This window comes from Oncorhynchus mykiss, chromosome 9 (assembly GCF_013265735.2).
Source record: "Oncorhynchus mykiss isolate Arlee chromosome 9, USDA_OmykA_1.1, whole genome shotgun sequence".
NCBI lineage: Eukaryota > Metazoa > Chordata > Actinopteri > Salmoniformes > Salmonidae > Oncorhynchus > Oncorhynchus mykiss.
Window position 1 is genome coordinate 14,925,966 of NC_048573.1, and position 72,089 is coordinate 14,998,054.

At 41.1% G+C, this 72,089-nt stretch overlaps 1 protein-coding gene and 1 long non-coding RNA gene across 2 annotated transcripts; both read left to right on the forward strand.

The window, feature by feature from the left end:
• Positions 1-21,289: 21,289 nt before the first annotated feature.
• Positions 21,290-23,106, forward strand: LOC118965998. The gene is made up of 3 exons (XR_005053184.1): positions 21,290-21,870; positions 22,073-22,138; positions 22,237-23,106. It is a non-coding gene; the product is annotated as an uncharacterized LOC118965998 (long non-coding RNA).
• Positions 23,107-23,471: 365 nt separating this feature from the next.
• LOC110531575 (basement membrane-specific heparan sulfate proteoglycan core protein) lies at positions 23,472-46,086 on the forward strand. Its single transcript, XM_036989259.1, has 28 exons — positions 23,472-23,592; positions 25,572-25,841; positions 25,962-26,243; positions 26,450-26,707; positions 26,791-27,075; positions 28,245-28,517; positions 28,743-29,024; positions 31,149-31,409; positions 31,612-31,896; positions 33,004-33,267; positions 33,882-34,160; positions 34,872-35,144; positions 35,323-35,595; positions 35,695-36,015; positions 36,109-36,384; positions 36,934-37,176; positions 39,126-39,251; positions 39,372-39,396; positions 39,480-39,553; positions 39,802-39,852; positions 39,957-40,040; positions 40,463-40,525; positions 40,650-40,724; positions 44,265-44,339; positions 44,755-44,817; positions 45,117-45,191; positions 45,363-45,419; positions 45,711-46,086. The coding sequence occupies exons 1-28, from the start codon at positions 23,472-23,474 to the stop codon at positions 45,716-45,718; spliced, it is 5,022 nt and encodes a 1,673-aa protein (XP_036845154.1). The 3' UTR covers positions 45,719-46,086.
• Positions 46,087-72,089: the final 26,003 nt, after the last annotated feature.

Sequence of the window (72,089 nt, forward strand, 5' to 3'; positions counted from 1 at the left end):
TATTAGAAATGTACCATTCTAGTTCCTCTCTCACAATCCACTATCTCAACATTCTATTAGAATTGTACCATTCTAGTACCTCAATGACAATCCAATATCTCAACATTCTATTAGAAATGTACCATTCTAGTTCCTCTCTCACAATCCACTATCTCAACATTCTATTAGAATTGTACCATTCTAGTACCTCTATGACAATCCAATATCTCAACATTCTATTAGAAATGTACCATTCTAGTTCCTCTTTAACAATCCAATATCTCCGCATTATTTCCTTTGAGCTCTACTTGGTTACAGTCCCTTGACTTGAAGGTCCAACATGCAAATCACTATTAACTGTTAGGGTCACTAACCGAAATATACAATATCTAATATATCTACAATATCTAATATTGCTAGGGGAATTCATTCATTCATGTACAATATTTGTTTACACTGATATTGTTATTAACAAACATTGTCATAAAATAACAGTATATTCTGTGTTATATTTTGAATGTATATAGCGCTTTTTAACCAACTGAGGTACTCAAAGCGCTTTACATAGTAGGGGGAAACTCACCTCTTACACCAATAATGTGTTGCACCCACCTGGGTGATGCAAGACAAACAGTTGTGTGTCAGAACTCTCACCACACATCAGCTATTAGGTGGAGAGGTGACGAGAGAGTGCCTTCAGAAAGTATTCATACCCCTTGACTAATTTCACATTTTGTTGTGTTACAGCCTGAATTCAAAATGTATTAAATGGTTTACTTTTCTCACCCATCTACACACAATACCCATAATGACAAAGTGAAACATGTTTTAAGAAATGTTTGCAAATCTATTGAAAATGAAATACAGAAATATCTTAACTACATAATTATTCACACCCCTGAGTCATTACTTTATAGAATCAACTTTGATAGCAATTACAGCTGTAAGTTTTTCTGGGTAAGTCTAAGAGATTTCCACACATGGACTGTGCAATATTTGGCGATTACTCTTTTTAAAATGATTCAAGCTCTGTCAAATTGGTTGTTGATCATTGCTAGACAACCATTTTCAGGTCTTGCCATAGATTTTCAAGTAAAGTGAAAACTGTATCTCAGCCACTCAAGAACATTGACTATCCTCGTGGTAAGCAACTCCAATGTAGATTTGGCCTTGTGTTTTAGGTTACTGTCCTGCTGAAAGGTGAATTCATGTCCTGGGTCTGGTGGAAAGCAGACAACCAGTTTTTCTCTAGGATTTTGCCTGTGCTTAACTCTATTTTTTATCCTGAAAAATTCCCCAGTCCTCAATTGCAAGCATACCCATAACATGATGCAGTCCCCACTTGAAAATATGAAGAGGGGTACTCATTATTAATGTATTGTTACGCCCTGGCCTTAGTTATCTGTGTTTTCTTTGTTATTTTGGTTAGGCCAGGGTGTGACATGGGTGATTTATTGTGTTTAGTCTTGTCTAGGGGTTTATTAGATTTATGGGGTTGTGTTCAGTGTAGTTGTCTAGGTAAGTCTATGGTTGCCTAGAGTGGTTCTCAATCAGAGGCAGGTGTTTATCGTTGTCTCTGATTGGGAACCATATTTAGACAGCCATATTCTTTGGGTATTTTGTGGGTGGTTGTCTACTGTGTTAGTGCCACACGGGACTGTTTTCGGGTTTTCACGTTTCTTGTTTTGTATTCTGTTCATTTAAAGTTTCTCTGATTAAAGAACCATGAACTTTAACCACGCTGCATATTGGTCCTCCGATCCTTCTCGCCTCTCCTCTTCGGAAGAAGAGGAGGAAATCCCTTACATGTATTGTATTTGTTCCAACCATAACACTCTGAATTCAGCACAAAAAAACAGTATTGCTTTGCCACATTTTTTTGCAGAATTACTTTAGTGTGCTGTTGCAAACAGGATGCATGTTGTGGAATATTTGTATTCTGTACAGGCTTCCTTCTTTTCACTCTGTCAATTAGGTTAGTATTGTGGAGTAACTACAATGTTGTTGATCGATCCTCAGTTTTCTCCTATCACAGCCATTTAACTCTAACTGTTTTAAAAAGTCACTATTGGCCTCATGGTGAAATCCCTGAGTAGTTTCCTTCCTCTCTGGCAAGTTAGTGAGGAAGGACACCTGTTGCTTTCTAGTGACTGGGTGTATTGATACACCATCCAAAGTGTAATTACCAACTTCACCATGTTCAAATGGATATTCAAGTATGCCATTTAAAAAATTGTCCCATCTACCAATAGGAGCCCATCTTTAAGAGATATTGGAAAACCTGGTCTTGTGGTTGAATCTGTGTTCGAAATTCACTTCTCAACTGAGGGGCCTTAGAACTAATAGTCTGTGTGGGGTACAGAGATGAGGAAGAAATTTAAAAATCATGTTAAACACTATCATTGCACACAGTGAGTCCATGCAACTTATTATGTGACTTGTTAAGCACAATTCACCAATGAACTTATTTAGGCTTGCCATAACAAAGGGGTTGAATACTTATTGAATACTGAAATGTCTGCTTTTAATTTGTAAATAACTATGGGGTATTGTGTGTAAGCCAGTGGCAAAGCATCTCAATCTAATACATTTGAAATTCAGGCTGTAACACAACAACATGTGGAAAAAGTCAAGGGGTGTGAATACTTTCTGAAGACACTATATTATGCCAACTAGTAATGAGGGGGATGATTAGGTGGTTATGATGGAAGGGGGCCAGGTTGGGAATGTTGCCATGACACCAGGGTTAACATCCCTAGTCTTACAATAAGTGCCATGGGATTTTTAATAACCACAGAGAGTCAGGACAACCATTTAACTTCCTATCAAAAAGACAGAACACTAAGTAGGGTAATGTCACCTAGACTGCCCTGGGATCTCCTTAGACCAGAGGGAAGAGTGGCCCCTACTGACCCTTCAAAACCAGTGGCCCCTACTGACCCTTCCAGCAGTCTCCTATCCAGAGACAGACAAGGCCCGACCCTGCTCAGCTTCAGAAGCAAGCCAGCAGTGGGATGAAGGGTGGTATGCTGCTGGTACTGTAGGTGGCAACAAGTAAAGTGACAACATGTAAAGTGACATGTGATAACAAACTACACATGTCATTAAACTACAAATATTTTAGCACATGATCTTGTGAAATAAAAGAGACATGGGGTTACAGAATTTCAATGTGATACCATGAAACTAAACGTGATAACATTTTCACAACTAAAACAGCAAATTCAAGTTTTCAAATTTACAATTTTTTTCACGTGAAAATACAATTCTACCGAGTTAGGTTTTCCCATGTGAAAGTTTTTCACACGTGAAATTGTTGCAATTCACATATGGTTTCAAGATTTACCTCATGTCTCTTGTTTTCACATGTGAAAATGTCAGCTCAACATGTGAAAACATCTATTTCACATTAGAAACTGCAATTTGAATGTGAAAGTGCAAAGGATGTAATTAAATGGTGTAGGAGTTAAGGTGAGTGACATGCTGTACATTTGACATGATCGCTTCAATATGACCCCACCTGGGATTTGAATCTTAGAACCACTAAATTTGGGGTACGCTGATCTTTCTGCTGCGCTAAAGAGTCTGTACTTCTGCATTCTCAGAAGTCCCCCACAGATGAATTGTTCGTATACATCTACGCACTTTGCAAAATAATGACATCTGCACTGCTATTTTAGTTCTCAGTTAATCTGACTATTCTGTCATCATGAATTTAATTTCCTGGATTCAGAAATTTCAAGGTTTTCTGCATAGTTGTCTAATGTTGGTGGGGCATATTATTCTGTTTTAATGTTACTCCTGAATCACTATGATAAATATAATAGGTTTTATTGAGTGTATTTTAAACAAAGCTGAGATTTACAGTAAAGTTCAACGTTTAGGAATACAGGTGAAATCAGTTATTGACACACAAACGGTGCCGTGGAAGATTGGAATGCCATGAACCAAGAGATTGTGAGTTTCAATCAAATCACATTTTATTGGTCACATACACATATTTAGTAGATGTTTTTGCGGGTTCGGCGAAATGCTTGTGAGGACATGTTGCAGTTAGATTAGTTGTTTATTTAGTCACATGCATAAGGTCACAGATGTAATTGCAGTGTACAGTGAAATACTTAAACTATGAGATCCAACAGTTCAGGTGAAAATGAAACAATAATAAAAACATAAAAAATAATATATACATATTTACAACTTTGACAATGAAAAGTATAAATGTCCATTAGGTTGTGGGCAGGGTAATTGTCGGTATCAGGCTGTGATGCAGTTGACATACTAGGCTGTAATGCAGCCCGACAGTATGCTCTTGATGGTGCTCCTGTAGAATACTGTGATGCAGTTGACATACTAGGCTGTAATGCAGCCCGACAGTATGCTCTTGATGGTGCTCCTGTAGAATACTGTGATGCAGTTGACATACTAGGCTGTAGAGAGAGATTAAAGTAGACGGCACGCGTCAAAATGATTGATTGATGACCTTACGTCATGATAACCTGTGCGTGTCCGAATATGTGCCCCCTCCCCGTCCCCCCTGTTCCTGTGATCACGTGTTAGGTTGTGTTATTTCAGATCTATATGTCATCCTTTGAAGTAGTCCAGTTGATGGATGTCTAGGGGCCTGGTTGAACTGGGGTTGTTGTGTTTGAACTTTTGGACCGGGTATGACCCCCCAGATTTATCGCCCATATGTTTATCTGATGAAGCCGGAATGTCCTGGGCTGTGGCATATGCATTCTAAATGTCCAGAACAAGGTTTGTGAACCCAGAACCGTAAACGCTATTTTTTAAACATGGATTTTGTGATCAGTGGCAAAGCTGTGATGACTGTAGCAACTGAAGCAGGACCGCGTCTGAAACATAGAGAAAGGGCAAAGTATACAGCCGCAATATACGATGCTCAAAAAAAGCGGTTTCTAAATGTGTATAGAACCCAGATACCGCCCGCAACTGCGTTGAAAGATGAAGTGCCGATGTCTAACGGCCAGCAATGGGGGTATCTGTTTGATTACTTGGCCTGTAGCGTGAAGCTCTATACGGTAGCCGAAGGAGAAGAATATACCGACCAGACATCAGGAGTGGCCTATGGGGTTGAAGACTGGACGGTTTTTCGCCAGGTTTTGTGTCCCGAACTGAGCCGTATCACCAAGGGTTACAGCGTGTTCACAGGCTACGAGACCCGTTGGGATGGTACCCCGGACACCTCTGGAAGAGTATTTCACCGGGTGAAAATACAGAGAAAGAATGGACTTCCTTGTGGCTGCGTGGCGTTCTATATCAGCACCGAGGAAATCCGCAAACAAAACATCAGGGATGGTGGTTTGGGCGGTGATTTTAGGCTTCGAATGCTTATTCCCTTTAAAAGTTGGCCTTTATTGGAATTGAAAATGTTGGAGGTGTTGGACGCTCTGTTTGTACAGAGCCAACAGCGCCAGAGCATTGTTCGGCTAAAGAAGTGCATAATCTATACGAATCCGGAGGATTACGACTCAAAGCAGCCCCAAGAAGGTACATCGTTAGAATGGGCAGTCCCTGAATAAAACTAGGTAAGCTACGTAGTTAACCACGCCCAGATACCCCCGAGGGCTGGTTCAACAATAAAAGGAGGTTCCTTTAAAGCCTACAGTTCTTAACCTACACATTAACCATGGATATTCCTAACGCATACCAGAACTCCGAAACGTCATGGGAGCCCGACACTAAGGACTGTATACCGCGCAGCCCTACATTCTACTCCCCCCTGGCAAGACCCTCGACACCCCCTACATGTACACAGCCTGAGGACGTGTTTGATGGGGTGGTCAGTACTATTTTTGTGGACACCATCAAGGCCTCTGTAGCCACGCTTTTAGACGTGGTGATTGGAGAATATATACGAGAAAAATGCATCGGTTGTGAGATTAATCACCCCAGCCAGCGCCGGCATCCCTGCCTATACGACCCCCCAAGATACTACTTCTTCAACAATTTTGAGGCGCTGGTGAAAAGACTTTGGTCCTGCCGGTTTATACCATCGCTGGTCAGAGCCCTGGAGGCTATGGGCCTTTTGCCGTCTATCCCCAGAGTTTACGGGGTAACCGAGGCATTCCTACACGAACTGAAGGAGGCGATTCACATCCACGAGAAACTCAAAGACTTATCTCAAAAACTTATTAAGGTTAAAAAAGGGTTCTATAGAACCGTCGACAGGATCGTCTCCGAGTTGAATGAACGCCTATCGCAGAACAGGATGGAAATATTCCTGATGTACAACCCTATACATAAACGTGTACAAATCTCAGGAGATGCTTCCGGGGGGATAAAGACCGGCGGTAATTTAGCATACATTTTGGGGATGGGTCCCGATAAATGGACGTATGTGACAGATAAATTATTCCCATTCCCCGCGGAAATACATGCAGGATTTTACAACATATTTGTGTATACCGACATCATATCCTATCAAAGGGTCGGAGACAGCTGTGTGCCACTCCTGAGAACGGTTCATATAGACGGAAAGGATGGGGACATAGTCACTGTCACCTACGACAAGCCACAAGTACCTGTAAGCAAGAAATATATTGAAAACATTCTTGTTGAGCTTAAAACGGATCAGAACGAAAACATTGAATTTACTTATGGTAAAACGATTGTAAAAATCCACTTTAGACCCACCAAAACTTCTCTACATATATAATATAAGTATTATATATTTTATATACATAAGACATTTAAATTAAAATTATGGAATACCGACATCTCGACCCTAACCGGTATGTCTATGTTGATCAGGTGGGTAATGGGTTACCCGGCTATTATGGTTCCCCCACCATGTATGGTTCGGGGATAGGAGGTATATTTCGTAACCTCTTTAGGATGGTTTTACCGTTTATGAAGAGAGGCCTCAGCATAGCCAAACCGCATTTAAAATCAGCAGCAAAAAATATAGTAAGTGAGGTTGTAGCCAATGCTATGACCCGAAGGGCGTCACCAGATGTCGAGAGTCAAGAAGGCTCAGGGTTGATGATGTTGTCTCGAAGACCAAAAAAGAGACCTCCGGGTATAAGGCGCAGGCCTGCGCCTAAAAAACGGAGGTTAACGGTTAAAAGAAACTCAGTTAGTCAAAGACGGGGTAAAGTGAGGAGGTCTGGACCAAAAACCTAAAAAGAATACTCGGAAGTATTTTCTAAAAGAACAAGCACCATGGCTCTTTTACACTGCATGTCCTCTGAAGCTATAAAGACAGAGCTCGATCTTTTCACGGCCCCCTTAACCCAACATTCAGTAGAGAGGTCCAGTTATGTGGAGATAGCCCCACTCTCTGCCATTACAGACAACGGGACCATAGAGTTTTTTATACCAGGCCACGGTGACAACTATCTGGACCTCAACAACACCTTGGTGCATTTGCGTCTAAAAGTGACCAAAAGAGACGGTACTGATATTGCAAACGATGCCAAAGTGAGTCTTATTAATTACCCCGTGGCCACCATCCTCTCCAAAGTGGATGTGACTTTGGGGGAACGTCTAATCAGTCAAAGCAGTGCCACATACCCATACCGGGCCATCATGGAATGCTTACTCAACTACTCTGAAGACACTCTCAAGACCCAATTCAGCGCAGGGCTGTTTAGCAAGGATACTGCAGGAGCCTCTATGGAATCGACAGACCCATCCACCGGTGCAAATAAAGGACTGGAGGCACGGGCTCGCTACTGTGCAGAATCTCGAGAGTTTCATCTGCTAGGCCCTATACACTCTGACATTTTCTTTCAAGAACGTTTACTCTTAAATGCGGTTGATTTAAGACTAAAATTAACCAGGGCCAAGGATGAGTTTTGACTAATGTCTGCAACGGACGGGGACTTTAGCTTAAAAGTGTTGGGGGCCACGCTTTTTATTAAAAAAGTGTCTGTATCTCCGGCCGTTCGTCTGGGTCACTCACAGGCTTTGATGAAAGGAAAAGCCCTTTACCCTCTCCAAAGAATTACCATGAAAACCTTTAGCATACCTGTGGGCAGCAGAATCTGCAGTCAAGAAAACCTATTTCTAGGGCCTTTACCGCGATATGTGGTTATAGGTTTGGTTGATCACGCCTCCAATACGGGCAGCTTAAATAAAAACCCATTTAATTTTCAACACTTCAATGCAGAGTATGTAGCTCTGTGTCAGGACGGACGTCAGGTCCCTGCAAAGGCTTTCCAACCGCAATTTAATAACAACATATCTGTGCGAGAATTTTACAATCTATTCCTGGCTACCGGGAGGCATCTAAAAGATCTCTCTTTACCTATTGACAGAAATTATTTTGCAGAGGGTTACACAATGTATGCTTTCAATTTATCCCCTGATGATGACACCTCGGGATATCTTTCGGTGGTGTCCCAAGGTAACCTCAGGCTGGAGATGCGTTTCCGTACACCTTTAGCCTGTACCGTTAGCATGATTGTTTATGCCTGCTCTGATTCAATCTTGGAGGTGAATAGCCGAAGACAGGTTTTAGTAGATTATTATTAAGGATCGTTGAGCAAAGACATGAATACCCAAGAGTTGGAAGGGCTCATGAGCCGACTGATTGGAAAACAATTTTGCGGAGTGTTGGCTTGTGATGAATTACCTATGGAGAAATGGATGGTGCGGCCTGCCATGTTTATTGTCAATACCCATCCTAAACACATGCCGGGTGAACATTGGCTAGCTGTGACATTAGAAGCGGAAGGAGGAAGAAAAATCTCAACTTTTTTTGATTCCTATGGCTTTCCCCCCCGGTTTTTCACATTTCCCTAAATCTATTAAAGAATTTTTGACCAAAAACTGCTCAAAGATATACTACAACACCAAACAGTTGCAAGATAACCTTTCCACAACATGCGGTCAACACTGTGTATTCTACCTATGCCGAAGAGCCCGGGGAGTTTCTTTTGAAGATGTTATGTCTCTTTATAAGGATGATTTAAGAAGTAATGATAAAGTTGTAGCTTGTTTTGTTAGAAAATATCAAAAGTGTTCAAATGTGTATCATTTAAGAACGTGTAATCAAGGCGTATGCTCACGCCAAATGTTTCAAGAATGCCACAAATGTTAAATTGCTTATTTTTTCAAATAAAATTTATTGAATTTAATCATAGTCATTCAAAAGTCATTCAAAAGTCTAACCACCCAGAGAGATCGGGATTAGGGAAAGGTCCGGAGGCGTTCAGGGGGGTAAATGGGTTATCGTCATTCATTTCAGTTCATTCGAGTTAGGTTTTCCCATGTGAAAGTTTTTCACACGTGAAATTGTTGCAATTCACATATGGTTTCAAGATTTACCTCATGTCTCTTGTTTTCACATGTGAAAATGTCAGCTCAACATGTGAAAACATCTATTTCACATTAGAAACTGCAATTTGAATGTGAAAGCGCAAAGGATGTAATTAAATGGTGTAGGAGTTAAGGTGAGTGACATGCTGTACATTTGACATGATCGCTTCAATATGACCCCACCTGGGATTTGAATCTTAGAACCACTAAATTTGGGGTACGCTGATCTTTCTGCTGCGCTAAAGAGTCTGTACTTCTGCATTCTCAGAAGTCCCCCACAGATGAATTGTTCGTATACATCTACGCACTTTGCAAAATAATGACATCTGCACTGCTATTTTAGTTCTCAGTTAATCTGACTATTCTGTCATCATGAATTTAATTTCCTGGATTCAGAAATTTCAAGGTTTTCTGCATAGTTGTCTAATGTTGGTGGGGCATATTATTCTGTTTTAATGTTACTCCTGAATCACTATGATAAATATAATAGGTTTTATTGAGTGTATTTTAAACAAAGCTGAGATTTACAGTAAAGTTCAACGTTTAGGAATACAGGTGAAATCAGTTATTGACACACAAACGGTGCCGTGGAAGATTGGAATGCCATGAACCAAGAGATTGTGAGTTTCAATCAAATCACATTTTATTGGTCACATACACATATTTAGTAGATGTTTTTGCGGGTTCGGCGAAATGCTTGTGAGGACATGTTGCAGTTAGATTAGTTGTTTATTTAGTCACATGCATAAGGTCACAGATGTAATTGCAGTGTACAGTGAAATACTTAAACTATGAGATCCAACAGTTCAGGTGTAAATGAAACAATAATAAAAACATAAAAAATAATATATACATATTTACAACTTTGACAATGAAAAGTATAAATGTCCATTAGGTTGTGGGCAGGGTAATTGTCGGTATCAGGCTGTGATGCAGTTGACATACTAGGCTGTAATGCAGCCCGACAGTATGCTCTTGATGGTGCTCCTGTAGAATACTGTGATGCAGTTGACATACTAGGCTGTAATGCAGCCCGACAGTATGCTCTTGATGGTGCTCCTGTAGAATACTGTGATGCAGTTGACATACTAGGCTGTAATGCAGCCCGACAGTATGCTCTTGATGGTGCTCCTGTAGAATACTGTGATGCAGTTGACATACTAGGCTGTAGAGAGAGATTAAAGTAGACGGCACGCGTCAAAATGATTGATTGATGACCTTACGTCATGATAACCTGTGCGTGTCCGAATATGTGCCCCCTCCCCGTCCCCCCTGTTCCTGTGATCACGTGTTAGGTTGTGTTATTTCAGATCTATATGTCATCCTTTGAAGTAGTCCAGTTGATGGATGTCTAGGGGCCTGGTTGAACTGGGGTTGTTGTGTTTGAACTTTTGGACCGGGTATGACCCCCCAGATTTATCGCCCATATGTTTATCTGATGAAGCCGGAATGTCCTGGGCTGTGGCATATGCATTCTAAATGTCCAGAACAAGGTTTGTGAACCCAGAACCGTAAACGCTATTTTTTAAACATGGATTTTGTGATCAGTGGCAAAGCTGTGATGACTGTAGCAACTGAAGCAGGACCGCGTCTGAAACATAGAGAAAGGGCAAAGTATACAGCCGCAATATACGATGCTCAAAAAAAGCGGTTTCTAAATGTGTATAGAACCCAGATACCGCCCGCAACTGCGTTGAAAGATGAAGTGCCGATGTCTAACGGCCAGCAATGGGGGTATCTGTTTGATTACTTGGCCTGTAGCGTGAAGCTCTATACGGTAGCCGAAGGAGAAGAATATACCGACCAGACATCAGGAGTGGCCTATGGGGTTGAAGACTGGACGGTTTTTCGCCAGGTTTTGTGTCCCGAACTGAGCCGTATCACCAAGGGTTACAGCGTGTTCACAGGCTACGAGACCCGTTGGGATGGTACCCCGGACACCTCTGGAAGAGTATTTCACCGGGTGAAAATACAGAGAAAGAATGGACTTCCTTGTGGCTGCGTGGCGTTCTATATCAGCACCGAGGAAATCCGCAAACAAAACATCAGGGATGGTGGTTTGGGCGGTGATTTTAGGCTTCGAATGCTTATTCCCTTTAAAAGTTGGCCTTTATTGGAATTGAAAATGTTGGAGGTGTTGGACGCTCTGTTTGTACAGAGCCAACAGCGCCAGAGCATTGTTCGGCTAAAGAAGTGCATAATCTATACGAATCCGGAGGATTACGACTCAAAGCAGCCCCAAGAAGGTACATCGTTAGAATGGGCAGTCCCTGAATAAAACTAGGTAAGCTACGTAGTTAACCACGCCCAGATACCCCCGAGGGCTGGTTCAACAATAAAAGGAGGTTCCTTTAAAGCCTACAGTTCTTAACCTACACATTAACCATGGATATTCCTAACGCATACCAGAACTCCGAAACGTCATGGGAGCCCGACACTAAGGACTGTATACCGCGCAGCCCTACATTCTACTCCCCCCTGGCAAGACCCTCGACACCCCCTACATGTACACAGCCTGAGGACGTGTTTGATGGGGTGGTCAGTACTATTTTTGTGGACACCATCAAGGCCTCTGTAGCCACGCTTTTAGACGTGGTGATTGGAGAATATATACGAGAAAAATGCATCGGTTGTGAGATTAATCACCCCAGCCAGCGCCGGCATCCCTGCCTATACGACCCCCCAAGATACTACTTCTTCAACAATTTTGAGGCGCTGGTGAAAAGACTTTGGTCCTGCCGGTTTATACCATCGCTGGTCAGAGCCCTGGAGGCTATGGGCCTTTTGCCGTCTATCCCCAGAGTTTACGGGGTAACCGAGGCATTCCTACACGAACTGAAGGAGGCGATTCACATCCACGAGAAACTCAAAGAAATCCGACACACCCTGGTGGACGATAACAAATACCGGGAGGCTGTGGTGGCTGACGTGATGACTTTCTGGCTCAATAAACCCCAAGAGACCGAGTGACATTTTTGTTATTTAGATGTAGAACAATGGGTAACTATGTGTATACGAGGTTAGAGAGATTAAACACATTTTTTCTTTTGAGAGAACTTACAATTGTTATGCATCAAATTATTGAAAATAAAGTGAACAATGTATCGTTCTACACAACCCACAATTCCGGGACTAATGTAGAGCGGGTGTTGAAAATGGAACAAATCATGAATCATGTACGACATGCGGGCGAGTATCTACAATGGACACAAATGGTAACCCGGCTTGGTGGTGATTCTGAAGAACTAGAAACAACCTTGTCTAAGATTTTACTTTATTTGTTTGAAACACCATTTAATTGTAACATGTATCATATTTGTTGTTTATATACTTTTATAGCTGATGTGTGTGTTGTAAAAATTCAGCGAAACAAACCTGTTAATCTCAACCAAATATACCGGGTTTTGCATGATGCGGTCATTGAGAAAGCGGGGACATGTATCCTGCAACGAATTCTGAATTGTCTGTATGCGTAAGACATAATGTTTTCTTGAAAATAAAAACACCCAAAATGAAATTGAACTGTTGTCGTTATTTGAAAGTGGCTCATTAACGTTATTGTACCTCAGAGAGGCAAGAAGGATGGCAGAGCAGATGTTGAAAAACATTTATTATAATCCCTCTAACCCGGGGTCTTATGGGGGTAAGGAACGTTTACAGAGAGCTATAGCCGAAGAAACAGGTAGCCGGTTAAGCGATGCTAAAGGAAATGAGTGGCTATCAGAGCAGGATGCGCACACTCTGCATAAGCCGGTAAGAAAACATTTTCCCAGAAATATAGTTTTTTCTACCCAACCAATATCCCAATTTCAGGCGGATCTATGTGACATGCAGGCCCTTGCAGATAAAAATGAGGGAAATCGCTACATGCTAACGGTTATAGATATTTTCTCTAAAATAGCTTTTGTCAGTTTCTTAAAAAATAAGGGTGGTGCAGAAGTGACCAGGGCCTTTGAATCTATCTTGAAGGAAGGAGGCGCAGAAAGTGCAGACTGATGGCGGAAAATAATTTTTTAATAAGACTTTTCAGAAACTCATGAAGAAGCACAATATAGTACATTTTGCTACTGGCTCAGATTTGAAAGCTTCAGTTGTTGAACGCTTTAACAGAACTCTGAAGGAGCGCATGTGGCGCTATTTTACAGCGCACAACACGCATAGATATATCGATATAGTTCAAGATTTAGTAATAGGGTATAACAATAGTTATCATAAGAGTATAAGGATGAAACCCTCAGAGGTCTCTTCGGAAAACTCATTTCAAGTCTTTAAAAACCTGTATGGTTTGCTCCCCCTTCGCCGTAAGAGAAAAATTAATTTTAAATTCGCTGTGGGGGACTTGGTTCATATATCCAAGTTGAGGGGTGTTTTCGATAAAAGATACATGCAAGGATACAGTGCCGAGCTTTTCACAATTACAGAATGTCTGCCGCGCATACCCCTGGTCTACACATTCAAAAATTATGACGGGGAAATTATAGAGGGATCTTTTTATGAGAAGGAATTACAGAAGGTACAGGTGGGTAAAGACAAAGTGTTCCACGTGGAGGAGATTCTAGATCAAAAGAGAGAAAAGGGTCAAAAATGGGTGTTGGTCCGCTGGAAAAACTGGCCCCAAAAATTCAACAGCTGGGTATTAGAGCAGGATGTGGTGGAGGCATCGGGGTTAATTTAAACCCCCAGGCATGATAAAATACAGCCTCATTCGTGTGTACACCGGAGTACATAATGGAACACAGCGGCTTCTACCTGACTCTCCCCAGTAATGCGTCCGCACATATATATCGTAATAATCAGAGTTTGAATTATACAACCAATTTTCCAAAGCCTATAGAGTTATCCGAGGCCTGGGAAGTAGGTCTCAGCGAGATTACATACCCCCATAGCTGGTATAATATCAAAGATAAGGACCGTGATTTTTATTTCAAAAAGTTATCGGAACCTGCAAAACTTATTAAGGTTAAAAAAGGGTTCTATAGAACCGTCGACAGGATCGTCTCCGAGTTGAATGAACGCCTATCGCAGAACAGGATGGAAATATTCCTGATGTACAACCCTATACATAAACGTGTACAAATCTCAGGAGATGCTTCCGGGGGGATAAAGACCGGCGGTAATTTAGCATACATTTTGGGGATGGGTCCCGATAAATGGACGTATGTGACAGATAAATTATTCCCATTCCCCGCGGAAATACATGCAGGATTTTACAACATATTTGTGTATACCGACATCATATCCTATCAAAGGGTCGGAGACAGCTGTGTGCCACTCCTGAGAACGGTTCATATAGACGGAAAGGATGGGGACATAGTCACTGTCACCTACGACAAGCCACAAGTACCTGTAAGCAAGAAATATATTGAAAACATTCTTGTTGAGCTTAAAACGGATCAGAACGAAAACATTGAATTTACTTATGGTAAAACGATTGTAAAAATCCACTTTAGACCCACCAAAACTTCTCTACATATATAATATAAGTATTATATATTTTATATACATAAGACATTTAAATTAAAATTATGGAATACCGACATCTCGACCCTAACCGGTATGTCTATGTTGATCAGGTGGGTAATGGGTTACCCGGCTATTATGGTTCCCCCACCATGTATGGTTCGGGGATAGGAGGTATATTTCGTAACCTCTTTAGGATGGTTTTACCGTTTATGAAGAGAGGCCTCAGCATAGCCAAACCGCATTTAAAATCAGCAGCAAAAAATATAGTAAGTGAGGTTGTAGCCAATGCTATGACCCGAAGGGCGTCACCAGATGTCGAGAGTCAAGAAGGCTCAGGGTTGATGATGTTGTCTCGAAGACCAAAAAAGAGACCTCCGGGTATAAGGCGCAGGCCTGCGCCTAAAAAACGGAGGTTAACGGTTAAAAGAAACTCAGTTAGTCAAAGACGGGGTAAAGTGAGGAGGTCTGGACCAAAAACCTAAAAAGAATACTCGGAAGTATTTTCTAAAAGAACAAGCACCATGGCTCTTTTACACTGCATGTCCTCTGAAGCTATAAAGACAGAGCTCGATCTTTTCACGGCCCCCTTAACCCAACATTCAGTAGAGAGGTCCAGTTATGTGGAGATAGCCCCACTCTCTGCCATTACAGACAACGGGACCATAGAGTTTTTTATACCAGGCCACGGTGACAACTATCTGGACCTCAACAACACCTTGGTGCATTTGCGTCTAAAAGTGACCAAAAGAGACGGTACTGATATTGCAAACGATGCCAAAGTGAGTCTTATTAATTACCCCGTGGCCACCATCCTCTCCAAAGTGGATGTGACTTTGGGGGAACGTCTAATCAGTCAAAGCAGTTCCACATACCCATACCGGGCCATCATGGAATGCTTACTCAACTACTCTGAAGACACTCTCAAGACCCAATTCAGCGCAGGGCTGTTTAGCAAGGATACTGCAGGAGCCTCTATGGAATCGACAGACCCATCCACCGGTGCAAATAAAGGACTGGAGGCACGGGCTCGCTACTGTGCAGAATCTCGAGAGTTTCATCTGCTAGGCCCTATACACTCTGACATTTTCTTTCAAGAACGTTTACTCTTAAATGCGGTTGATTTAAGACTAAAATTAACCAGGGCCAAGGATGAGTTTTGACTAATGTCTGCAACGGACGGGGACTTTAGCTTAAAAGTGTTGGGGGCCACGCTTTTTATTAAAAAAGTGTCTGTATCTCCGGCCGTTCGTCTGGGTCACTCACAGGCTTTGATGAAAGGAAAAGCCCTTTACCCTCTCCAAAGAATTACCATGAAAACCTTTAGCATACCTGTGGGCAGCAGAATCTGCAGTCAAGAAAACCTATTTCTAGGGCCTTTACCGCGATATGTGGTTATAGGTTTGGTTGATCACGCCTCCAATACGGGCAGCTTAAATAAAAACCCATTTAATTTTCAACACTTCAATGCAGAGTATGTAGCTCTGTGTCAGGACGGACGTCAGGTCCCTGCAAAGGCTTTCCAACCGCAATTTAATAACAACATATCTGTGCGAGAATTTTACAATCTATTCCTGGCTACCGGGAGGCATCTAAAAGATCTCTCTTTACCTATTGACAGAAATTATTTTGCAGAGGGTTACACAATGTATGCTTTCAATTTATCCCCTGATGATGACACCTCGGGATATCTTTCGGTGGTGTCCCAAGGTAACCTCAGGCTGGAGATGCGTTTCCGTACACCTTTAGCCTGTACCGTTAGCATGATTGTTTATGCCTGCTCTGATTCAATCTTGGAGGTGAATAGCCGAAGACAGGTTTTAGTAGATTATTATTAAGGATCGTTGAGCAAAGACATGAATACCCAAGAGTTGGAAGGGCTCATGAGCCGACTGATTGGAAAACAATTTTGCGGAGTGTTGGCTTGTGATGAATTACCTATGGAGAAATGGATGGTGCGGCCTGCCATGTTTATTGTCAATACCCATCCTAAACACATGCCGGGTGAACATTGGCTAGCTGTGACATTAGAAGCGGAAGGAGGAAGAAAAATCTCAACTTTTTTTGATTCCTATGGCTTTCCCCCCCGGTTTTTCACATTTCCCTAAATCTATTAAAGAATTTTTGACCAAAAACTGCTCAAAGATATACTACAACACCAAACAGTTGCAAGATAACCTTTCCACAACATGCGGTCAACACTGTGTATTCTACCTATGCCGAAGAGCCCGGGGAGTTTCTTTTGAAGATGTTATGTCTCTTTATAAGGATGATTTAAGAAGTAATGATAAAGTTGTAGCTTGTTTTGTTAGAAAATATCAAAAGTGTTCAAATGTGTATCATTTAAGAACGTGTAATCAAGGCGTATGCTCACGCCAAATGTTTCAAGAATGCCACAAATGTTAAATTGCTTATTTTTTCAAATAAAATTTATTGAATTTAATCATAGTCATTCAAAAGTCATTCAAAAGTCTAACCACCCAGAGAGATCGGGATTAGGGAAAGGTCCGGAGGCGTTCAGGGGGGTAAATGGGTTATCGTCATTCATTTCATAAGGATGCGAGGGTTTTGGGGCGTCTTTAGGGGTGCTGTATTTCGTTGAAGGTGTGTGTTTTAAAGAGTGAATCTGTTGACGAATCTTATAGTTGGGTACACCCGAGAGGGGTATGTTGAGGATGGCCAGGGCCTTAAGAAACTGAAGCCACCCTGGAGGTCTTCTGTCATCAGCAACCTTGTGGGCAGATGTGGTACTTTTAAGCAAGTCCAGCATATGGGAACCCTTGACAACCGAGCCCTGAAGGATAAACTCTCCTTTGTCGTTCCAAGTAGCTGCCCCATTTGAGTCTTTTAGGTTGTTCATAATGTAGCTAACATTTTTCCTGTTACGTGCCGGAACATGGGTTAACATATCATGCATAACTTTATCTTCAACAGGCATTTGATATTCAGACGGTAAGCTCACAGGTACAGGCATTACAGGGGCGTGGCTCTCGCTAGGCTCGTCATCTTTTAAAGGGTCCTGTAGGGAAATAGTTAAATGGCCTGTCTCTCTCTCCCCTTGTTTCACCAAGGACAAATACCTTTGCAAGAGGTTTGTGTATTTTTAGACCTTATCATAGGGGTTCAATCCTTTTTGATTCAAAATATCCTTCATGGCCGTATCCAAATCATTTTCCGCTGTTTGTCTGATATTTTCGGGACCCTGCACTTGTTTTTTAAGTCTATCCAACTCTTGTTGTGGCACCAGATACATTTTATTGGCCATCACCCTGTGTTCAACCCCCACGTCGGGCTGCAATAAGGCTGGTGATGAAGGGCACGGCTATACTTAGTAAAGGTAGAAGAAAACCACCAGACTGTTGTATGGTGTATCTTTTCTTTTGAAGACTGACCCTTTTATTGGCAAAGAGTTTGATCACTGTCTTTTGTCTCTTTAATTTTTTCAATTGTGTCAGGGTGAGTGGAATGCGTCCTTTGAGAAGATTCAAAGCAATCTCACATAGGGATAATATGAGATCTGAAGAACAGTGACCCAAGATGGCCTTCCGTTCATTAGATGTAGCCCCAACTAGGCTTCTCAAGAGGGGCAAGTTTCTTTTTAAACGCAGAGACATAGCGGTTACTTTTTAGGAATGTACGCAGCCGGACACTCCCACGGAAACAGACCGGTTCGTAGCCTCAGGTGTTCTGGAGTATTTGCTTTTAAATCCACGATTAAATAAGAAAATGGCGCTTTGGTAGCGTCCTCGTAGCTCTCCATAAAGTAGGATTTCCTTCCCGGGTACATATCCTGAGCTAGAATGTTTATTTGTAGTTTGTCTCTAGGATTTTTGAACAAAACCATGTAATTGGCGTTCAAACTGATGGTGCGGCTATTTTTACCTTGGTGAAACACATTCTGCACCAAGTAAAGCACGGACAGGTTTCTATGATGAGTATATTGGGTAAACGCTCTGGCAATTTCGGGATGTTCGCTACCTGCAAATAGCATATCGTCCAAAACCAGCAGATTGTTTTTATGAGGAGGTAAAAGTTCATCATCAGACAGGGAATCAGGTATTCCTTCAACAAACTTGATTTTTATTGTCTTCAACAATTCATCATACAGAGGTTGATAACAAGAATAACACCACACAACATTATCAGGCTTTTGAGATAACACATGTTCAGAATTCTCTAAAATACTTTTTACAAAACAAGTTTTACCACTATTCGAAGGCCCTGCGATTAAGGCCGAAAATGGTAGTTGCAACCGGGGGTCAAAACCTTCTACAGCAGTCATTATATCTTAAGCTTTAAGACACCCTGTAGCTTGTAGCATAAGTCAGTAGCCAAAGGGACAATGTGGTCCAGTCAGGCAAAAAGCAGTCTCTCGTCATAGACAACCCTGAAGCTTTTAGTAAGTGGGGCCTTCCTCAGATGGAAGCCCTTTTTTAGACCTAACAATCTTTTTTTTTGTAGGAGCTCAAAATCTCCAAGTCACTATTCCTGTCATTTAGGAACCCCTAGACCAAGCGTGTGATTGATTCAAAGTTTTACACGCGGGCCATTTTCATAGTTTTGAGTCACACCTGACACACTGCTGCATGTAGCTTAAGTCAGTAGCCATAGGGCAATGTGGTCCCGTCAGGCAAAAGCAGTCTCTTGTCATAGACAACCCTGAATCTTTTAGTGAGTGGGGCATTCCTCAGATGGAAGCCCTTTTTATCTCTAACAATCTTTTTGTAGGAGCTCAAAATCTCCAAGTCACTATTCCTGTCATTTAGGAACCCCTCGACCAAGCATGTGATTGATTCCAAGTTTACACGCGGGGCATTTTCATAGTTTTGAGTCACGCCTTTGGCTTTCAAAACCACGTGATTGTCCTTAGTTCTAAAAGCATAGCTTTTAGGACCACAGGAGGACCATTCGGTGATATGGTCACCCTCTGCGAGTTCACTCGTTAAGCCACCCAGATAGTTGCTGAGTGGGGGGATCCAATCCCCCGGTTTGCTTACACTTGAGGGCCCCTGTAAGGCAACACTGGTATAAACAAACCCCTAGTAGGGTAGACTGTTGCTTCGATCAGACCAAAATAGTTTTGGGGTAAGTCAAAATCACGATGAATAATTTCTGGATGCCCTATAGGATAGCATGAGGAACTCATTACATGAGGATAAAGGGATGTAAAATCTACATAGCCTATTGTCTCGTCGGGTTGCGCTACATACCGCAATGTCAAAGCATTGGTACGGCCGCCATACAAGGCCTGGCGCGGTTCCAGGGGCTCGGGGGTGTCAAAGCTGGAAAGGAAGGCTTGAACATTAGGATCAGACTTTTTGAGGGCTGTCCATTCGTGCTCCCACAAAACAACCACTTTTAGACCGTAAGTAGCCTGTAAAGAATCAACTTTGTCTTGAAACTCTTGGTACATTTCCCCAAAAGTCTTTTGGGTTAGGACACACATGGTCTGGGGCACAAAGCAAGATTTGCAACCATGGAAGAAACAACCGTTGTACTCATACGCGGTCTCAACCCCGTCAATCTGTGTGTAGCCATCTACATGGTAAGAGCCAAATGCCTTCTCCCCTCGATTCAAAGCATGTTGAATAAAAATGTCTTGTTGTTTCATCGGGAATGTTCGGTGCGCCGGAATCCCCCAACTCTAGATGTATGTGTCCGTCTGTGCCGTTTTTCGCCGGGGCTGAGTCTGAATGAAAATAATACATACAAAATTACGTTATTAAATATAAAATATGTTAGATACATAAAATGTCAAATACATTTCAGGTCTAATAATATATATTAACAATACATAGTTAAAATACCTAGGCTTTTTTGGCGCTTGTTCTGACGAATTGCTGATACCGAGAGCTCTGGGCTTTTTTCAGCTAGCGTTCCCGATTCTGCAGGGTCTGTCTCCGGGCAGTCTGAAAAAACATTATTTGTCCTTGTTTTAACATATTCTATCAAAAGAGGTATAACTAATAAAAAGACGTATAACTAATAACATAAACGTATAATGGTCTCATACCGTGTCCTTGGAGCGCCTGCTCGCGAAGCCTCAAGTTCCCGGCCCAGCCGTACTTTTCGGGTGGGGTTGAATCTGAGCAATGTACTTGGGCCACAGTTGTGCGTTGCCTGTTGGGGTCTGGAATATGTCGTGAGGGGGTGGACGTTCCCGGTGAGTTTGAAAAAACGCTCGTACAGAACGGTAGAATTGCATCCATGTCACTCGTGTCCGCTGTCCATAACGAATCCTTTATCATTCTTGGCGGTATGTCGGCTGTAAATACATAAAATTGTTTTTAAAATAGTACACACTATTTTTTTTTATATATAAATATTCTTGGGTATGTGTTTAATTATAAGGACTTGCAACGAAAAAAGTCTGATGGCGACTGACTGCCTGATTTTTGAGAGTGTGCATCCCCCTCATGTTGTTCCAGATCAGGTAAACCGTGTAAAAGCTGCGTAAAGGTTTGGGAACCTAGCCACCGTTAGACAATATTAACCGTTATACGCTATATATACACTTTTTAACGCATATTGGCCTTTGGCCTGAAATACCCAAATAACTCGGGTTTAATATTACAATAATATTCAAACAAATCTTAAAATATATTTCTCATTTACTCACCTCCAGAAATATCCATTAGGAGGGCTTTACAGACTATGTTATCTGTCCGGGCAGTTAAATATTAGGGCCTTTGGGTTTGCGCTAAAGCCGTGCTAACCGTGTTAAAAATAGACGTTCTGTCCCTAACTTGTTAAAGTACGGAATGAGTTGAGAGATATCCTGTATGCAACCACCCCCCTGTATGTTTGCTTTAGACCAAAAGGCTGTGAATTCAAAGAGCCGTTCTGTCAACCGGTTTGTTGGGGGTCCTGGTGCGTTGATTAGATATCCATGTTTAACCCCGGGCCGATACCTTGACATGTCATATGCTGGATAGTTCAAACTTTGGGTTTCAAACGATTCTCTACAGATGGGACCCCATGTTGAACCCACACAAACAAACCCTTTGTTTTTTGAAACGCACACACACACACACACTCCTGCTGCTCCGTCACACGCACACTCATGCACGCACCCTGATTTTCAATGTCTTTTTCTTCGCGACAGAGTTGGCTGAAGATGTGAAATACCGTTTCACATAGTTACGGGTGAGATACAGTTTTTTTAAACTCCTTTTATTGAATTCCAAAATATTTGGTACAACCTTTAAGACATGTTTGAATTAAGTAACATTTTATGTAAAAACATTGGAGGCCTGCCGTTGTACATTATTACAAACTTTAATAAACCGTAATGTTCATAACACATCATTGTAGGCAAAGACTATAAACTAATACATGTTTTTTTCAGATATTACAGTTGTCTGCGCCAGACCCTAGCGTGAGAGAAAAGACCGCTCCCCCTTTAGTTAAATGGGTGAGATACGTTTTCAAAACCCATGATTTAATTCTAAATATTTAACACATACATTTTAACACACTTTATAATTCAACATTTTTTACTATTTCTTACAGATATAGGGTCCGGTTAGCCCTGACCATTATCCGTTTCCAATTCCCCATCGCAAAGTCTTTTGCCCGCTCCATCGAAGCTCTGGCCGTTTTCACTCCAGGGAAAGATCCGCCTTCTGCCTTGTGGGTCTTGGGAATGTCTCAACGATAACCGAGGCCATCGCCGTAATTGTTCCCGATTTTCGAAAAGACTGTCCAGCTTATTCATCAGTGTTCTGAAAATACGGTAATCGCGCCATTTAAAACTGAACATTATTTGAAAAAATTTTACATCCTTGCATGCTTTGGAAGATACATATGAACTGACCGTTTTCGAAGCATTTGCACTATCAAATTGTTCACATGCTAAAATTGTCACTCTGGAGTCCGGTGTATACGCCATTGAAGCGATTCTTAGGGCCATTAGATCACTTCGGCCACAGACCTGTTCTTCCAACGCATATCCGGGCAGCCTTGAAGCACTCAGGGCGCGTTCCATTTGACACAGCGCTAGTCTTATTTTAAGCCATTCTCTCATCCTTAGCGCTGGAGAAAAACTCTCGGGTTCTGCCCGATAAAAGGGTTGGGACACGCTGTCTGTGAATATCTTAACCGTAGATTCCTCCGGGCTAAAGATGTAAGACATATGCCCGTCGCTTGTACACAAAAAGCCCTTAAAACATTCGGGAGCCTCACGCAAAACATCCTCCAGGCTTTTGTCGTTGGATTCATGACATGAGCTGCAAAGCACTCCGATAATTGCCCTTGTAGACATATTTTAGATGTTTAATATTCAAGTCTTTATTTTAAAAATTGCTTGTTCTGGACATTTATAATGCATATGCCACAGCCCAGGACATTCCGGCTTCATCAGATAAACATATGGGCGATAAATCTGGGGGGTCATACCCGGTCCAAAAGTTCAAACACAACAACCCCAGTTCAACCAGGCCCCTAGACATCCATCAACTGGACTACTTCAAAGGATGACATATAGATCTGAAATAACACAACCTAACACGTGACCACAGGAACAGGGGGGGACGGGGAGGGGGCACATATTCGGACACGCACAGTTTATCATGACGTAAGGTCATCAATCAATCATTTTGACGCGTGCCGTCTACTTTAATCTCTCTGGCTGTGAGGCCCCTTTGGAAAAGGGCAAATTTCATCAGCCTCCTGAGGCAAAAGAGTTGCTATCGAGCCCTTCTCACCACGGTGTCCGTGTGGTTTGACCATTTCAGCTCCTCTAACATATGTACACCAAGGAGCTTTACGTTTTTGACCATCTCCACGGCAACCCCATTGATGAGGATGGGGGCGTGTCCAACTTTGTTCCTCCTGAGGTCCGCAATCAGCTCCTTTATTTTGCTGAAGGTGAGGGAGTGGGTGTTTACCTGGCACTACACCTGCAGAGTGCCTACCTCCTCCGTGTATGGTGTCTCGCCGCTGTTGGTAATCAGGCCTACTACTGTTGTGTCGCCAGTGAACTTGATGATGGAACTGTTTGAGGCCATGCAGTCGTGGGTATACATGGAGTACAGCAGATGACTGAGGATGCACCCTTGTGGGGCCCCTGTGTTGAGAATCCGCTTGGATGAGGTAATGTTGCGTATCTTCACCACCTGAGGGCTGCCCGTCAGGAAGTCCAGGACCCAGTTGCATAATGAAGAGTTCAGTCCCAGGGCTGTGAGTTTTCTGGTGAGCTTAGAGGGCATTATGGTATTGACGGCCGAGCTGTAGTCAATGAACAGAAACCTCAGATATGCATTCCTCTTGTCCGGGTGGGTGAGGGCAGCTTGCAGTGAAATGGCAATTGTGTTCGTCCGTGGATCTGTCGGGGCAGTAGGGGAAATGGAGAGGGTCGTGTGTGTCGGGGAGGGAGGATGTGATGTAGTCTTTGACAAGCCCCTCAAAGTATTTCATAATGATGGAATTGAGTGCAATGGGTCAGTAGTACGTACACAGCTCTCAACCACCTGGAGAAGAGGAATGCATATGTGAGGATTGGCAGGACAGAGAAGCTATGTCTGGTAAGATGAGAGGCGGGGGTGTGTGTCCGTTTGTAAATTACAGCTGGTGCACGATTTCTAATATTAAAGAAGTCTCGAGGTTTTGCTCGCCTGAGGTAGAGTACCTCATAATAATCTGTAGACCACACTATCTACCAAGAGAGTGCTCAATTATATCCTTCGTAGCCATCTATTTACCACCACAAACTGATGCTGGCTGGGGACTTTAATGCAGGCAAACTTAAATCAGTTTTACCAGATTTCTACCAGCATGTTGAATGTGCAACCAGAGGGAAAAAAACTCTAGACCACCTTTACTCCATACACAGAGATGCATAGAAAGCTCTCCCTCGCCCTCCATTTGACAAATCTGACAATAATTCTATCCTCCCGACTCCTGCTTACATGCAAAAACTAAAGCAGGAAGTACCAGTGACTTGCTCCATACGGAAGTGGTCAGATGACCAATGACATTGAGGGGTATACCACCTCAGTCACCATCTTCATCAATAAGTGCATCGACGACGTCGTCCCCACAGTGACCGTACGTACATATCCCAACCTGAAGACATGGATTACAGGGAACATCCACACTGAGCTAAAGGCTAGAGCTGCAGCTTTCATGGAGCGGTACACTAATCCGGACACTTAAAGAAATCTCACTATGCCCTCAGACGAACCATCAAATAGGCAAAGCGTATAGGGAGGAGGTCAGATACCTGGCAGTGTGGTGCCTGTTCTTTTAATTTGACCATTTATTACTTTAGTTTATTCAGTAAATATTTGTTTAACTCTATCTTGAACTGGATTTTTGGTTAAGGGCTTGTAAGTAAGCATTTCACTGTAAGGTCTACTAAACCTGTTGTATTCGGTGCTCGTGACAAATACAATTTGATTTGGTATGTGTAGTGTTCCAAAACATTTGATTTGATGTTTTTTCCTAATGAGGCAATTAAAAGTTATACTCTTTCAGAATGAATGGCTATTATTAATTTAAAAGTGCTAAACTCTTTGTGAAAATTGCAGATTGCACCTTTAAAATAAAGTACAGTAAGTATAAAGTTAGTGGTGATCAGTAACATGAATATGGCATGTTGTTATTTATTTAGAGATAATATTGGTGCAATGTGACTTTCTTTGTTGTAGTGCTGAATACACACATCAACTCTGGACACTGTGAAGATGATGATGGTAGATATTTGTTCACTTCATCAAGCCTCCATCTCTTAATGCTTCATCCTATTTCTTTATTTGTGATATTTAAAGTTGATTTTGGCTTGACATATTTTGAGTTTTTAGTGTCTCGAAATAACATGTGTATCATGCTGGTTTGATTTTGTGCAGGAGTGTCGAAGGCTGTTCTGACCATACACCCCAACAGCTCCCAGATATTCAGTGGAGAGTCAGTCACTCTCAGATGTGTCATACAGGGGGGAGGAGTCACTGACTGGGAGTACAGATGGTTAACACCCAGTCCAGATCAATGTCAACAGAAAGAACATGAATGTATTATCAGTGCAGCTGAGTTTTCCCACAGTGGTGACTACAGTTGTCTGGGATCACATCAGCAGCAGGATTCTAAATGGAGTGATAAAGTCAGACTGACAGTGACACGTACGTCATCTTATCTCTCATTCACATCTGTGCCTCCATTCTTATAACCACTTGACATTGGGCACAATTTTAAGGATTCTGTTTAGTTGTTGTAAAAACATCTGCTGTGTGTTTCCTCAGCTCTGCCCAAAGCTACACTGACTGTAGAGCCAAACCCTGTGTTCCCTGGAGAGACAGTTACTCTGACGTGTTCAGTAGAGTCTGACAGTATCTGGAGCTATAAGTGGTACAAAGACAGGAATTATAATGTAGTATCCCAGTCTGTCAGTCACACTATAACAGGAGACACTCTCACTATCAATGGATCAACAGTGAATGAGGGTCCCTACTGGTGTCAGGGAGCGAGAGAGTCCACACCCACCTTTTCATCCATCAGTGACCCTGTCACAATCACTGTCAACGGTGAGTAGTGTCATACAGACACTATTTATATTAAGTCAATCATGGACTGTGGGTCAGTATTCATAGATATGATAGAAAAACAAAGACTTATTTCATTAAAGAAGTGTGGTGATCATATTTTGGAATGATTGGTTCTCAAACTACATTTAATCATGATAGATCAGATTCTATGTATGAATCAACTAACTTCATGTGTCTTTCTACAGCTCTGCCTGTGGCCTCAGTGAGTGTCTCTCCTCAGGGTCTCCTCTACTCTGGAGAGACAGTCAGTCTGCAGTGTGTCATACCAGACTACACAAACTGGAGGTACCTCTGGTTCAGAGACAACCAACAGATTCCCAGTCAGACCAGTAAAAGCATCACATTCCCCATCACTCAGACTGGTCAGTACAGATGTGAAGGGAAGAGGAGAGATCATCCCCAGAGGTCACATCCCAGTGATTATGTCACCATAAGTGTCACTGGTAAGTTCCCTACAATTGCTTGTATCACTATATCGGTGTAATTTGAAATAGCCAATGTATGTGTCTAATCTCTGTTTCCTCAGCCTTTCCCAAAGCTACACTGACTGTGAAGCCAAACCCGGTGTTCCCTGGAGAGACAGTTACTCTGATGTGTTCAGTTGGGTCTGACAGTATCTGGAGCTATAAGTGGTACAAAGACAGGAATGATAATGTAGTATCCCAGTCTGTCAGACACACTATAACAGGAGACACCATCACCATCAGTAGTGTTGCTGAGTCTGACCAGGGTCTCTACTGGTGTCAGGGAGAGATCCAGTCCAGATCCATATCATCAATCATCAGTGATCCTGTCACTATCACCCTGAATGGTGAGTAACTTTGTAGTGTGTTTTGTTGTCATAAAGACGGACACTATTCATTTTGAGTCAATCATTGTCTTTTTGTCAGTATTCTTAGTTATAATAGCAACAATACAGGTAAGTGCCAAAATAAAAGGAAGCAACTATATAAAGTGTCTTAATAGGGTTTTGGACCTCTAGCCAGAACAGCTTCAATGGCATAGATTCTAAGTGTCTGTCGTGTTTTGTTGATGGTGGTGGAAAACGCTGTCTCAGGCGTCGCTCCAGAATGTCCCCTAAGTGGTCAATTGGGTTGTGTTCTGGTGACTGAGATGGCCATGGCATATCGTTTACGTAATTTTCATGCTGACCAAATCATTCAGGCAGTACTCGTTCCCTGTGGATGGGGGTATTGTCATTCTATGGGGGCATAGACATGAAAGCCAAAACAATGGGCAAGTGGACCTGCCCGGTACTGTTATACATGATCCTAAGCATGTTAGGTTGTTAATTGCTTAATTAACTCAGGAACCACTCTTGTTTGGAAGCACCTGCTTCAATACACTTTGTATCCCTCATTGACTCATGAGGTTCATATATTTAGCCAGTTACCTATAAATTCCTTTTTTTCTCATTTTATATAATTAAATACATGTGGTGATTGTTGCACTAACTGCATTTAATCATGATAGGACAGATTATATGTATGAATCAACTAACTACATTTAATCATGATAGAGCAGATTCTATGTATGAATCAACTAACTACATTTAATCATGATAGATCAGATTCTATGTATGAATCAACTAACTACATTTAATCATGATAGAGCAGATTCTATGTATGAATCAACTAACTACATTTAATCATGATAGAGCAGATTATATGTATGAAACAACTAACTACATTTAATCATGATAGAGCAGATTCTATGTATGACTCAACTAACTACATTTAATCATGATAGATCAGATTCTATGTATGAAACAACTGACTACATTTAATCATGATAGAGCAGATTCTATGTATGACTCAACTAACTACATTTAATCATGATAGATCAAATTCTATGTATGAATCAACTAACTACATTTAATCATGATAGATCAGATTCTATGTATGACTCAACTAACTACATTTAATCATGATAGATCAGATTCTATGTATGAAACAACTAACTTCATGTGTCTTTCTACAGCTCTGCCTGTGGCCTCAGTGAGTGTCTCTCCTCAGGGTCTCCTCTACTCTGGAGAGACAGTCAGTCTGCAGTGTGTCATACCAGGCTACACAGACTGGAGGTACCTCTGGTTCAGAGACAACCAACAGCTTCCCAGTCAGACCAGTAAAGCCGTAGATATCACCATCCCCACCACCCAGACTGGTCAGGCTGGTCAGTACAGATGTGAGGGGCTGAGGACAGATCAGCCCCAGAGGTCACAACCTAGTGATGACATCATTATCAGTGTCACTGGTGAGTTCACTTTTGATGCTCCGTCACTAACTGGACGTTCCTAATTCTGAGTAAAACCTTTCTTTGCCTTTGAAGATATATTCTTAATAGCTACTCATGTACCCAGTTTAGGAAATGTGTTCACTTCATCTGTTCCACCACTAAATGGGCTCTTCTAATTCTGAATGTGATCTTTTTTCACGTCTTTAGGATAGGTAATATCTAATCTGTGATGTGTTTTCACAGCTCTGCCCAAAGCTACACTGACTGTAGAGCCAAACCCTGTGTTCCCTGGAGAGACAGTTACTCTGACATGTTCAGTAGAGTCTGACAGTATCTGGAGCTATAAGTGGTACAAAGACAGGAATGATAATGTAGTATCTCAGTCTGGTTACAGTAACATTGGAGTCTCTCACACCATCAGTAGAGCTGCTGAGTCTGACCAGGGTCTCTACTGGTGTCAGGGAGAGATCCGGTCCAGATCCATATCATCAATCATCAGTGATCCTGTCACTATCACCCTGAATGGTGAGTAACTTTGTTGTGTGTTTTGTTGTCATAAAGATGGACACTATTCATTTCATATTATATTTACACTGAGTGTACAAAACATGAGGAACACCTTCCTAACATTGAGTTGCACCCCCCTTTGCCCTCATAACAGCCTCAATTCATTGAGGCATGGACTCTACAAGGTTTCGAAAGCGTTCCACAGGGATGCTGGCCCATGTTGACTCCAATGCTTCCCACAGTTGTGTCAAGTTGGCTGGATGTCCTTTGGGTGTTGGACCAATGTTGATGCACACGAGAAACTGTTAAGCGTGAAAAACCCAGCAGTGTTGCAGTTCTTGACACACTCAAACCGGTGCACCTGGAACCTACTACCAGACCTCTTTCAAAGGCACTTAAATATTTTGTCTTTCCCAGTCACCTTCTGAATGACAAACATACACAATACATGTCTCAATTGTCTCAAGGTTTAAAAATCCATCTTTAACCTGTCACCCCTTCATCCACACTAATTGAAGTGGATTTAACACGTGACATCAATAAGGGATCATAGCTTTCACCTGGTCAGTCTGTGTCAAGGAAAGTTCAGGTGTTCCTAATGTTTTGTGCACTCAGTGTATATAGACATGGTCTGTGTGAAGTTTCCCTCTAATTTTGTCTCTGCAAATTCCAGCAAGCATTTACTGTGAACACTGAGACTGTACCCGCTTTAAGTTACAGTATTAACAGTGGCCAAGTAGGCTATTGTGTCTATTTGATCATAATGTAGGCCTACCAGAGTGACTGTTCCTAGGCCGTCATTGAAAATAAGAATTTGTTCTTAACTGACTTGCCTAGTTAAATAAAGGTAAAATAAAAATAAAATAAATAAACCTACCATAAAAAACAAGAGTGAAAAATGCATCCCATAACATTTTAACGTAGAAATAGCTGTTCTAAATAGTTTGTGTATGTTTTTAAAAGTAGGCTGTGACTTTACAGTTTTTTTTATGTAGTTCTGTCCTTGAGCTGTTCTAATCTATTCATGTTCTGTATTATGTCATGTTTTGTGTGGACCCCAGGAAGAGTAGCTGCTGCTTTTGCATAAGCTAATGGGGATCCTTATAAAATAGCAAAAATCTATCAAGCATCCTACAGTAGCAGCCAATGTGGGGGACTCAATGTAGGCCTACATTCCATTAAACTTTTGAGAGGAAAAAAAACATGCAGGGCTTGACATTCATCTGTTAATCCGGTAGTCCTTCAGACAATGGGGTGACTGAATATGTTGTGTTTAATTCAAGAAATCTTTACAAAAATAAAATACATTATTATTCCAATACCATTATTAGGGATTCAGACAAATTATGCTACGCTCTGCCTATTGGCTACTTAGCTTTTTCAAGACACTGCCCCTTTAAGACACAAAAAGCTCTTTACCTGACTCCTTTTTCAAAGATGGCTGAAAACACACATGTTGTGTTCTTGTAGGAAGCCACCACTTGCTCATTGTTGACTCAAAAAGAGCTACAACTGTGCTAATAACTCACTAACTAGCAAGGAATATGAACAAATGTGCACACTTTGCTACATGCAGCTCTCACTTTGAGCTCAAATTAAGCTAAACTACTTGCGACCGCTCATACAGCCCAGTTCAAAGTGAATGGCTCAGATCCATATTTTATGTGTCAATGGCTATTTGCATAATAGGCCTACTGCAGCTCTGATTGGTTATGGTGCACCGGTCTGTGTAGAGTATGGGCTTGAGTTGTGCCTGTCAGTGTAATACAATCCTACACCAGTGTGCTCTGCCTACAGGAAAATCTTGTGCACAGTTAGTTTTGCATACTATGGCTTGCAGAGTTCCTGTTGTTTCGGTATGTTATATTGAAAGTGGCTAACATTGCATTGATTCAATCACATTCCCCACACTAGAGGGCAACGTTGATAGTGTTAACTAAATGGAAAATCAATCTCATGCTTCTCTGCTTGGGCTGATATTTCTTATGTACATGGTAGTTCCCCGGTCCCGCCTTCGCACAGCTTAGAGGAGACATTGCCTGTGTGTATGTCAATCCAAAATAAAAGTGACCATTTTACCTACTAAAGTAAGACCCTACATGCTCTGACTGCTTTTGTCTTCATATTTAACTGTTTCTACAGCTCTACCCAGAGCATCAGTGAGTATCTCTCCTCAGTTTGTCCTCTACCCTGGAGATACAGTCACTCTGCAGTGTGACATATCAGACTACACAGACTGGACATACCACTGGTTTAGAGACAACCAACTGCTTCCCAGTCCGACCAGAAAAACCATCACCTTCTCTCTCCCTGACAAGGCTGGTCAGTTCAAGTGTGTTGGGATGAGGGGAGGTCGGCCCCAGATGTCATATCCCAGCTTTTCTTTCCCCATCATCATCACTGGTGAGCTCACTGTTTGTCTTCAATCTGGGCTTTCTAAATTTCTGAGCCAATGAGGGTTCATCTAAATACAGATAAATACACTGTAAATTCTAACTGAATGGAGTCAACATACTCGTATGTAAAATATACTTTTATCACAACGTTACAACAACAGCTGAATTTCCAGGCACGTATCTAGATGTTTTGTACTCTATTTCTGCAGCCTTGCCCAAAGCTACACTGACTGTAAAACCCAACCCTGTGTTCCCTGGAGAGACAGTTACTCTGACGTGTTCATTAGCGTCTGACAATATCTGGAGCTATCAGTGGTACAAAGACAGGAATTATAATGAAGTATCCCAGTCTGTCAGACACACTATAACAGGAGACACCCTCACCATCAGTAGAGCTGCTGAGTCTGTCCAGGGTCTCTACAGGTGTAAGGGAGAGATCCAGTCCAGATCCATATCATCAATCATCAGTGATCCTGTCACTATCACCCTGAATGGTGAGTAACTACGTTGGGCGATTAGAACTGGCTCGCAGTCGGTGTTCCAATTAATCCCAAAGTTGTTTGACGGGGTTGAAGTCAGGGCTCTGTGCAGGCCAGTCAAGTTCTTCCACACCGACCTCGACAAGCCATTTCCAAATGAACCATCGCTTTGTGCACGGGGGGCATTGTCATGCTGAAACAGATAAGGGCCTTCCCAAAACTGTTGCCACAAAGTTGGAGGCACACAATTGTCTTGAATGTCATTGTATGCTGTAGCATTAAGATTTCTCTTCACTAGAATTAAGGGGACTAGCTCAAACCATGAAAAACAGCTCCAGACAATTATTCCTCATACACAAAAATGTACAGTTGGCACTATGCATTCAGGCGGTAGCTTCCCCAGGCATCAGCCAAACAAAGATTTGTCCATTCGGACATCACTTCAGAGAATCTGTGTCCAATGGCTGCGAGGTTTACACCACTCCAGCCAATGCTTGGCATTGCGCATGGTTATCTTATGCTTGTGTGCAGCTTCTCTGCCATGGAAAGCCATATCATGAAGCTCCTGATGAACATTTATTGTGCTGAGTTTGCTTCTTGAGGCAGTTTGTAACGCAGTAGTTAGTGTTTCAACCGAGGACAGACAATTTTTACGTGCTCCGCACTTCAGCACAAGGCGGTCCCGTTCTGTGCGCTTGTGTGGCCTACCACATTGCAGCTGAGCCGTTGTTGCTCCTATACGTTTCCACTTCACAATAACAGCACTTACAGTTGACTGGGTTAGCTCTGGAATGGCAGAAATTTGACAAACTGACTTGTTAGAAAGGTGGCATCCTATGAAGGTGACACATTGAAAATCACTGAGCTCTTCAGTAAGGCCATTCTTCTGTCAATGTTTGTCTATGGAGATTGCATGGCTGTGCGCTTGATTTTATACACAAGTCAGCAATGGGTGTGGCTGAAAAAGCCGAATCCACTAATTTGAAAAGCTGTCCACATACTTTTGCATATATAGTTTATATGTCTAAAATAATAGTTATCGTACTACTTACTGAAGTCAGATCATACTTTGGAAAGATTGTTGCTCTGACTGCATTTGTCTTCATATAACTGTTTCCACAGTTCTGCCCTCGGCCTCAGTGAAGATAGTCACTCCACAGGGTCTCCTCTACCCTGGAGAGACAGTCACTCTGCAGTGTGACATATCAGACTACACAGACTGGACATATCGCTGGTTCAGATACAATGAAGAGCTTCCCATTCAGACCAGAACAACCATCACCATCTCTCTCCCTGACCAGGCTGGTCAGTACCAGTGTGTTGGGAGGAGGAGAGGTCGGCCCCAGATGTCATATTACAGCTCAGCTCTCCCCATCATCGTCACTGGTGAGTACATATCTTTCCATAATTTACCTAAGGATGAAAAACCATCTTTGCTTGATTAACAATCCGATATGTCAGTCCTTTCCCACCCTGCTGATAAGAGTGGGTCGGATGTACTTATGGATTGGACAGTTTATATAAATGAGTGTCAGAAGTCCTATCTCAGATTTAATCTCTCCATCATCATCACTGGTGAGCTCACTATTTGTCTTCAATCTGAACTTTGTAAATTCAGAGCCAATGAGGGTTAATCTAAATACAGATATATACACTGTAAATTCTAACTGAATGGAGTCAACACACCCATATGTAAAATAGACATTTATCACAATGTTACAGAAACAGCTGAATTAACAAGCTGGGAATCTCAACGAATCATCTGAGGGTGATTCGTCGACCAGCCATCATTATCGTAGAGCACTCAATTGATTCACTTTATACGTGTGCGTTGTATTGACCTGCTCCCTTATTAATAAGTGAATAAAGATTTAGTTTAAGTATAACTCTGACCTGTGTGATAAGTTTGTCTCTCCTCATTTGATAGTAAAGGAATTAACCAGCACACTAGTTAAATAAAATTAAAATAAATCTTGATGTTTTGTGCTCTGTTTTCTCAGCTCTGCCCAAAGCTACACTGACTGTAAAACCTAACCCTGTGTTCCCTGGAGAGACAGTTACTCTGACGTGTTCAGTAGGGTCTGACAGTATCTGGAACTATCAGTGGTACAAAGACAGGAATGATAATGTAGTATCTCAGTCTGGTTACAGTAACACTGGAGTCTCTCACATCAGTAGAGCTGCTGAGTCTGACCAGGGTCAGTACTGGTGTGAAGGGAACAGAGTGTCTAGACCCACATCTTCACAACCAAGTTATGCTATTACTCTCACTGTAAAAGGTGTGTTACTTTGTTGTGTTGTCTCTCGTCATGCAGATGGATAGACTATGTTGTTGTTGAGTCAATCATGTTTAATTTATTAAGCAAGATATTGAACACTGCCCAAGTCTCCTTGGTTAATAAAGGGTCATATTGTGTGCCTTCAACTCAGTGCAACGATTTAGCGTTACAGTAAGGTAGACATGTTAAAGTGTTTTAGAAACCCTAATCGTAGTATTTTAACTGAACATGTAGGCTGCTCACCTGCACATACTACTTTTAGAAGTAAGACTTATTTTGTACCTCCAGCCAATCAAAATCACTCTCTTCTATGACAGCTGATGCAAAACAGCACCAGGCATTCCATGTTTTTCTTACCTCTTATTCTGAGCACCTGAGATTTACTATGCAACCTGCCACACGTCAAATTAATTACATTTCTATCTTTAAATTAACCAATGATATCAAGCCACACCCTGCCATAATTACAGACACCTGTGTGTGTGCCCTTTGACACTCTTTTTCAAGTGTTTTACTCCACTAGCCAGCACCTCATCTAAACAGGTGTGCGTTTCTTTTGCCTCCAAGTCAGTCATGTAGACATTTTCTGTGTGTCTGTAGACTATTCTGCCTCACTGAATTTTGATCAGTAATCCATCAAGAGGACATATCATGCATCAGATCAGATCCATGTTTTCCAGATGCATCACACATGTTTCTTGATTCCAACAGATAGTTGTCCGACGGCCACACTGAGTTCAGACAAAGAGGACGTATTCACAAGAGACAGTGTGACACTGAGCTGTACTGTAGAGTCTCCTGGATGGAAGTTTTACTGGTACAGACACAGACCAGACTCTACACCAGTAACCACAACCTCTGGATACTCCTACACACTCAGCTGGGTCAGTGTCTCTGATGGAGGACAGTACTGGTGCAGAGCTGGGAGAGGAGACCCAGTCTACTACACCCAGTACAGTGACCCAGTCCAGATAAACATTACTGGTGAGTCTAAAACAGTGTTATGATAAATGGCTGTTATTGTGGATAGAAAGTAATCTAGGGTATAATATTTTGTCTGATGACTTATAGCTATATTCATGAGTAGACCTATTGATAAATAAATACATTTCAAATTGTGCAACTGTTTTTTGAGTTAGTTGTCTGTGTTTTGTCTATGCAGAGAGGCCTGTTGCTGTTCTGACCCTCCAACCAAACTGGACCCAAATATTCAGTGGAGAGACTGTTACTATGAGATGTGACATACAGGGAGGAGGAGACTCTAGCTGGAACTACAGATGGTATAAGAATAGTCCGGTAGTGATCCTATTTAACACAAAGCCTGAGTACAGAATCAGTCCTGTCCATAGGTCTAACAGTGGATCATATACCTGTGAGGGTGTAGAGGGAAACAAGCTCTCCAAGACCAGTGAAGCTGTACAACTGACTGTGTCTGGTAAGTATATATCATTATGTAAACATCTCCATGTGTAATTAGAATCATTGCTAAAACTGAAAGTTAGAAAACAGAAACCTGTCCTCTGACTGATCACAGATCAACCCAAGGCTTTTCTGAGTATCTCTCCTCAGTGGATGAACCCTAGAGACTCTGTGTCTCTGAGCTGTGGGGTTAAAGAGTTGTCTACAGACTGGAGGTTCTCCTGGTACAGGACTGTTCCCTACAGAGCTGGGTTACCCTCCCTATCAGACGAGTCTTACTCTCTACAGCCCCTATCTGACAATGGGACTAGTGAAGACTCCTACACTCTGATCCCTGCTGGTCCTACTCACACAGGAGGATATGTGTGTAGAGCTGGGAGAGGAGACCCAGTCTATGACACACTCTACAGTGAACCTCAGTTTCTCTGGTCAGGAGGTAAACAACTGCATTTAAACTGTATTAAATAATCTTTAAGTCACCCTCATGTGTCTATATAACTATAGGTTTGGCTGTCTCTCTTTGTTACAGATCTGCAGCCTTCAGTGTCTCTTACAGTAAATCCCAACACAACTCAACACTTTACATCAACGTCTCTCTCACTGAGCTGTGAGGAGAAGGGGAACTCTACTGGATGGAGACTGATGAGCTACAGAGGGAGAAGAGTGAAGTCGGGGTGTGTCTCTAACTGGGGATCAATAGCAGGGTCTACATGTACCATCTACACATACACATGGTACAGTGGGGTGTTCTGGTGTGAGTCTGGATCAGGAGAGTACAGTAATGCTGTCAACATCACAGTAAATGGTATGTCTATAGTACAATAACATTTTTACATATTGTAGCGACCCGCACAGACAGCTGTGTGATATAAGTTATGCTGTTTGTTTGTTGTGTTGGACTTACCAGTACCCAGTGTTTGCGGGGTCCTACATGTCAGTCAACCTGCTATCTGCCAACCACGGGCGAGCCTGGAATGTTCCAGTGCCGGGCATCCTTGTGGTTTTTGGGTTGGCGGGAGGGTTTGGCATGGGTGTGGAAGGCTATGCTTAGCCATTGTTCTCTCTCTTAAGTGTTGCCTTAACCAGAGATGGTCACTGTTATTTTATACTGTGATCCTTGATTTATTTGGCGTGGGCTATGTTCAAACAGTAGCCTGTGTTGAGTTGGGTTAATAAACTGGGAATTCGCCAACTGAATCCTCTGTCTGGATATCTGTTAATTTATGATCTAGCCAGGTCATTACATTCTTTAACTGAATGACTGCATATCATAAAATACACACTCATAAGATGTTGATGTATTGTGAGTGATGACTCCAGATTTACAGTATTATTTATATATTATGTTACACAGATGGTGATGTGATCCTGGAGAGTCCTGTCCATCCTGTGACTGAAAGAGACTCTGTGACTCTGTGCTGTAAATACCGTACAACCAGATCAAACTTCAAGGCTGATTTCTTCAAAGACGGAGTACTCATCAAGAATGAGACCACAGGAGAGATGACCATCCTTACAGTATCCAAGTCAGATGAAGGATTCTATAAGTGTAAATCTAGTGAAGGAGAATCACCAGAGAGCTGGGTGACAGTGAGAGGTGAGAAAATGTGTATGATCACAACTAAGTTACCTTTTTATTATCTGTGTTAAAAACGTGATTTAAGTGTTGATGTTAAAACTTCTTATGGCTGGGGGCAGTATTGAATAGCTTGGATGAATAAGGTGCCTAGAGTAAACTGCCTGCTACTCAGGCCCAGTTGCTAATATATGCATATTATTAGTGGATTTGGATAGAAAACACTCAGAAGTTTCTAATACTGTTTGAATGATGTCTGTGAGTATAACATAACTCATATGTTAGGCAAACACCTGAGAAAAAATCCAACCAGGAAGTGGGAAATCTGAGGCTTGTAGTTTTTCAACTAGTTTTTCAGCCTATCGAATATACAGTGGGATATTGCACTTCCTAAGGCTTCCACTAGAAAATCAACATTCTTTAGAACCTTGTTTGACACTTCTACTGTGAAGGAGGGGGGAATGAGAGCTCTTTGAGTCATGGGTCTGGCAGAGTGCCATGAGCTGACCACGCACGTTCACGTGAGAAAGTTAGCTTGCGTTCCATTACATTTCTGAAGACAAAGGAATTCTCCGGTTGGAACATTATTGAAGATTTGTCAAAAACATCCTAAAGATAGATTTTTTACTTCGTTTGACGTGTTTCTACGAGCTGTAATATGACTTTTCGTCTGAACTTTCGCATGGACTTGCCCGCGCGTCATGAGTTTGGATTGTGTACTGAACGCGTGAACAAAAAGGAGGTATTTGGACATAAATGATGGACTTTATGGAACAAATCAAACATTTATTGTGGAACTGGGATTCCTGGGAGTGCATTCTGATGAAGATCATCAAAGGTAAGTGAATATTTATAATGCTATTCTGACATCTGACTCCACAACATGGCGGATATCTTCATGGCTTGTTTGGGCTCTGAGCACTGTCCTCAGATTATAGCATGGTGTGCTTTTTCCGTAAAGTGTTTTTTTAATCTGACACAGCGGTGCATTAAGGAGAGGTTTATCTAAAGTTCCATGTGTAATAATTGTATCTTTTATCAATGTTTATTATAATGGGGCGGCAGGGTAGCCTAGTGGTTAGAGCGTTGGGCTAGTAACCGGAAGGTTGTGAGTTCAAACCCCCGAGCTGGCAAGGTACAAATCTGTCGTTCTGCCCCTGAACAGGCAGTTAACCCACTGTTCCCAGGCCGTCATTGAAAATAAGAATTTGTTCTTAACTGACTTGCCTGGTTAAATAAAGGTAAAATAAAAAAATTATTATGAGTATTTCTGTAAATTTATGTGGCTCTCTGCAAAATCACAGGATGTTTTGGAGGCAAAACATTACTGAACATAACGCGCCAATGGAAACTGAGATTTTTGGATATAAATATGAACTTTATCAAACAAAACATACATGTATTCTGTAACATGAAGTCCTATGAGTGTCATCTGATGAAGATCATCAAAGGTTAGTGATTCATTTTCTCTCTATTTCTGACTAGTTCTTACTCCTCTCTTTGGCTGGAAAATGGCTGTTTTTCTGTGAATAGGTGCTGACCTAACATAATGATATGTTGTGCTTTCGTCATAAAGCCTTTTTGAAATCTGACAATGTGGTGGAATTAACAACAAGTTTATCTTTAAAATGGTGTAAGATACTTGTTTGTCTGAGCAATTTTAATTATGAGATTTCTGTTGTTTTGAATGTGAAATTGTCATATCGATCCCGTTAACGAATCTCCCAGCCATAAGAAGTTTTCAATATAGTTTGCGATTTACAGACCTAGAAAATATGATCTTTTAACTAAATTGTCAAAAGACGGGCCAGCCTGCTTTCTTTTCATGCTCTATACTGTAAACCCATATAACCTCTGAGTCTGTCCTGTTCTCTCTCCAGTCTCGCCAGTCTCAGATACATACAGGAATTTAATTACTTTATTTATTTTCCACCTCAGAGTCTGATGGTGTTGTGCTGTTCCCTCTCCAGTCTCTCCAGTCGTAGCTCCTGGATCCTCTACATCAGTCCTAGTAGGAGTGGTTGTGGGTCTGCTTGTTGCTGGTGTCCTACTGGTCATTCTCCTGGTGCTGTTGGTGAGATATAAAAACAGCACAGGTGAGACTTTTATCATTTCTCATTTAATGGAAAATGTATTATTACGTTTGGAACAAAAATGTCTAAATAGAAATAGGTGGAGGAAGTTCAGTACATAACACAATGTGTTTGTCATTACAGGTTCCTGTTCCAACAGAATATTCTGGTGAGTACACCGGTCTCTATATTGATACACACAGTATATCATCTTCTCTGTACTTCTTATGCTGAGTATCTCTCTCCTTGTAGGCCCCCTCAGCCCCAGAGCACCAACCAGGGCCCCCAACAGGACCAAGGATCTGGGTATACACATCAGCAACATGGTCAGTCTCTACCACTCCTCTCTATGTAACCTCATACACTGACTCATCAATATGTACTTTTTATAACATCCAGCTTTGGGGTCAAAATAATTTAATTCTGGTCAATTCAGAAAGTAAAACAAATGCATTATTCTTCCTGAATTGACTGGAATTTAAATGGAACTGACCCCAAGCCTGATAAGCCTGATAACAACATGCCCCTAGGCAACCAACCTAACTAACCTGTCTCTCTCTTCTTTGACCAACAGGTGACGCTAACATCTACGATACAATCAATTCCTCAGACAACAATGATAATGGTAGTGTAATGTTTTCAATATGAATGTGTAGTAGTCTGCTGCTCTTCATTTAATATGACATGTAGAGTTTGACTAAGTGGAGGTGTTTGTGTATTATATCTCAGATGCTGCTGGTGCTTCTACTGCTGGACCAAGTCATGTGACTTACGCCCAGATTCAACTGAAAAAGTTGGACAAAAAAAAGAAAGGTGACTCAACTGTGACATACATTTATTTAAAAAAAATGTGCAGTGTGTCCAAGAAGAGTTAAAATTATGTACAAAAAAGAACCAGGCGACGTGGACAAAAAAATCCATATTGTGATAAATGTACTGAGTTCATTTAACTTCTTATGGGCAGGCTACCGTCCCACCTGGCCAACATTCGGTGAAATTGCAGAGCGCGAAATTCAAACTACAGTATTATAAATATTTATAAGCTACTTATCGTAATAAACCATATCAGCAAAATTCCAACGATAAGTGGTTGGTGTCGATCATATTTGGTTTATCATCCCAGCTGTAGTATAAAAATTACATATACTGTTTGTATATGTGTGTGTGTGTGTGTGTGTGTGTGTGTATATATATATCTAATTGACAAATTCTCTGCTCTTCTTCCTCCTCTTCAGAAAAACTAGCTGATCCAGCTAAAAATCCAGTCTACTCGTTGGTGAAAACAGGCAAAGCGACAGGTAAGACCCAGTCTCCAAGTTGCCAGTCATTTAAATCAAAATGTGCAATTTTGTAGTTTCAGATGAAGCGGCAGAATAGGCAATAAACAAATGTAATTTGTTGACTGAAAATGTCCATTGTCAGCAGCAGCTGAACCTGTTGATGTGACCTATGCTGAGGTGGACCTCAAAAACAAGGCCAAAGCCAAGAAGAAGCGAGGTAAATATTGTTGAATAGCTATATTTCTAAGGGATAACCAAAGAGGGGCTACGCATTCTTTGGAAAATGATGCATGGTGTGAAAGGTTGTTCTTTATAAATAATGCATCTCCGTATAAGGTTGCAGGAAAACAAATTCACCAACCTTCCACAGAGTTGCATTTTTTTCCATAGAACGCATAGAACCCTGAGTTGATCATCTCGCTTGTACCACGGCTATAATTTAACACAGTAAAAATGTGTTCATTTACCGGTAGAAATGTATTCAAGATCCAATGAAGTAGCTAGCTAGCAAGTTACTAGATAGCTACAGTAGTTGCCTTGCTAACCAAACAAAGAGACTTGCTAGCTTAGCTAATTAACCATCCTCCTAGCATGTAATTCTGAAAATCAAATTCAACAATGCCAATGATGTTATCAGTTTGACTTTTCAACAGCAGCTTAAACATAGGACATGTAAGAATTAACTTCATAGCCATTGAATATTGCAGTGCATTATTTAAGCAATAAGGTCCGAGGAGGTGTGGTATATGGCCAATAAACCGAGGGCTAAGGGCTGTTGTTCTTAAGCATGGCGCAATGTGGAGTGCCTGGACACAGCCCTTAGCCGATGTATATTGGCCATATATCACAAACCCCCGAGGTGCCTTATTGCTATTATAAACTGGTTACCAATGTAATTAGAGCAATGTTTTTTCATATCCGTGGTATACGGTCTGATACACTACGGCTGTCAGACAATCAGCATTCAGGGGTTGAACCACCCAGTTTATACATCAAAATCATGCATGCTCTAGAATGCCCTTCAAGCCAATCAGAAATGAGTATTCAACAATGCCACGGTGTAATGTTTTGTATAACTGTAAATGCTTTCTGATATTTTATTATCACCCCCTATAAAAACAGCAACGCCACCTGAGGCAGATTCAGTCTATTCTAAAGTAAAGCCATGCACAGCCCCCGGTAAGACTAAGGACTCGATTCAATCCGTATTGCGAAAGTTCAGTGAAAAAGGGGATGAAGGGAATGGTTGCAGTTTAACAGGCTCCTAACCAACTGTGCTATTTTGTGTTTTTTTCCGCATTGTTTGCAACTTATTGTGTACATAATGTTGCTGCTACCGTCTCTTATGACCGAAAATAACTTCTGGATATCAGAAAAGTGATTACTCACCTCGAACTGGATGACGATTTTTTTCTTTAATGAGTCCGATGCGAAGGACATACTCCATTCCATACTATCCTACTTACAGGACAATAAAAACTGTATAATCTTATGTTTCACCGAGTAGTGGCTGAATGACGACACGGATCATTTACAGTTGGCTGGGTTTCCGTGCATCGGCAGGACAAAACAGCTACCTCTGTAAAGACAAGGGTGGGGGAGTGTGTGTCTTTCTGAATAACAGCTGGTGAGCGATGTCCTATATCTATGAAGTCTAGATCACCTTTACGCCACACACAGACACATACAAAGCTCTCCTTCGCCCTCCATTTGGCAAATCTGACCATAATTCTATTCTCCAGATTAAACTAATGCAAGAAGTACCAGTGATTCGCTCAATTACTTAACTGGTCAGATGACGCAGATGCTACTCTACAGGACTGTTTTGCTAGCACAGACTGGAATATGTTCCGGGATTCATCCAATGGCATTGAGGAGTATACCACCTGAGTCACCGGCTTCATCAATAAGTGCATCGACGTCGCCTCCACAGCCACCCTACGTACATATCCCCGCCAGAAGCCATGGATTACAGGCAACATCTGCACCGAGCTAAAAGCTAGAGCTGTCGCTTTCAAAGACTGGGATACTAATCTGGACACTTAAAAAAATCCTGCTATGCTCTGACTAACCATCAAACAGGCAAAGCATCAATACAGTACTGAGATTGAATCCTACTACACCGGCTCTGACGCTCATTGGATGTGGCAGAGCTTGCAAACTATTATGGACTACAATGGGAAACCCAGCTGCAAGTTTCCCAGATCCACAAATGCCCTTTCCCACCTGGACAAAAGGAACACGTATGTGAGAATGCTTTCATTGATTACAGCTCAGCATTCAACACCATAGTGCCAACAAAGCTCCTCGCTATGCTAAGGACCCCGGGGACTAAACACCTCCCTCTGCAACTGAATCCTGGACTTCCTGATGGACCGCCCTCAGGTGGTAACGGTAGGCAACAACCCATCTGCCACACTGATCCTCAAAACGAGGGCCCCTCAGGGTTGTGTACTTTGTCCCCTCCTGTACTCCCTGTTCACCGAAGACTGTGTGCTCAAGCATAACTCCTACACCATCATTAAGTTTGCTGACGACACAAGTGGTCTGCCTGATCACCGACCTCAATGAGAGAATAGACATACTCCCTATAAGCTGTCTCATCATTGTCGGTGGTCAGGCATATCACTGTTGTGTCATCTGCAAACTTAATTATGGTGTTGGAGGGGGCGGTCCATCAGGAAGTCCAACATCCAGTTGCAGAGGGTGGTGCCAGGACAACAAACTCTCCCTCAACTTGAGCAAGATGAAGGAGATGATCGTGGACTACAGGAAAAGGAGGGCTGAACACATCCCCATTCACATTGACGGGGCTGGAGTGGAGCAGGTTGAGAGTTCAAGTTCCTTGGTCCACATCACCAACAAACTATCGTGGTCCAAACACACCAAGACAGTCGTGAAGAGGGCACGACAACACATTTTCCCCCTCAGGTGACTGAAAAGATTTGGCATGGGTCCCCAGATCCTCAAAGTTACACAGCTGGACCATCGAGAGCATCCTGACCGTTTGCATCACCGCCTGGTATGGCAACTGCTCGGCATCTGACAGTAAGGCGCTACAGAGGGTAGTGCGTACAGCCCAGTACATCACTGGGGCCGAGCTTCTTGCCATCCAGGACCTATTTACTAGACGATGTCAGAGGAAGGCACAAAAAATTGTCAAAGACTCCAGTGTTCTCTCTGCTACCGCACAGTAAGCAGTACAGGAGAGCCACGTCTACGTCCTAAAGGCTCTTTAACAGCTTCTACCCCAAGTCATAAGACTACTGCACAATTAATCAAAAGTCCACCCAGACCTTTGTTTTTACACTGCTGCTACTCGCTGTTTATTATCTATACATAGTCACTTTACCTACATGTACAAATTATCTCGACTAACCTGTACCCCCGCACATTGACTCGGTCCCCCCTGTGTATATAGCCTCGTTATTGTTATTTCATTACGTTACTTTTTAGTACATGTTTTACTTCTGTTTATTTAGTAAATATTGTTTTAACTCTTTCTTTAACTGCATTGTTGGTTAAGAGCTTGTAAGTAAGCATTTCACGGTAAGGTCTACACTTGTATTCGGCGCATGTGACAAATACGATTTAATTTGTAGATGAAGGCTGGACTGGAATCTCTCAAATTCACTACTATGCTCTACACCTACATTACATCTCTCTCTGAATTGATGGTATTGTGATGTTTGTGACAGAGACAGAATATGCGATAAGCTAATTTCTTAGGTTGTTGACTGTAAATGTCCACCGTCAGCAGCAGCTGGATCTGTTGATGTGACCTATGCTGAGGTTGACCTCCAAAGAAAGGCCAAAGCCAAGAAGAAGAGAGGTAAGACTGAACATCCCTCCCTCCATATTCCCCTTATCAGAACCTCCCATCTATTTGACCCCATAGTGGATAAATGTATATATTATTCTGAATATAAGAAAAGAGGTAAGACTGGACATCTCTCCTTCCATATTCCAACCATCATAATCCTCACTAACCTCGTACCAACATCCGGAAAGTTTTGCAAGTTTCTCCACACTGTAATACAAGGTTAAATCCTCACACCTCTTTGACCCTGTGTTGAATAGCTGTATATTATTCTGTATACACCTGGATATTTTTCTGGATGTTATTCTGTATATAACTGTTTATTATTCTGTTCATTATTCTAGATATTTTTCTGTATATAACTCTATATTATTCTGTATATTTCTGTATATTACTGTGTACTATTCTGATGTTTATCCTCCTACAGAAACACCAACCCCACCAGAGACAGATTCAGTCTATTCTCTAGTGAAGCCATACACAGTCCCCGGTAAGACTAAATCAGCAAATCTATTATAGTGTATGAAACTACACTATATCTCTCATATTAGACTATATCTAAGTATGTCCTGACAAACTGGTGAGAAAACGTTTCTGATCACGTTACATTTTTATCATCCATGTGATGAATTTTAGATTATAGTGTTGATGTTAACATACGTTTGGATTTGCACTCTCAAAGCAAATATTATTTTGCAACTAAATTGTCTGAAGATACAGGCTGGCCAATTGGGAAGCAGAATATGCATTAAGCTAATTCCATTGTTGACTGGAAATGTCCATTGTCAGCAGCAGCTGGACCTGTTGATGTGACCTATGCTGAGGTTGACCTCCAAAAGAAGGTCAAAGCCAAGAAGAAGAGAGGTAAGACTGGACATCCCATCTTCCATATTCCCCCTATCAGAACCTCGTAACTCTTTGACCCCATATTGAAAAGCTGGATATTATTCTGTATATTAGTCTGGGTATTATTTTGTTAATGATTCTGAATATAACTATTATATTATGCTGATGTTTATCCCCCTACAAAAACAGCAACCCCACCCGAGGCAGATTCAGTCTATTCTCAATTGAAGCCACGGTCATGCCCCGGTAAGAATAATAGCCATTTGTTATTGATACTAAAATGATATAAATATGGAACTAATGTTCTGATATCATATTCTAATGAATCTATTTGAAGTATATCTCAGTTTTAATTTTAGGGGATTTCTTTACATAATGCAGGTCCTTGAGGGAGATGGAGGGATAAATAACTTTGTGTGGTGATATGTTACAGGTCCTTGAGGGAGATGGAGGGATAAATAACATTGTGTGGTGATATGTTACAGGTCCTTGAGGGAGATGGAGGGATAAATAACTTTGTGTGGTGATATGTTACAGGTCCTTGAGGGAGATGGAGGGACACATCATCAGAGGAGGAGCAGGGAATACCTGGGAATATAGATTATTCACACATGCGCACACAGACACACAAGCACACCCACAGATACACACACAGATAAAGGATATATATATATATATATGATTTAATATTGGTTTAACTGTGTATAACTGCAACAGGTTTTGAAACAATGATATGGTGTTATGATTATTATCTGTAGCTACAGCAAGTGTATTGTGTAATAAATTGTGTATTGAATTGTTGTAAATCTATTGGCATGTATTGTCTTTGGTTTATTACTTCTGTCACTCAGATGATAGAATACTACACTACACAGCCAAAAGTATGTGGACACACATAAGTGGATTCTGCTATTACAGCCACACCCCTTGCTGACGGGTGTATAAATTCGAGCACAGTAATGCGATCTCCAAAGACAAACATTGGCAGTAGAATGGCCGGTACTGATGAACTGTCACTTTCACAGTAGAACCGTTATTGAATGCCACCTTTTCAACAAGTCCGTTCTTTAAAATGTCTGCCCTGGTCAACTGCAAGTGCTGTTATTGGGAAGTGGAAACGTCTAGGAGCAACAACGGCTCGGCCGTGAAGTGGTAGGCCACACGAGCTCACAAAAGCAAAGTCAGCACAAGAACTGCTAGTCGGGAACTTCATGAAATGGGTTTCTATGGATGAGCAGTCGCACACAAGCCTAAGATCACCATGCGCAATGCCAAGCATCAGCTGCAGTGGTGTAAAGCTCACCACAATTGAACTCTGGAACATTGGAAATGTGTTCTCTGGAGTGATGAATCACGCTTCACCATTACCTTTCCCTATGCATCATAGTGAAACTGTAAAGTTTGGTGGGGAAGGAATAATGGTGTGGGGCTGTTTTTCATGGTTCGGGCTAGGCCCCTCAGTTCCTGTGAAAGGAAATCTTAACGCTACAGGATACAATGACACTCTATACAAATCTGTGCTTCAACTTTGTGGCAACAGTTTGGGGAAGGCCCTTTCCTGTTTCAGCATGACAATGCGCCTGTGCACAAAGCGAGGTCTGTACCGAAGTGGTTTGTCGAGATTGTTGTGGAGGAACTTAACTGGCCTGCACAGAGCCCTGACCTCAACCTCATTGAACACCTTTGGAATGATTTGGAAAGCCGACTGCGAGCCAGCAAAAGGGGGATCAACTCCAAATTAATGCCCTTGATTTTGGAATTAGATGGTTGACGAGCAAGTGTTCTCATACTTTTGGCCATATAGTGTATATACTGAACAAGAATATAAAACACAACATGTAAAGTGTTGGTCCCACGTTTCATGAGCTGAAATGTTTCATACACACAAAAAGCTTTTTCTCAAAAATGTTTTGGGAAAATGTGTTTACATCCCTGTTAACATTTCTCCTTTGCCAATATAATCCGTACACCTGACAGCCTGACAGTAAAATACCACTCTAAACTGTGCTGTTTTGTCACACAACACTATTGTAAGGGATCTCGTTCCCCTCTTCTGAGGAGGATAAGCGAGAAGGATCGGAGGACCAAAACACAGGGTGGTAAGTGCCCATAATGTTTATTTTAAAACATAAACTGAACACTACGAAATAAAAAACAATAAACGTATAATGTACGAAACAGTCCCGTCCCGGAAGAGAAACACCCACCACCAGAGGACCAGACAGCGTGGTAACGGGCAGCAGCAGGAGATGCAGCGATATTTGGAGAACTGGACTTGGGAGGAGATTCTGGACAGCAAAGGACCCTGGGCACAGCCAGGGGAATATCGCCGCTCCAAAGCAGAGCCGGAGGCGAATAGAGAGGCGGAGAAGTGAGTGTTTCTGTAACGAGTGTCGTCGTAGGTGGAAGGAGGTCAGGACCAAAGCACAGCGCGGTAAGTGTTCATGATGAAGTTTAATTCAAACTCAGAACACTAAACAATAAATGACAACGTGAATTTACAAAACCGAAACAGTACCGTGTGGCCCAAACACTCACACGGAAACAAACACCCACAAACCAAAAGTGAAACCTAGGCTACCTAAGTATGATTCTCAATCAGAGACAATTTACGACACCTGCCTCTGATTGAGAACCATACTAGGCCGAACACAAAAACCAACATAGAAAAACAAACAGACTGCCCACCCCAACTCACACCCTGACCATACTAAAACAAATAATAAAATAACAGAACTATGGTCGGAACGTGACAACAATGCCATAGATGTCTCAAGTTTTGAGGGAGCGTGTAATTGCCATGCTGACTGCAGGAATGTCCACCTGAGCTGTTGCTAGATAATTTCATGTTTATTTTTCCACCATAAGCCACCTCCAACGTTGTTTCAGAGAACCGTCTTCACAACTATGTGTAACCACGTCAGCCCAGGACTTCCACATCCGGCTTCTTCACATGTGGGATGGTCTGAGACTTCCGGACACCTGATGAAACTCTGGGTTTCCACCAAAAAATGTGTCAGAATCTGTCTCAGGGTAACGTATCTTTTTGCTCGTCGTCTTCACCAGGGTCTTGAACTGACTGCTCTTTGGTGTTGTAACCGACTTCAGAGAGCAATGCTCACCTTCGATGGCACGCTGGAGAAGTTTGCTCTTCACAGATTAATAACGGTTAACTGTATTGGGTATGGCATCCTGTTTGTGAGCGGTTTGCTTTTGTCAACGTTGTGAACAGAGTGCCCCATGGTGGCAGTGTTTTTAATTGTATATTAATTATTGTTTTTTACATACATTTATTTAACTAGGCAAGTCAGTTAAGAACAAATTCTAATTTACAATAAAAGCCTAGGAACCGTGGGTTAACTGCCTTGTTCCGGGGCGTAATGACAGGTTTTTACCTTGTCAGCACGGGGATTTAATCCAGCAGCCTTTCGGTTACTGGCCCAACACTCTAACCGTTATGGTATGGGCAGGCATAAACTATGGACAACTAACAAATATTGGCAATTTGAGATCCTGAGACCCATTGTAATGCCATTAATCCGCCCCCTTCACCTCATGTTTCAGCATGATAATGCATGGCCCTATGTCTCAAGGATCTGTACACATTTCCTGGAAGCTGAAAATGTCCCAGTTCTTCCATGGCCTGCATACTCACCAGACATGTCAGCAATTGAGCTTTCTTTGGGATATTCTGGAACGACATCTACAACAGTGTGTTCCAGTTCCCGCCAGTATCCAGCAACTTCGCACAGCCATTGAAGAGGAGTGGGACAACATTCCACAGGCCACAATCAACAGCCTGCTCAACACTGCCGCGCTGTATGAGGCAAATTGTGGTCCCACCCGATACTGACTGCTTTTCTGATCCATGCCCCTACATTTTTAAAAATAATCTGTGACCAACAGATGCATATCTGCATTCCCAATCATAGGAAATCCATAGATTAGGGCCTAATGAATTTATTAAATTTGACTAATATCTAATATACATATACATTGACTAATTTACATGAACTGTAACTCAGTAAAATCTTTGAAATTGTTGCATGTTGAGTTTATATTTTAATTCAGTGTATTAGTATATACATTTCACAGAATATTAGAATTATACACTTTTTTTTAAAGACTACTTTTACAATATATTTGCTCTTGTATTTCACTTTTTTTTCAATCATCCACAAGAGGGCATGAATGCACAAGTAAACAGTTACAGTCAACTCATCCATACAACCGTCTTTCAGCCTTCCTTTCAGCCTAAAATAGTTTTGGGGCTCCCAATGTGTCAGTTCAAGGGACAATCTGTGATTAGTACATACACTTTGGGAATCTTAAAGAATATAACTTGCAAATGCCTCGTGAGATTAGTTGCTGTTGCTGTCTTTTTTATTAGATTTTTTATTGTAAAATAATAAACATATAATTTTTTAAAAAAGAGATTAGTTGCCAATAGAGATTTTCATCAATCATTTTTAAATAAAGGTGTTGAAATGGACATTTCCTCTCTGTTTTATGAAGTATTTCTGAAAACACCTAGACAAAATAGAATGTTTCAGTGCTCAGTGTCCACTTTCACAGTATGTGAGAAACACCTCAAAACAAAAAGATCATGAAAGGGATCAATCAATAGGGGACATTCACTACAGTATATTAATAGTCATGAATTAACCCCAAAAATATAAATCATTTTACAGTACAATTTCCAGTTTTACTCTTCCCATCCAGGAATAAATATGTTTGTCATACATTCGAACACAATGAAATGTCAGTGACAAAAACATATTTGATCATGACTAAATGCATGGGATGTAAGGCTATGTGGTATTTACAGGCCCAGCTCTGAGGGGTTGCTAAAAGACCAGGAACAATTCAGCTTCATGGCTTATCCTCGAAAACCAGTTACTGGTTATAGTTTTTGATTGAATACTGTCTTCCTCATCGAGTCTCTGGTCTGTGGGATGATGTGTATATACACACACACACACACAAGTCACAGGAGGATGCTGAGTGAGAACAGTGTGGTGGTGAGGTACATAACATAACTCATATTGGGTTCCTATTTTCCCCTGGGCTTTATTAGAATACTGTGGTAATATAAATGTACTGATTCTAGCTCGCTGTAGTTACAGTGTGTATTCATTTCATAATTACAACACTTATTAATTTGACTCTAATTGTGGAAACGACTGTTGTTTTCTGTGAATCTATTTATATAATCGGTGACAGTGACTCTATTCTCATATTTACATACTGTCTCTGCAGTCTGTTGTCCAAGGCAGGTAAATGATGTGGTGAGGTGTAGTAATATAAGGAATTAGTCTTTTGATCCTCTTTCATGGTTTTAAAATGACAAAATATCAACCAGTGTGTATGAACAATGCAACTACTAATACCTCTACCACTACCACTACTACTACTGTATCACCATGTCCTACAATACATTTTACAAATATCCTTATATCCCACTGTGTTATTCTAGCATGACTCAACAAAAAGAGAGATGTGTGTCAGTGCATCAATGTCATGGTATTGTTGTCAGATACTGTGACAGATCTCTGTAATGTGTTGCATGGAGAAGACATGTTGAGCTCTAGAATCTTCTTACTGAATAGTGTTTATTCTCAAAGGTTCTTGGATGTCACATGTCCTACTTACCTTAGTACACTTGTAACAACCTAATCATTAAAAAACGTATATTTGATCAAACAAGCCACAAGTAGCAAATAAGCCATTAAGTGACTCCCAAACCCGCATGCGGGAGCGTAATCATCACCTGAAACTAATTAGCATAACGCAGCGAACCTAAATATCCCTAGAAAATATTCCTATTAATGAAAATCACAAATGAAATATATTGAGACAGAGCGTAGCCTTTTGTTAATGACCCTGTCATCTCAGATTTTCAAAATATGCTATACAGCCAACGCTAGACAAGTGGGAACGTGTTTTTTTCCAAAAATGAAAATACTGCCCCTAGAGTTCCAAGAGGGCCATTAAATTATTTATTTTACCAAATTCGCCACTCTCTTATTGACCTCTGTACATAAACTCCTTGCTTGGTAAGCGAAAAATACTGAAAACACCACATGATGGGGAAGACAGATTTTTGGGACATTTGTCTCGTTTCAACTCTTCCTCTCTGGTTTGTCTCAGTCTTGCCCTCTACCTATAGTTAGGACAGGTTAAGCCTGTGTACATTTTGTAAATCTAGGTTACTTACTTGATATTTTGTACTTCATGGCGTCGTCACCTACTCCTTCCCACAGTTTTGCTGTGTCCACTCCTTTTACAGAAAGAGGAAGTTGACTTGAGATAAACAGGACATGCTAATTTACTTTAATTCTGACAAAAAGCCCTATTTGTTTCAAAGCCACAGGAACTGCAGGGGACACTGGACATTTACTTTGGAACGCAATGTTCCAACTGCAACTCTCAACTTGATATAGAATGTAATGTAGTAGATAGTTTAGTGTTCGCACACAGTTAGGCAATACACTCAGGCAGAGGCTGAGGGCATGAGATGTGAAAAAACTACCCCAGCTCCTCGTCAGCTCAGTAGGCAAATAGTCTAGAGACGCTGCTGACACTGTTTGCGAGATGCTGGAAAAAAGGCATTTTTTTAAACCGTCCATCGAGTCCTGCCATGTCTACAGACATCACCCAAACAAACAAGAACAGTCCCTCAGAGAATGATCGAGTGCACAACTGGTAAATAGTTGCTTATAGATATGTCAGTTATGTGGCTAGCTGCCGGCTGAGACTGAGCTTCAGCTGTCTAATGAACAAGTCAACCACCAAACCCCTGGGAGGAGTTAGTTACTTAGCTTGCTGACTGTGGTTTTGACATATTCTCCTAAGCAGCAGTGTGACAGTGAGAGGTGAGAAGAGCTGCGTGTGTATGAAGGGAGGGGGTGGCTGAAGATGTCCATTTCCTTTGTGGGCAGTGGCACAAATTAGGTTAGCTAGCTTGGCATGCATATACAGTGCCTTGCGAAAGTATTCGGCCCCCTTGAACTTTGCGACCTTTTGCCACATTTCAGGCTTCAAACATAAAGATATAAAACTGTATTTTTTTGTGAAGAATCAACAACAAGTGGGACACAATCATGAAGTGGAACGACATTTATTGGATATTTCAAACTTTTTTAACAAATCAAAAACTGAAAAATTGGGCGTGCAAAATTATTCAGCCCCCTTAAGTTAATACTTTGTAGAGCCACCTTTTGCTGCGATTACAGCTGTAAGTCGCTTGGGGTATGTCTCTATCAGTTTTGCACATCGAGAGACTGAATTTTTTTCCCATTCCTCCTTGCAAAACAGCTCGAGCTCAGTGAGGTTGGATGGAGAGCATTTGTGAACAGCAGTTTTCAGTTCTTTCCACAGATTCTCGATTGGATTCAGGTCTGGACTTTGACTTGGCCATTCTAACACCTGGATATGTTTATTTTTGAACCATTCCATTGTAGATTTTGCTTTATGTTTTGGATCATTGTCTTGTTGGAAGACAAATCTCCGTCCCAGTCTCGGGTCTTTTGCAGACTCCATCAGCTTTTCTTCCAGAATGGTCCTGTATTTGGCTCCATCCATCTTCCCATCAATTTTAACCATCTTCCCTGTCCCTGCTGAAGAAAAGCAGGCCCAAACCATGATGCTGCCACCACCATGTTTGACAGTGGGGATGGTGTGTTCAGGGTGATGGCCTGTGTTGCTTTTACGCCAAACATAACGTTTTGCATTGTTGCCAAAAAGTTCAATTTTGGTTTCATCTGACCAGAGCACCTTCTTCCACATGTTTGGTGTGTCTCCCAGGTGGCTTGTGGCAAACTTTAAACAACACTTTTTATGGATATCTTTAAGAAATGGCTTTCTTCTTGCCACTCTTCCATAAAGGCCAGATTTGTGCAATAACGACTGATTGTTGTCCTATGGACAGAGTCTCCCACCTCAGCTGTAGATCTCTGCAGTTCATCCAGAGTGATCATGGGCCTCTTGGCTGCATCTCTGATCAGTCTTCTCCTTGTATGAGCTGAAAGTTTAGAGGGACGGCCAGGTCTTGGTAGATTTGCAGTGGTCTGATACTCCTTCCATTTCAATATTATCGCTTGCACAGTGCTCCTTGGGATGTTTAAAGCTTGGGAAATCTTTTTGTATCCAAATCCGGCTTTAAACTTCTTCACATCAGTATCTCGGACCTGCCTGGTGTGTTCCTTGTTCTTCATGATGCTCTCTGCGCTTTTACCGGACCTCTGAGACTATCACAGTGCAGGTGCATTTATACGGAGACTTGATTACACACAGGTGGATTGTATTTATCATCATTAGTCATTTAGGTCAACATTGGATCATTCAGAGATCCTCACTGAACTTCTGGAGAGAGTTTGCTGCACTGAAAGTAAAGGGGCTGAATAATTTTGCACGCCCAATTTTTCAGTTTTTGATTTGTTAAAAAAGTTTGAAATATCCAATAAATGTCGTTCCACTTCATGATTCTGTCCCACTTGTTGTTGATTCTTCACAGAAAAATACAGTTTTATATCTTTATGTTTGAAGCCTGAAATGTGGCAAAAGGTCGCAAAGTTCAAGGGGGCCGAATACTTTCGCAAGGCACTGTATATATATATATATATATATATATATATATATATCTCAGTATACAGAGAAAGCATTTTTGACCATTCTTGATACACAAGGGAAACTGTTCAACGTGAAAAACCCAGCAGCGTTAGAGTTCTTGAAACAAACCAGTGTGTCTGGCACTTGATACCAGACCCCGTTCAAAGGTTCTTAAATCGTTAGTCTTGCCAGTTCACCCTCTGCGTGGCACACATACACAACCCATGTCTCAATTGTCTCAAGGCTTAAAAATCCTTCTTTAACCTGTCTTCTCTCCTTCATCTACACTGATTGAAGTGGACTTCACCTGGATTAACCTATTCAGTCTATGTCACGGAAAGAGCAGGTGTCCTTAATGTTTTGTACACTCAGTGTATATCTTCCTGTCTGTCTTTCCGTATCCCTCTATCTGTTCATAGTGCAACATGAAACAAACATCTGCACATTCTGATGTCAAACCACAAGATCTGATCTCAGATCTCTATTCTGGTTCCATCCTCTTTCCTCCAATAAAGAGGTTGGGGCCATGTACCTAATGTAGCCAACCATAAAAATAAATTTCTCAGAAAATAACAGTTACTGTTCTTTTGTTCAGTCTTTATACATTTCTGCAGAATCTTGTCTCTCTTTTTCTCTGTGTGATGTAATCAGACTCACCATACAGGAAGTAGAGTGGTTTGTCAGAAGAACTGTAGTTCGGAGATGGTCAGTGGGACAGAATGGAGAACACCTTGCTCTGTGTGCTACACTGAAAGTACTGTCGATGTATTATTGTCTGTACTGTAATGACTTTCTTGGTCTTTGTTGAATCTATCTATCTATATTCATTTATTTGATCAAACCTCCATCTTTATGTTTCATCCTCTTTGTCTCTGTCACTGCTTTTCCTTTCTCAGTCATATTTTATTTTAAAGAAATAGGTGATTCAGTTGAAATAGGTGATTCAGTTGAAATAGGTGATTCAGTTGAAATAGGTGATTCAATTGAAATAGGTGATTGATATACTATTTATACTGAGTCATTCATGATGTACGTGTCAGTATTCGGTTGTGTTAGTATGCTCTGTGTAGAAAAGTAAAACAAATGTGTTTTATTTGTCTCATGATACTGTAACAAGTATAAGGTAATGAATGGTATTGTGTTGACTGTGTCTATGCAGAGAAACCTGTTCTGACCATCCAGCCCAACAGCACTCTGTACCCTGGAGAGACAGTTACTCTTACCTGTTCAGTAGGGTACATGTCAATTCCTGACATGTAATCCTTGTAAAAAAAAAAATCCCTGTTTTAGGTCAGTTAGGATCACCACTTTATTTTAAGAATGTGAAATGTCAGAATAATGGTAGAGAGAATAATTTATTTCAGCTTTTATTTATTTATCACATTCCCAGCATGTCAGAAGTTTACATACACTCAATTAGTATTTGGTAGGATTGCTTTTAAATTGTTTAACTTGTGTCAAACGTTTCGGGTAGCCTTCTACAAGCTTCCCATAATGAGTTCGGTGAATTTTGGCCCATTCCTCCTGACAGCGCTGGTGTAACTGAATCAGGTTTGTAAGGCCTCCTTGCTCACACACACTTTTTCAGTTCTGCGCACAAATCTTCGATAGGATTGAGGTCAGGGCTTTGTGATGGCCACTCCAATACCTTGACTTTGTTGTCCTTAAGCCATTTTGCCACTACTTTGGAAGTATGCTTTGGAAGACCCATTTGCGACCAAGCTTTAACTTCCTGACTGATGTTGCTTCAATATATCCACATAATTTTCCTCCCTCATGATGCAATCTATTTTGTGAAGAGCACCAGTCCCTCCTGCAGCAAAGCACCTCCACAACATAACGCTGCCACCCCCGTCCTTCACAGTTGGGATGGTGTTCTTCGGCTTGCAAGACTCCCCCTTTTCCTCCAAACATAATGATGGTCATTATGGACAAACAGTTCTATTTGTTTCATCAGACCAGAGGACATTTCTTCATGTGCAGTTGCAAACCGTAGTCTGGCTTTTTTATGGCTGTTCTGGGGCAGTGGCTTCTTACTTGCTGAGCGGCCTTTCAGGTTATGTCGATATAGGACTCGTTTTTACTGTGGATATAGATACTTTTGTACCTGTTTCCTCCAGCATCTTCACAAGGTCCTTTGCTGTTGTTTTGGGATTGATTTGCAATTTTCGCACCAAAGTACGTTCATCTCTAGGAGACAGAACGCGTCTCCTTCCTGAGCAGTATGGCGGCTGCGTGGTCCCATGGTGTTTATACTTGCATACTATTATTTGTACAGATGAAGGTGGTACCTTCAAGCATTTAAAATTACTCCGAAGGATGAACCAGACTTGTGGAGGTCTTGGCTGATTTCTTTTGATTTCCCATGATGTCAAGCAAAGAGGCACTGAGTTCGAAGGTAGGCCTTGAAATATATCCACAGGTACACCTCCAATTGATTCAAATTATGTCATTTAGCCTATCAAAAGCTTCTAAAGCCATGACATAATTTTCTGGAATTTTCCAAGCTGTTTAAAGGCACAGTCAACTTAGTGTATGTAAACTTTTGACCCGCTGGAATTGTGATATAGTGAATTATAAGTGAAATAATCTGTCTGTAAACAATTGTTGGAAACATTACTTGTGTCATGCCCAAAGTAGAGTGGTTGAAAAACAAGTTTTAATGACTCCAACCTAAGTGTATGTAAACTTCCGACTTCAACTGTATATTGGTCATATTGGTCAATGCTCCCAAGTGGCGCACAATGGGATTGCCTTGCAGTTCTCCAGCTGTATCCACAGAAAGCGCACAAGGTTCAATGCATGAGGGCAAGCGGCATGGGATGGGCCATAGAGCCACGCACAGAAGACGGACCTAGCCCATGGGATCCCCCTCCACACTGGGTCGCACAGAGCAACACTTTAAGGGGCGTTGCACTAATAATGGCACTGACAAAGGAAACGTTCCCGCTGTTCTTAGTGCCGGTCTGCACGTTCAAACTAAAACAATGTAACTAATAATGGCATCTTTATGTTTTCGTTAATAAAATAATGATACAAATACTCTTTCAAAATGGCATTGTTTATTTGGTTATGTATCGATAATGAATTACTATGGGAACAAATATCACTGAATTACAGAAATATTTAAACAAAGTTAATGAAGGTAAACAAATGGTTGCTTACTGGAGAATACTCTTTCAAACACACACGGTCATGTTGCACAGCGTCATTATGGCTATTAGCAGGTAGCTGGACAATAAACTTTCCTAGAAGGAGAGTAGGGGGAGAATTCTATCGCCAAATGTATTTCTTAGTTCGGCTGGCTGTATAACAACCGGCCGTGATTGCTGCCTGCCATCCAGCACCAGGCGGTGTCAGAGGAAGGCCCTAAAAATTGTCAAAGACCCCAGCCACCCCAGTCATAGACTGTTCTCTCTACTACCGCATGGCAAGCGGTACCGGAGTGCCAAGTCTAGGACAACAAAAAAAAACCTGTCATTTTACTGTTGTTTTCATTTCCTTACTTACCTATTGTTCGCCTAATACCTTTTTTTGCACTATTGGTTAGAGCCTGTAAGTAAGCATTTCACTGTGACAAATAAACGTTGATTTGATTTGATTTGTTGCAATTTCACTTTAATCCACCAGAAAAGACAAAACAAATAATACAACAAAAAGTATTATTGTTATTATTACGTATCACATCCGACTGTGATTGGGAGTCCTATAGGGTGGCGCACAATTGGCCCAGTGTTTCTCTTCCTCTAAAAACAGCAATTCTTGTTTTGGCCTTTACAAATACTTTAAATACTATAAAATACATTTTGGGGTGGCAGGGTAGCCTAGTGGTTAGAGCGTTGGACTAGTAACTGGAATGGTTGCAAGTTCAAACCCCTGAGCTGACAAGGTACAAATCTGTCGTTCTGAACAGGCAGTTAACCCACAGTTCCTAGGCTGAACCCACAGTTCCTAGGCTGTCATTGAAAATAAGAATTTGTTCTTAACTGACTTGCCTAGTTAAAGAAAGGTAAAATTAGTTTCAGTTTACAATCACTAATTGTTGTTTTTTTGAAAATGAAATAACCTCCAAAATATTGTTATATATTATCAAGTTGATTGCACAGTCCTATACTGTAGCGGCACCTACATAAAGCTGAGTGACTCACTCATTCATGGCTTTGCATGAAAATAAATAAGCACCTACATTCTTTCTGACAGTCTTTAATAAAGAAATGTTTTGGTTATCCTGACCTGGACACCATGTACAGTATTATAATAGTCCATTATGGCTGTTTGCAGGACAATATACCTTTACCAACACCTCTCTGTATTTTGATACTTTGTGGATGGGGCCTCCCCAGTGGCGCAGCTGTCTAATCAAATCAAATCAAATGTTATTTGTCACATACACATGGTTAGCAGATGTTAATGTAGCGAAATGCTTGTGCTTCTAGTTCCGACAATGCAGTAATAACCAATGAGTAATCTAACCTAACAATTCCAAAACTTCTACCTTATACACACAAGTGTAAAGGGATAAAGAATATGTACATAAAGATATATGAATGAGTGATGGTACAGAACGGCACAGGCAAGATACAGTAGATGGTATCGAGGACAGTATATACATATGAGATGAGTAATGTAAGGTATGTAAACATTATATTAAGTAGCATTGTTTGAAGTGGCTAGTGATATATTTCTACATCAATTTCTATCAATTTCCATTATTAAATTGGCTGGAGTTGAGTCAGTATGTTGGCAGCAGCCACTCAATGTTAGTGGTGGCTGTTTAACAGTCTGATGGCCTTGAGATAGAAGCTGTTTTTCAGTCTCTCGGTCCCTGCTTTGATGCACCTGTACTGACCTCGCCTTCTGGATGAAAGCGGGGTGAACAGGCAGTGGCTCGGGTGGTTGTTGTCCTTGATGATCTTTATGGCCTTCCTGTGACATCGGGTGGTGTAGGTGTCCTGGAGGGCAGGTAGTTTGCCCCCGGTGATGCGTTGTGGAGACCTCACTACCCTCTGGAGAGCCTTACGGTTGTGGGAGGAGCAGTTGCCGTACCAGGCGGTGATACAGCCCGACAGGATGCTCTCAATTGTGCATCTGTAGAAGTTTGTGAGTGCTTTTGGTGACAAGCCGAATTTCTTCAGCCTCCTGGGGTTGAAGGGGCGCTGCTGCGCCTTCTTCACCACTCTGTCTGTGTGGGTGGACCAATTCAGTTTGTCCGTGATGTGTACGCCGAGGAACTTAAAACTTACTACCCTCTCCACCGCATCGCAATGCAAAATGCGTTGCTACAGATACCCGTGCCGGTCTCCACCGGGAGACCCATGAGGCAGCTTTTGGATTTAATTTAGAATCCTCCAATCCTCTATATGTAATTATTGGCGGAGAGTCACGTAGTATTTTTCGATATACTGTAGGCCTTCCGTAGGCAACATGAGTCTCACTAGTGTTGAGTAATGTGCTGTTAAAAGTGGTCTGTATTATTTATTTAAATTGATTCCCAATAGGATTTGAAGCAATAGCAATAACTATTTTAGCATCGTTTCGCCATTCACTGATACAAGCATGGGGACTATTCTTGATAAATCAATGAGATTTTTATGTTGACTGAAACGACCAGACACACACACACATGAAAAAGACATTATCCTGATACACATCTCATAAACAACACACTAACAAATACATATCTATGTAGACAGTTTTTGAACTAAATGTGTCCCTCAGAACCATCTGAGTAATGAATAAGTTAGCTAGCTGACTGTGGTTTTGACACATGCTATTACTGAGCAGTAGTGTGTGTGTGAAGAGAGAGGGTGAGGAGAGGGAAGGAGGTGGGGGTGAAGATGTCGATTTGGGCTAAGTGGAACAACTGAGGTTAGCACCCTAGGCTTGAAGGGAGGCCTATAGTCAGTATCTATCTAGCTATCTATCTGTGCATTGTGGGTGGCGAGATGAAACAACCATCTGCACATTATGATATCAAACTACAAGCTCTGATCTCATCTCAGGTATCTATTCTCATTTCACTCTCCTTTTATCCAATAAAGAGGTAGGAACCAGTGTGAGTCCATGTAGCGAATCACAAGATGTTGGTCAGAAAATAAACACGCCAGCAACTGTTACTCTTTTTTTTCAGTCTTTGTACATTTCTGTAGAATGCTTCTCTCTATTTCTCTGTGTGACGGTAAAGAGGCGTGAACTAATCGATCTGTCATCATATAGGAAGTAGAGGGGTTCGTCAGAAGAACTGTAGTTCAGAGATCATCGTCAGGACAGAATGGAGTCCACCTTGATCTGTGTGTTACTCTGTAAGTACTGAGTGAGTGTGTTTGTGTATGAACAATAATTACCTGATTTACTAAACCTTTGATGGATAAAAGGAATAAGACAATCATGTAAATTAAGACAGTTTCATGTTTTAGCTTTTTAGTGTGTTTTGTACCTTATCGATAAAACAGTGCAAATACTTATTAGTAAATTACACTAAAGTTGGATAGCAGCAAATATGGTGTAGGTCTACAGATGAAGGATCTTGATTTGGTCACTCTTTTGTTGCTAAGAATTGTGGTTAACCACAGGAAATGCAGATTTGAACAGTATTGCACTTTTCATGTCGCCTAATTTTGGCCAGCTAATAGCCTAACCACCAATCAAGCAACATGTTGGACTAAATGTTTAAATCTGGTTGCTGGTCTGATTATTTTGACGTGAACATGTAGTTTAATTTAAGATCATATATCTGTATATGAGGTGGGGGTGAATGACCACCCTACATTGATGTTGAATCTCTGTGAGAACCTGAGCTTGTAGAGCAGATGGTGTGGTGGTGTGGTGAGCATTTAACCAGGTCACCACTCAGGAACTAAAGAGTTGCTCTAACTCAGTAGTTGCAAAATGTGCTGTCAATGACAATGAATGCAAAATGCTATATTTGTTGGATGTGTTCTAGTATCAAGTTGTGAATATTGTAAATGGTTGAGAGTTCCGCCTCTACAGATATAGTAAACTGTACTAAGAGATTGATGAGTGTTGACAAGCTATACCTCATGGTGCTATGGACAAAAGAGACTATCAAGACTGAAGACTAACAATGCTATTCATAAGGTTGTCTTCAGCTAACGTGGTACTATCTAACTAGGCTATTAGCCAACTAGGTGAAAACTAGCTAGCTAACACCAAAAGCTTGCGGCTAATCATTGAATTGCACACGCAAAACCCGGTTAAGCAATGCTTTTCTCCCCAAAGGTATTATGTGCCCTGTACCCCATGGAAAATAAACATTATCAGGCAGCTCTCGATCAAGTCCAGTGAGTTTTGTAAAGTTTTACTGAGTACCGGCCTGTGCTGAACTTAAGCCACACTCCTAGTCCTCACGGCTAATGAAAGCTAGCTAACCGCCGTCTGGGTATAGCCATTTTAGCTCTTGTATTTAGTTCGCATTGCATTGAGTTGCTTTGTGCCTACTAACTGAACCAGCCCCACTTTGTGGGGATTCGGTCCAAGTGAGTTATTTTGCTTCAAGTGCTTGTTTGATGTTACCTCTTTGACACCACTACCTCTGGTGAGCACGAGTCACCTGGCAACTGATGCACACTAATTACTGTCTACTATTACCAGTTGTGATTTAGGCATGTAAATATTGGTGGGGCCCAAAAAAAAGTGGGATGCATGCCAGCAAATCCACGGCACAACACTAAACAATACATTAATTGCACTATAACGGTGACAAACGTACCCCACAAACTAGCCTTGTACCCCACAAACTAGCCTTGTCTGGCAGCGAAATAGTTAATTCAGCCTCATTTACTGCCTTTAAAAAAACATAGCTGATATGGCTTACTTGCTTAAACAAATGGTGTCTACTGACAATTGAGATTTATGAACTATAGCATAAGAGGACGACAAGCGGATAAGAGGCAATCCGACATTTTGATTAGGACATTACCCTTTCTCAGTCGCTTTGGTGCATTTCTTAGATCAAAAGTGCAATTCTTGATACAACTTGTACAAATTCCAAATCATCTAGTTACTTGTGCACATCATTAAAGCAATTTCTTATTCCTTTGAACAAATTGCAATTGATAATGTACAAGTGTCAGCTTTTTTCCACATTATCAATTGCTCATGTCATGTTGATCAAAATATAGTAGACGGTTCTCTGTCGAATAGTCTTACCCCTCAAAACATCTAGGCATTAGTTCCTTGCATTAGCCATTACACGCTAAATTGTTGAACTATTTGTCATAAACTGTCAAGCATAGTTTTACACATTTCTATTAGACCTTTTGTACAAAAACGTGAATTGATGAATCGTGCAGGTGAAATTGACCCTCACTCATGAAGGAATGTAAAGTGTTAGTTTGTAGAGCATGTTGAGCATGTTGTCAATCATGGCCTTACAATGGCTGAGGTGGGTCGAAGGGTGCAGCCGAATATTGGGAGATCAACCGTGTCCTCAATAGTTCAAACGTTTCGAAGAGAGAACAGGTATGTCCACCAATGGTCATCTCAAATAACTAATCTATGTAAAAAAAAAAATATTAAAACAGCATGCATAATCAGAAGGATAGCTAAATATTTACTAGGGAAAATCTTTCAGCAAATAACACAGGCATTGGTTGAGAGTCAAGTGAACTATTGTTCGGTGGTCTGGGGAAATGCATCATCTAGTGAAGTTAGGAGGCTGCAGAATGCACAGAATAAAGCAGCAAGGATTGTTTTAAGGCGGAGATATGGTTCTTCTGTTGCAGTGATGCGCAGTGTTCTTGGTTGGTCATCAATTAACAAGATAATTGAAAAAAAACATGTATATTATAAAATAAGATAAACATCATTTAAAACGGCCAAGTTCTATTCACAATGGTATTCAGTTGGTAAGAGACAGACATTCCGTAAATACTAGGAATAGATTGTCCACCATTATCCAGACAGAAAAAAGAAATGGGCAAAATAACATTTTGATTTAGAGCAATAAAGAAATGGAATAAATTAACTGAGCAAACTAGAAACCTTTCAATATATAAGTTTAAACGTTATTTAAAAACAATTTAAATATAGTATATAGAAATGTTGTGGGACTATAGTAGATGAAGAATCAATATTTTTTTAGATTGAGTATTTATTGGGTCATTATGCTAGTGTATTATGTATGTTTGTAATAGTGTGTTATATGTGAAAGTGTGTTTGTATTATAAATTGTATTTTAATGTTAAGGACTCTTGGAAGATTAGTCCAAATGGGGACTAAAAGAGATCCTAATCAAATCAAATCAAATGTACAGTGCACTGTTACTGTATATAAGCAGTATACTGTATACTTCCTACAATGCTTCATATTACAGTAGTCCACTTGTATTTCACAGCATACAGAAATATACTCTATACAGATACATACTGCACCTTACATGCACCCACCTGTATGTTTTACAGTAAAATGTGTGTTCGCATAGTTTTTGTCTATGTGAAAGTGTGTGATGCATCACTGCATTTTTCCCCACATAGGACTGCAAGATTACCACAAGAGAGGAGAGGACGCCTTTTCACACCTCAACAGGAGGAGGCTATTTGCACCGTGGTTCGAGTAAACAATGCCATGAGACTCAGGGAAATACAAAGGACCATTATAGAAGACAACGATGTCTTTGAAAACATCCATACGGTTAGCATCTCAACCATCGACAGGGTGCTGCATAGAAACCAGATGAGTATGAAACAGCTGTACCGTGTACCATTCCAAAGGAATGAGGACAGAGTTAAGGAGCTACGGTACCAGTATCTACAGGTAAAACATATATCTATGTAACTACTTTACAGCAAAAAAATTTTGTGATACATAGTACAGTAAGCATAAACTGCACACATTTCCATTTCTGTGGAAGGAACATGCAATATATGTACATTTTATGTCACTCTTCCTTACCAAAACAAATTCAACTGTGTGTTCTGGGATATAGCGTATAATGGAGTTGGAATCAAGTGAACCCTCTCACAACTTTGTATACATGGATGAGGCTGGCTTCAACCTGACCAAATGCAGAAGGCAGGGTCGGAATATCATCGGTCACAGAGCTACTGTGGATTTGCCAGGCCAACGGGGAGGAAACATCACCATGTGTGCTGCTATCCAATGGGGATGAAGAAAGGCTGTACATACTTATTGACTTGCTACAGAGTTTATTCAGCTTCTCTTTGTGGATCTGCATAAAGGCACACAATGCAATGCCCAGTTCTTTATCAATTATTTTTGATACAAAGAAATGTAATTTATTTACCCATATCCCCCTTATAGGGCCATACAACACCCAGCATCTACTCAACTTTTTAGAGAATCTCTACAGGGCTCTCATCTCTGATGATGAGAGGGGTCTGTTTAGAGAGGATTTGCCAAAGTATGTGGTCATTTGTGATAATGTGAGTTTCCATCGATCAAACATCATAAGGCAATGGTTTGTGACCCACCCGAGGATGCTCATAGAATTCCTCCCACCTTACTCACCATTCCTTAACCCAATTGAGGAGTTATTTTCAGCATGGAGGTGGAAGGTGCACGATCGTCAGCCACACACACAGATGACCCTGCTGGCTGCAATGGATGCAGCATGTGAGGACATCACAGTAGACGCCTGCAGAGGATGGATAAGGCATTCCAAAAGATTCTTTCCACGTTGCATTGGAAGGGAAAATATCCGGTGTGATGTGGATGAGAATATGTGGGCCGACAGACAGGAACGTCTGGATGTGTAGAGACAGCACAACAGTGCTGCGGGCAAAGTTGTGCCTTAGGGGTGGTTTCCTGTGTTTCTTTCTAATTTAGTTTTTTTTTTCTTTGTACCCCTTGGGTTGTCCAGTCTCTTTCAATCAATAACCCACATACAGTAATATATAAATAGTACTGTTGAAATTGATATATGCCATAGAAGTGCAGCCTTGTGCATTTTCAATACAGCAACTGTCATCCAAACTGTAGCCTAAGTTTACATCAGGTAATACTGTCAAAGTACACAGTTACATTGACAACATGCCTAAACATTTTTATGACCTTGTTCGTGAACAATGGCTCAATGACTTATCATTCTGATGACACTGACATGATCATTGGCATGAATATTACTTTTGAGAGATGTACTAAACTTTTTTAGTGACTGACTAGCTTTAGAAACATATCTATTGTATATTGCAGTTTGTACAAATTGCTCTGAGAAATGCACTTATTATTTTGCACATGTTAGGGATGATGTGAAAAATGCACCAAAGCGACTGAGAAAAACTGTAATGAGTGAGCTAAGATGGGCGTAGTCTATATAACAATTTGTTCAGCACTTTTGAAATGTACAGTGACAGAATTCAGAACATGGGCCGTTCTTACAGTGTTCTCCCTGTACACCAAGGCAGAACTGTAGGATAAATAAAGGGGGCATATAAGCAGACAATGAAAGCTCTTACAATATTCGATGATTCCATTTCTCAAAAACAAGTTATAAGCTACATGTGCACCACCAAGTCACAACAGTAGACGAAATTAAGAGGTGAAAATGGACCACGTTATTAGGGTGATGCACATGTTCTTCAAACAGCTTACTACACAACATACACTTAGTATTGCTTTCTTAGCTTCAGTATACATGTATCCCTGTCATATTACATCATTTATGCAGCAGCATACAATACATTTTTGGACTCAACTTGTTGTGCTGTGTTCACTTGAACAGGAAGCTGGTGCGGCAGTCCTTCGTGAACACATTTTGTCAAACTTTGTCATCAAAGTCTGGCATTCTCTGGATTTATGGTGCTTTCAAGACAACTGGGAACTCTGGGAAAAAAAAGGTTGAATCATGATGACATCAGTGATCTTCAAGTCGTAGCTCTAGAAAGAGGCCCGAGTTGGATGAAAGTTCAAAACGTATATTCCCAGTCGTAGCTCGGTTTTCCAGAGTTCCCAGTTTTCTTAATCTGACTTTAGTGAGTTTTTGCAGTGCTGAGTTAACAGTTGCTTTGATCAAGGCACAAGTCATGCTTCATTGACAGCATGGCCAATGTTGATTGTTTATAATTTTAAACTAGGAAAATAGACCCCTAGTCTTAGACTTGGGACCACACAGCCACTCCCCTGCGTAGCAGGCTAATGATTGCTTTGCAATGCTTGCAGTTAGCCGCTGATTCCTTTCAAACCACTCATTGTTGAATTTGCGATTTCCAACTTGTGTAATGTTTATCTCCAACGGCTGATGAGTACCGACATGTTTTATCTATAATTGCTCTTCATTATTTCTCTTCATATGACACGGATTAAAAAGGATTTGCCTTTAGATTGTCAACTTGATTCATGATCATGACTGCTACCTAAGATTTTGAAAGGATTAATCCAATCAAAGCTACTGTAATTGATTTGATGTCATTTTATCTGTGTCCAATGACCTTGAGGCTTTTTGGATGGGCACTTCCAATGTAACTCTATGGCAGCACCCAAGGTGCCTTACTCAAGAAAACAAAAACGAGACCATGGCTGTGTTTGAATACTCAAACTAACCACACTAACCTACTATTTGTGATGTAAGTTGAGTATGTAGTATGCTTGTTGGTCATAGTATGGATAGAGCTAGTATGCCAAAAGTTCTCGTACTACATTTGCCGAATTATGAAGTATACACGCAGTGGACACTTTCCGTACTTTTAGGGCCCATAATGCAATTCTTTAGAAAATGGGTGTGGCTTCACAACATTTTCAAATTTGAGGAAAAAGGTGGAAAATATGCAGCCGAAGTCCAACGAGAGCGGATACAAATTCATTGCTTTAACTAAATATGACAAAGCTAAGACAATGTTGAGAAATGTAGTAAAGTAATGACTTCTCAAATAAGTTATGCTACACGTTATTTTGCCTGACAATGTGTTGGCTATGCTATCGTTACGAACCACATAGCATATCATTGCAGAAGTATCTGTCATTTTTAGTGCCCAAAAAAACGTAATACTTCCAGGTCAAAGTAATATGAATATCATTGTAAAGTACAATCTCTCCCCTGTTCAGCAAAATCAATGACGAGACCTTCATGCCGCCCGGCTCTGCATAATTAAAGAAGGCAATGAGCTCTGCGTAATTAAAGAAGGCAATGAGCTCTGTCGAGTCTTTTTAAAAATAGCGGCTGGGGAAGCGAAACCTAGTGAAAGGGAAGGGGGAGATAAGCCATGTGGGAAAATAGCTTTTTCACCCGATCTGTCCAACTTATCATCTCTAAAATGTAAATAAAACACTATAAAGAGTTTGTATGTGTCATTGCATACCTATTTGAAGATTTGTGTTGAATTTGAATCTGGCTTTTAGGGCGGCGCTAAAGTTATCTTCAGAAGTAAACAGCTGCTGTCACGGCTTTTGAGAGTCATGACGGCTTGCAATGATGATGTAAAAATGAATGCATTCAGTTGTGCAATTGACTAGGTATCCCCCCTACCCTGTCCCTTACTTGTTTTTAATGAGTTGTATTATGCGTGCTGTACATTACGTTATGACACGTCACAATTTACCGTACAGCGTCTGAGGGCTCAGTTAACTCAACTTTTCTCCAATTCTATCGGGCCATTACCATGTCAATCAACGCTTGGATAGAAACACACCCCAGAGTCGCTACAGTCCCATATGTTTTCATTGCAGTCTCATTTGAATGTAGCCTCGCAAATCTGTTCGGAATGGGGTTCGTCATCAGTAGGTAACAGTATGTTAGCTAGCTACATAGTAAGTTGGCTGCTAATACAACATACTTGTCTATATGCTATCTGCCTAACTACCCAACATTTATTGACTTGATTATTCACATATTTTTTAGCTAAGTGGTATAGTCTTTGTGCGTTCTCAATGAACATACATTCGCTCAGGCTATCTACTCTAATTTTAGAGCACTCTGGTCTGAGTGTGCCGCAGAATATTTAATGAATTTGTGAATGCTCAACATCCATTGAATATGGCCGTTGTCAGAAAACATCAGCAAAAAAGCGATGTGCCTGGAGGTAGCTAGCCAGTTAGTTTGTGATGTGTGCTTGACTGCTGTTGTGATGGTCAGAACGCTCAGATCAACCCAAGTCCTCTGCCAGTGTGCTCTCTAAACACTGACTTCTAGCATCAACTTCCAGTAGACAGGCATAGCGCTACGCTAGTATGCTCAACTGAAAGGATACCGTTCGTTTACAGTATACTTACATTACTAAATAGTAAACTCAGCAAAAAAAAGAAACGTCAATTTTTCAGGACCCTGTCTGTAACGGCAGATTTCCTCTTCGTCTGAAGAGGAGTAAGGATCAGACCAAAGTGCAGCGTGGTAAGTGTCCCTAATGTTTTTAATAAAGACAAATGAACACTCGAACAAAAACAATAAACGATGACGTGAAAAATACAAAACCGAAACAGTACCGTGTGGCGACAAACACTGACATGGAAACAAACACCCACAAACCAACAGTGAAACCCAGGCTACCTAAGTATGATTCTCAATCAGAGATAACTAACGACACCTGCCTCTGATTGAGAACCATACTAGGCTGAACACAAAAACCAACATAGAAATACAAAAATAGACTGCCCACCCCAACTCACACCCTGACCATACTAAAACAAAGAATAAAATAACAGAACTATGGTCAGAACGTGACAGTACCCCCCCCCCCCCCCAAAGGTGCGGACTCCAGCCGCAAAATGTTGTCTCATTTATTTCACGAGATCATGTTAACATGTGCTTTAATATTTTCACGTGTAGTTTAATGTTATCACATGTCACTTTACATGTTGTCACCGACAGTACCAGCAGCATACCACCCTTCATCCCACTGCTGGCTTGCTTCTGAAGCTAAGCAGGGTCGGGCCTTGTCTGTCTCTGGATGGGAGACTGCTGGAAGCGTTTTTGGAGGGTCAGTAGGGGCCACTATTCTCTCTGTTCTAAGGAGATCCCAGGGCAGTCTAGGTGACATTTCCCTCCTTTATTTAACCAGGTAGGCAAGTTGAGAACAAGTTCTTATTTACAATTGCGACCTGGCCAAGATAAAGCAAAGCAGTTACACATGGAGTAAAACAAACATACAGTAGAAACAAGTCTATATACAATGTGAGCAAATGAGGTGAGATAAGGGAGGTAAAGGCAAATAAAGGCCATGGTGGCAAAGTAAATACAATATAGCAAGTAAAACACTGGAATGGTAGATTTGCAGTGGAAGAATGCAAAGTAGAAATAAAAATAATGGGGTGCAAAGGAGCACAATAAATAAAATAAAATAAATACAATAGGGAAAGAGGTAGTTGTTTGGGCTAAATTATAGGTGGGCTATGTACAGGTGCAGTAATCTGTGAGCTGCTCTGACAGCTGGTGCTTAAAGCTAGTGAGGGCGATAAGTGTTTCCAGTTTCAGAGATTTTTGTAGTTCGTTCCAGTCATTGGCAGCAGAGAACTGGAAGGAGAGGCGGCCAAAGAAATAATTGGTTTTGGGGGTGACCAGACCTACTTAGGTATACCTACTTATTGTGCTGTCTTTTGGATAGGAAGTTAAACGGTTGTCCTGACTCTCTGTGGTTATTAAAAATCCCATGTCACTTATTGTAAGACTAGGGATGTTAACTCTGGTGTCATGGCAACATTACCAACCTGGCCCCCTTCCATCATAGCCACCTAATCATCCCCCTCATTACTAATTGACATAATACAGTGTCTTCAGAAAGTATGTGAAGGGCGATTCTGGCATCCCTTGACTTTTTCTCATTTTGTTGTTTTACATCCTGAATTTCAAATTGATTAGATTGAGATGCTTTGTCACTGGCCTACACACAATACCCCATAGATAATAAAAAAAAATGAAAAGCAGACATTTCTTGAGCCAATAAGTATTCAACCCCTTTGTTAATGTAACTAGGGGGCATTATTTTCATTTTTGGAAAAATAACGTTCCCAAAGTAAACAGGCTATTTTGTCAGGACAAGATGCTAGAATATGCATATAATGGACAGCTTAGGATAGACAACACTCTAAAGTTTCCAAAACTGTAAAAATATTGTCTGTGAGTATAACAGAACTGATATTGCAGGCGAAAGCATGAGAAAAATCCAATCCGGAAGTGACTCATGTTTTGAAAGCTCTGCGTTCCGATCTGTCCCTATTGAGCAGTGAATGGGCTATCAACCAGATTACTCTTTCTCCGTATTTCCCAAGGTGTCTACAGCATTGTGACATAGTTTCACCCCTTTATGTTGAAGAATGAGCGTAAGCGACTATATTGCGTAAGTGGTCACCTGATGGCTCTCAGAGTGATTCTTGCGTAAAATACAGAGGTAGCCATTTTTCCTCTCGGTCCTACTGAAAAGCCAATTGTCCCGGTGGATATGTTATCGAATAGATATTTGAAAAACACCTTGAGGGTTGATTTTAAACAACGTTTGCCATGTTTCTGTCGATATTATGGAGCTAATTTTTAATATTTTTCGGTGTTGTCGTTCCGGTCGATTTCTGACGTGAAGAACAAACGGAGCTATTTCGCCTACAAAAATAATACTTTTGGAAAAAAGGAACATTTGCTATCTAACTGGGAGTCTCGTGAGTGAAAACATCCGAAGCTCATCAAAGGTAAACGATTCAATTTGATTGCTTTTCTGATTTTCATGACCAAGTTGCCTACTGCTAGCTGGACATAATGCTATGCTAGGCTATCGATAAACTTACACAAATGCTTGTCTTGCTTTGGCTGTAAAACATATTTTCAAAATCTGAGATGACAGGGTGATTAACAAAAGGCTAAGCTGTGTTTCAATATATTTCACTTGTGATTTCATGAATAGGAATATTTTCTAGTAATATTTATGTCCGTTGCGTTATGCTAATTAGTGTCAGTTGATGATTACGCTCTTGGATCCGGGATGGGTAGTTACAACATTAAGGCAAGCCTAAATAAGTTCAGAAGTGAATTGTGCTTAATAAGTCACATAATACGTTGCGTGGACTCACTATGTGTGCAATGATAGTGTTTAACATCATTTTTGAATGACTACCTCATCTCTGTACCCCACACAGACCATTAGTTCTAAGGCCCCTCAGTTGAGAAGTGAATATTAAACAGATTCAACCACAAGACCAGGTTTTCCAATGCCTCTACAAGATGGGCACCTATTGGTAGATGGGCAAAATTTTAAAAAAGCAGACTTGAATATCAATTTGAACATGGTGAAGTTGGTAATTACACTTTGGATGGTGTATCAATACACCCAGTCACTAGAAAGATACAGGTGTCCTTCCTCACTAACTTACCAGAAAGGAAGGAAACTACTCAGGGATTTCACCATGAGGCCAATGGTGACTTTTTAAAAGAGTTAGAGTTAAATGGCTGTGATAGGAGAAAACTGAGGATCGATCAACATTGTAGTTACTTCACAATACTAACCTAATTGACAGAGTGAAAAGAAGGAAGCTTGTACAGAATACAAATATTCCACAACATGCATCCTGTTTGCAACAACACACTAAAGTAATTCTGCAAAAAAATGTGGCAAAGCAATACCGTTTTTTGTACTGAATACAATACATTAACAATGAGTACCACTCTTCATATTTTCAAGTGGTGACTGCATCATGTTATGGGTATGCTTGCAATTGAGGACTGTTGAATCTTTCAGGATAAAAAATAAACAGAGTTAAGCACAGGCAAAATCCTAGAGAGAACCTGGTTGTCTGCTTTCCACCAGACCCTGGGCATGAATTCACCTTTCAGCAGGACAGTAACCTAAACACAAGGCCAAATCCGCAATGGAGTTGCTTACCACGAGGTAGTCAATGTTCTTGAGTGGGTGAGATACATTTTTGACTTAACTTGAAAATCTATGGCAAAATCTATGACCTGAAAATGGTTGTCTAGTAATGATCATCAACCAATTTGACAGAGCTTGAATCATTTCAAAAGAGTAATCAGCAAATATTGCACAGTCCAGTTGTGGAAAACTCTTAGAGACTTACCCAGAAAAACTCACAGCTGTAATCGCTATCAAAGTTGATTCTATAAAGTAATGACTCAGGGGTGTGAATAATTATGTAAGATATTTCTGTATTTCATTTTCATTGGTTTTGCAAACATTTCTAAAAACAGGTTTCACTTTGTCTTTATGGGTATTGTGTGTAGATGGGTGAGAAATGGAAACAATTTAATACATGTTGATTTCAGGCTGTAACACAACAAAATGTGGAATTAGTCAAGGAGTATGAATACTTTCTGAAGGCACTCTCTTGTCACCTCTCCACCTAATAGCTGATGTGTGGTGAGCGTTCTGACACACAACTGGTCGCCTTGCATCACAC

Coding starts and splice junctions, on each gene's coding strand:
- LOC110531575 (XM_036989259.1), top strand. CDS start 23,472: ATGTACACCAAGGAGCTTTACGTTTTTGACCATCTCCACGGCAACCCC. Junction 34,161..34,871: donor TATTACTCTCACTGTAAAAG/GTGTGTTACTTT, acceptor TGATTCCAACAG/ATAGTTGTCCGACGGCCACA. Junction 39,554..39,801: donor GTATACACATCAGCAACATG/GTCAGTCTCTAC, acceptor TTTGACCAACAG/GTGACGCTAACATCTACGAT.